The following is a 60,948-nucleotide window of genomic DNA, read 5'->3' as shown; positions in this document are numbered from 1 at the left end:
TCAATACTTCAGACAAATAATTCTGAGAAATTTTGAAACCTGGATTCATTTGATGTCTGAAATCCTGTGGAAATAGGGAAGAAGGATTATGATAATTTCCATTTTCTTATTAAGAAACTTGAAACATGACTAAGACATAAATCAGGGAAAACAATGCAGGACTCTGAAACTTCAACTCTAGTGATAGAAGTTTCAATATCGCTCTCTTCCCTAAACACATGAAAGTCCTCTATTAAATAGGCAGGGGCTGAATGTAGAGCGGGACATGAATCTTTGTGGTTTTTGAGGATAGGTCTTAAAGGTTCATTTTCAGAGTAAAATAAAAAAAACCAACAATCGGACATAGGGGAAAGCAGATGAGGTTTCAAGGAGACTGGGCTTGGATTAGTCTGATAAAGAAGAAATGTGATTTTTCACACCCAAATGTGGCACAGTCTTCAGCCTATGAAATGAGCTGAGGAGTCTATAACCTTTCCTAGTGGGAAAAAAAATCCCAAAATGGATATCATTAAATCAGAGCCTGTATTTCACAGAACGCATCTTAGATTACACATTTAAATATTTTAAACCCTTGGGTTTATGGAAGACCCAGGGGGTGGGGATAGAATTGTAGACCCTTGGATAGTGGAAAATTTTTCACCAGACCACCCAACAGGAAAGTGAAAAATCAGCACTGAGGCCAATGTGAAATTTCCTTCAGAAGAAGGAAGCCCTAAACTACTGGGAAAACTTTCTCCAAGATGTCTAAATGGTACATGAAAATTACCCAACTGGATAACATGTTTGGCTAAGCAGCAGTAAAAATCAGACACAAAACTGGGGTCCTAACCCTGGAATATATTCTACTTACAATTTTTTGTGTTACCTGTCTCTTTTCACTCTACTACTCTGAAGTGGCATTGGCAAAGCTAGGATTTCAAAGGAAGTTTTCCTTTATGTGTAGCATTTCACATAATGACAGAATTAAGTATCTATACTCTGGGCCTCTGAACATCATAATGATGTGATGAGTATTACTAAAATGGCACCTCCACTTGAAATCTCTGCTTTAGGTTACTTAGACCCGGCTTTCATTTGGAGGAGAGGGAAAGGTGCTGGAATGCTAGCTGGGCTAAAGATGGGGTGGGGGACATAAAAAGTGCCATCGAATCCCCACTCCAAAAGTTGTTTAGATTGTGTTATGTTGACCTGCCTCAAGCTTGGTCTCAACCTCCTTCCCTGTCTTTCCAACCTATCAGCCACTTCAGAGCTCATGCTTTCCTTTATTTATTTAGTTGTTGTATGCATTTATTCACTGTGTCTATTATTATAGCTATTCTCTCAGTCATAATTATTATCTCTACTAAACTTAAGCAGTCATCAATTGACATCACCATCATCATCTCTGAGGGCAGAAATTATGTCTTTACCCCTGTGTATTTCTGCAACACCTACTCCAGTGTCCAGTAAATGCTGTTAATTTTGATATTGATGTGTTTTAGGGTGCTTTAAAAAAAGGACCAATACGCTGTTTGATATGGCCCAGATATAAACTGCTATGGTCCCCTGACATTCTGCAGTGATTGGCACTTAACCCTGATTTAGTAAAAAAAAAGGATGAAGAAAAATAAAGAAGCATCACCGATAAAGCTATCATGGGAGCAACTAACCCTGCCATCGTGATAATCAGTGGAAGCCGGTGCTCCAATCTTTTGATTAATTCCGGGAGTATTAAAAAAAATGTTTTGTCCCTATTAGAGTCTGAGCTCTTCACATCCAGGTTCCACCACAGGGTAAGTATAACCCACGTGGCATATTGTGAAAGTTGGTCAATCAGTTAATGATAGAAGGAACCGAGGAAAAATTAATGGCCCCTCCAGCCAATCTCCAATCACTACAAAAGTCTTAGGCAGAGGAATCTAGTTTTAATAAAAAAAAAAGAGAGGAAGAAAGGGGAAAGAAAAGCTAAATCCTAAATCTTACCCTGCCTTTATTATTCAGGCTTCAATATTCAAGCTTTAATAACACATGCGTTTTCTTGAATCTGAGCGTGTGGGCTTGGCCTACCAAGCATCAGAGGCATCAACTGCTTCAGAGGGAGAGAAGAGAAATCATATAGTCACCTATCCTGAACTTAAATTCCTCTCTTGCTTTCTGATTGACTGAACTACTCTTAAACTGGATCGTTTCTTTTCTGCCCAGAAAGTTCCAAACTCCTGGAGGATTCTGGAGAATGTAGTCCTTTAAAATCCTATCCCCCAAAGTTGATAGAATGTGGGTTTCGGGAAAAAGCTTCCTACACCTCCTTCAGTCCCCAGTAGTTGCAGATCTGCCCCTCAACCAAGGACTGGGTATTTCCACCACCAGGCTCTGCAATCACTCCAGAGGTGTTCTCCAATCTGTTAGAACATCCTCTTTGGCGTGCTACACGCCCATCTAGTTTCATTTACCAGTCCTCCAGGGAGACACCCCAAAAAACCACTCCTGGGTGTGGGGGTGCAGCTGGGGTACCTAACAACCTAATTGTGATGGCTGGTGCTCAGGTGGCATGCGATTACATGGTATGTGGCCAATTGAACTTGCACCTAGAACTTTTGGCAGTCTTTTACAATGTGCAGAACAATGATTAAATGATAGGAGTCAATGAAGCTACAATAATAAGGCAGCATGATGTTGGTTGGTAATCAAAAGTGCCTGGGTATGTGTCAGGGGTTTCTAGCCAATCAATAACCAGCAGTAGAGGAGAGACACCACACTGTTCTTCCTCAAAACTCACCTGAGGCAGCTAAACTGATTCAAGACACTCCCAGCCTCAAGCTTCTCACCAGACTTTGGGATTCTCCTCGCCAGGATCTCCATGCTAGTTTTTGTGTGCCACCTATTTTTTTATGGTATTTGTTAAGCATTTACTATGTTCCAGGCACTGTATTGTTACATATTGTATTATGTATGTATTTATGTAGCACTATATACTGCTAGGGAAGATACACATAAGGCTCACAATCTTAACCCCATTTTACAAATGAGGTAACTGAGGTACAGAGAAGTTAAGTGACTTGCCCAAGGTCACACAGCAGACAAGTGGCAGATCAGGGATTAGAACCCGGGTCCTCCTCACTTCAGGCCACGCTGCTTCTCTATCCCACCATTCCTACTATAGCTGCTACGTTCCCCCTCCACACACCTCCATTCCCATCTCCCACCCTTCTTAGAGGACCTGGGTTCTAATCCTGCCACACCACATACCTGTTGTATGGACTTGGGTGAATCACTTAACTTTTCTGTGCCTCAGTTCCCTCATCTGCAAAATGGGGATTCAATACCTGTACTCACTTCTACTTAGACTATGAGCCTCATTTGGGACCAGATTATCTTGTGTCTACTCCTGTGCTTTGTACGGTGCTTGACACATAGTAAGCACTTAACAAATATCACAACTATTATTAGTGGCAGATCTTATGTGACTGGGCCCATTACCTCATTGCCTCATTGAAAAGGGCAGCGACTTTAGACCTGAAGGGAGATAGAGGCACTTGTTTAGAGATATTTCTTTTCTAAGAGTTTTGAAAGCATTATAACTGCTCATTGCAATGACTGTGAAGATTTTGTTTATCCATCAGTAGTGTTTATTGAGCACCTACTTTGTGCAGAGCGCTGTTCTAAATGCTAGGGAAAGTATAATACAATAGAGTTGGCAGACGTGATCCCTGCCCACAAAGAGTTTACAATCTAAAAGGGGACTAAAATTAATTATAGAGAAGAGAAATGGCGGAGTATAAGAATGAGTACGTAAGTGCTGTGGGGCTCGGATATCAGAGTGTATAAAGGGTACACAACCAAGTACTTATGTTTATATTTCTTTGGCCGGCAAATTTTGTGTTTTTCAGATCTCAGGTAGGACCATTGCTGAGAGGAAAACCCAATTCTTTTCCTAAGAAATGCTCCTTTGAAATGCAAACTCCCTGCTCAAAGGGAATTTTTAGAAATTAAGGTGATCTTTTCTTTGCTGACATTTTAACTTCCCAAATTTCAAGCTCTCAATAGAATACATTGAAATTTTTATAGACTACTCCTGGGATATTTTTAATATATTCTAAAATGAGAATTGAATCATATCATGCTTCTATATATAATGACCTACACTGTTAAAAATAGGGTCGATAACACGACATCATGATCCCTAGAACTTTATTTTATGGTCATAGAAATAGAAAATTACAGGCCCTGCAACGTCCCTCAAAAGGGCGTAAAGTCCACCACCCTATACCTGGGAAACTGAGTCCTCAAATTATTTCAGAAAAAAGAGTGGTCACCCCTGTGTTAAACGTTTCCTTAGTACTATGCTTCGGTTTTTCCATGTTCCTGTGATTCATTGCGATAGCAGTAAAACTAGCAGTAATCTGCTCATGATGATTAAAATGGGTTTTCCTAGTGACTAGCTAATATATAGATATGATACATGTGTATATCTACATAGCTATATATAGAGAAGTACCTATAGATATATCTATATATCTATAGATATATAGATATGATCTACATATATAGTTATGAGAAGAAGCGTGGCTTAGGGAGGAGCAGCGTGGCTTAGTGGAAAGAGCATGGGCTTGGGAGTCAGAGGTCATGGGTTCTAATCCCCACTCTGCCACTTGTCAGCTGTGTGACTTTGGGCAATTCACTTAACTTCTCTGTGCCTCGGTTACCTCATCTGTAAAATGGGGATTAAGACTCTGAGCCCCACTTGGGACAACCTGATTACCTTGTATCTACCCCAGTGCTCTACCCCAGTGCTTAGAACAGTGCTTGGCACATAGTAAGTGCTTAACAAATACCACCATTTATATATATAGCTATAGAGAGGTATCTATCTATCTATCTATCTAATCTATCTATCCATACATAAATGATGGTATTTGTTAAGCACTTACTATGTGCCAAGCACTGTTCTAAGCAATGGGGTAGAGCACTATGGGGTAGCTATATATATATATATATAGTATATATATATATATTAGAGAGAGAGAGAGGTATCTATCTATATCTATATATATACATACATCTATAGATTTATATCTATATCGCTATCTATATAGAGATATATAGAGATATCTATCTATATAGCTATATTCATATATAGCTATCTCTATATAGAGAGATAACTGTATAGAAATATACCTCTACATCTACAGATCTATATAGCTATCTATTTATATATCTATAGATCTATATAGCTATCTCTCTAGAGACATATCTCTTTATATATATATTCGGTATATGTACACAATAGAGTTGGCAGACATGAACGTGCGCATATTCCAGAGAAGGGAGAAGAAAATTCAGATCCCTGGAAGATTTCTGTTGACACCGAATCGGTGAGTTGCAATTCCTGCTAACTTGTCTCCTCCCAGAGGGCTTTCTTTCATCACCTGACCAGAGGCGGTCCGTTGGGACAAACCGCTCGGCTAATCGAATACAGGGCGAAAAAAGTGAATTTTCCAGACAGCGACGCCTTGTTCCGCTCCGGGATCCTGTAGCGAATGCCAGTCCGGGAAGCAGCCGGAAAGTGGAGGCAATAAAACCTCCTTCCGAAGGTGTTCTCCCCTTCCAGCGCTTAGAACGGTGCTCGGCACATAGTCAGCGCCTAACAAATGCCATCATCACTCTAGCAGTGAAAACGGCCCGGGGATGGAAAGGCTTCGGATGCGGCCGCGGGGTCTTCTCCACTCCCACGGGGCTGAGCTTTCCCACCTCCGCAAGCTCTCGGAGAGTTGCTCTTCCCATCCCAATCCCGAAACTCCCTCCCCGATTTGGGGGTGAGAAGCTAAAAACCCCGGACCCCGGCGGCATTTCAATCCCAAGAAAAAGAGCAGGGGATGGCGAGGTTGGGCGCGGGACTGGTCGGTGGATGGAGAGGGCGAGGGGACCGTAGTGGCCGCAGATTCTACCTGGGGGGGGGGGGGGGGCGGGGAAATGATGGAGGAGGGAGGATGCAGGAAAAAAAGGGAGGGAAGGATGAACTGGGACGAGGCAAAGGGGAAAGAGAGAGAGAAAAAGAGAGACAAAGAGAAAATCCTATTTACGTAGCTCATCTTCCTCCGGGAAACCGGCTCGACGGACAGGCGGACACTGCCTGGGCCGCGGTGCGGCCTAGAGGAAAAAGAGCGCAGGCCTGGGAGCCCGGAGACCTGAGTTCTAATCCCGCCACATGCCCGTTGTGTCACTCTGGGGAAGTCGACGTCTCTGTGCCTCAGTTTTCTCGTCTCTATAAAGGGGATTGAATCCCCGCTCTCCCTCCCTCCCAGACCCATGTGGGACAGGGCCTGGGTCTGAATGGAACAGCATGGTGTTGTGGCTAGAGCACGGGCCTGGGAGTCAGAAGGGCATGGGTTCTAATACCGACTCTGCCACTTGTCTGCCGTGTGACCTCGGTCAAGCCACTTTACTTCCCCGTGCCTCAGTCACCTCATCTGTAAAACGGGGACTGAGTCTGGGAGCCCCATGTGGTACAGGAACTGTGTCCAACCCGATTTGGTGAATCCGCCCCAGGACTTAGCACAGTGCCTGCTACGTAGTAAGCGTTTAACAAATGCCACGATTATTATTAATGCTTTGTACCCACTCCAGTGTTTAGTACAGTGCTTGGCACATATTGGCTCTTGACAAATACCGTTATCTCTAGACCTTTAGCTCCTTGTGGGCAGGGAAATTGTCTACCGACTCAGACTGTATTCCGGCTCCACCACTTGTCTACTGTGTGACTTTGGGCAAGTCGCTTTACTTTGCTGTGCCTCAGTTTCCTCATCTGTAAAATGAAGATTGAGACTGTGAGCCCAGTGAGGGAGTGGGACTGGGTCCAACCCGATTTGCTTGTACTCACCCCAGCGCTTAGTACAGTGCCTGGCACATAGGGAGCGCTTAACATACCATTATTATTATTATTACTCATCCCCAGTGCTTAGTACGGTACGCGGCGCTCAGTAAATACGATTTCTTAGTAGTATGACGTCCAGGAGGGGCTTGACCCTGATGGGACGACATTTGGAGAGAGAGAAATTTGGCCCGGTCGTGTCTAGGACGGCGCCTCTCCCCCGAGGATTCCTTCCTTGTCACACGCGTCTCCGGTCACCCGAAGACTAAAGCCCGTCAATTATTACCCGGCCGGGACCCAAATAGATCGAGGGTGTCAGATAACAGGGTCATTTTCTCCTCCGACGACCCCCTCCCCAACCTCGTGCCCCTGTCCTCAGTTGCCCCTCCCCTCCCTCGGGTGATCCGCGATCACGCGAGGCCTCTCCGGTGATGATAATGATAACGATGGATTTGTTAAGCGCTTACTCTGGGCCAACAAGGAAATCGGGTTGGGCACAGTCCCTGTCCCACGTGGGATTCACAATTCAATCCCCATTTAACAGATGAGGCAACTGAGGCCCAGAGAAGTGAATCGCCTTGCAAAGGTCACACAGCAGACAAGTGGCGGAGCCGGGATTGGAACCCATGACCTCTGACTCCCAGGCCCGTGCTCTATCTACTACACCTTGAGGCTTCCCTGGTCCGCGCTTCAGTCATTCAGTCCTATTTATTGAGCGCTTACTGTGTGCAAAACACTCTACGGGGCAATCCCCATCATCCTCATTCCGTGGAACTCGATTGATTTTTTAATGGTATTTGTTAAGCGCTTACTATGTAGCAGACACTGCACTAAGCGCTGGGGGAAGATACAGAATCAAGTTGGGCACAGGGCACGATCCAAGTGGGGCTGATGGTCTTGATCCCCATTTTACAGATGAGGTATTGGAGGCACAGAGAAGCTAAGTGATTTGAGGAGCAGCGTGGCCTAGGGGGTAAGAGCGAGGGGCTGGGAGTCAGAGGAACTGGGTTCTAAGTCCAGCCCCGCCACGTGCCTGCTGTGTGACCTGGGGCAAGTCACTTAACTTCTCTGTGCCTCAGTTACCTCATCTGTGAAACGACGATTCAGTACCTGTTCCCCTCCTATTTAGTGTGTGACCCCTGTGTAGGATAGGGATTATCTTTTGTCTGACCCCGTTATCTTGGATCTTTCCCCGCGTGTAGAACAGAGCCTGGCACGTAGTAAGCGCTTTACAAATACCACAGTTGATATTGCCCAAGGTCACCTAGCAGACAAGCGGCAGAGCCGAAATTAGAACCCGGATCCTCTGACTCCCGGAGGACTAGGCACCAGAAAATCTAACCTGGATGGAGGAAGGTACAGCGGATGGAGGAAAGTACGGTGCGCGATCAAGGGTGCGAGTGTGGGCTTGCGCTCTTGGAGTATAGGATAACAATAATAATAATCATGGTATTTGTTAAGCGCTTACTATGTGCCAAGCACTGTTCTGAGCGCTGGATGGTGAGGACAGCGCGACTGATCGCAAGGAGACATTTTCTAGAGGACTACAAAGTTGTCAGTTGGAAGTCACCCTTGTAATAGGTGACTTAGGTGTCCTAGGACGCGGCATGACGTAGTGGAGTGCGCACGGGCCTGGGAGTCAGAAGGTCATGAGTTCTAATCCCGGACCCGCCACTTGTCTGCTGTGTGACCGTGGGCAAGTCGTTTCACTTCCCTGGCCTCAGTCCCCTCATCTATAAAATGGGGATTGGGACTGTGAGCCCCACGTGGGGCGGGGACTGTGTCCAACCCGATTTGCTTGTATCCACCCCAGCGCTTAGAACAGTGCCTGGCACATAGTAGGCGCTTAACAAATACCATCATTATTATTAACGCTACAGCTCAGCGTTTTTTCAGCGCGGGTTGCCGACTGTCAACTCTCCCGCACTTTCACCCGCCCGGAACAAGCTGGTTAAGGATCCGGGCATCTTCTGGGCACCTCGGAAGGCTAGGCATTGCGAAGAACCTGTTCGACGATTTCACACCCACACACAGTGTGAGCATGTCACTCGCGTGTGTATAAGTGTCCCCGAGTATCAGGATGCTACAAAGTGTACATGTGTGTATGTCCCTTTGCACGTACGCCTTCACATGAGTGCGCACGCCGAAGTCCCCTAACCTGGCTCGATGCCTAAGGAAACAAAGTCAGACCGTCTCTCGTGACGGTTCTTAATCAATCCATCCCTCCCTTGGGGAATTTTGCCACCGAGTAGGCCTGGGCTGACTTCACAGGCTTGCCCCCTCCGCCCCACCCGGGAAGAGCAGCTTGGTTTAGTGGTAAGGGCAGGGGCTTGGGAGTCAGAAGTCGTGGGTTCCGATTCTGCCTCCGCCAAGCGTCAGCTGTGTGACTTTGGGCAAGTCACTTAACTTCTCTGCGCCTCAGTTACCTCATCTGGAAAATGGGGATTAAGACGGTGAGCCCCACGTGGGACAACTTGATCACCTTGTATCTACCCCAGCGCTTCGAACACTCCTTGGTAAACGCATAGCAAACGCTTAACAAATACCATCATTATTATTATTACTATGCCCAGGAGCAGGACCCAGCTTTCCACTCGACCTCTGCCCCAAAGCTCCCGAAATCCGCTGGATTCTGCAGGGGTTGGCCGATCTGGGTATCCTCTCCATCCCCTTCCTAGTTTGATGGTCACCTCCCCTCCTCCCGGTGGGCAGGGCTGGAGGAAGCAGGGCGATGGGTGGGAGCCCTGCCCATTTCCCGGGTTTTTTTCCCTGGGGTCGAGGCGGTATTCACCGATGGAAAGCGGGGAGGCTGCCGACCCAGGTGGGCCGTCCTTGGAATGGGGGCAGTGTGCCGGGTCGGATGGATTATTCATTTTTATACGTAACGCTTTATACTATCCCGCAGCTCCGCCGGTTAATGTTCAACGGGGCAGCCTGGAGGTGGGAGGGTCCCGAGGGGAGGAAAGAAGCCAAATCGAAGCCGTTTTGGCCGGGCTTGGAGACCTGGGCTCCGGCTGAACATCTCCCGAGGCTCTGGTCCCTTGCTGGACCCCTCTCTCTGGCGGCGCGGAAGGCCTTGCGGGAAAACGCGGAGTTTGCGCCCGGGGCATTTTCTCCCGCAGAGCTACCTGTGAGCCCTGGGAGGGCGGGGGAGAGGAGGCGGGGGAGACGCCCCCTCCTCGGGGGTGGGGGGTGGGGGGCGGGGGAGGCGAGGCCCCCCACGAAGCGAAGGCCTGGGGCGGGGGGGCCCCTGCAGAGCTGTGTTGCAAGGGCATTTCTGCACTTGGTGAGCTGGAGTTGAGTTTCCAAAGCGGTGATTTTCAGGAGATCTGGAGGGACGAAGGGGCAACTGTGCATGAAACCACAATTTCTTGTGATGGGATTTTTTTTTTTTTTACAACACACGGACACCAACACCTCTGGGTGGAAGAGGGAGGACAGCAGCTTGGAAAGGGGTTCCACTGCGCTCCAAGCAAACCTGGATCGCACCTCGGGGCACCCTTTTCTTTTAAAGCAAAGTCCCACCTGGCCCCGGAGGGTTCCTGAAAAGCAATCTTCTGCAGTGGTGTGGGAGGTCACATAAACACATTTGCACACGAGGGACGATGGCAGGTCGTGTACTTTTAACACCGCGGCCCGTGTTCCCAGCCGCCTGGTCCAAATCCAGTTGATCCCTCCTTCCAACCAGCCACCCCTCCTTGCTTAAGGGAGGGAGTTGAGGTCGTATTAGCCGAGCCGAGGCGGGCCACGAAGACCTCCATTTCCCAGACTTGTTCTGGGGCGGTGGACGGGGGTCCTGCCGCCGCCCAGGGCTGGATGGCACGTTTTGAGGGGTAGCAGCCAGGATCTGGGAGAAGGAAGGAGGACGGTGGTGGACAGATGAGGATATCTGAAGGGAGAGATGAGGGTGTATGAAGGAGAGGCTGGGGTTGCAGGGGAGAGGTAAATGATAATAATAATGGTATCTGTTAAGCTTTTACTATGTCAGGCACTGTACTAAGCACTGGAGTGGATACGAGCCAACTGGGTTGTGAGGAACTCACAGTCTCAACCCCCATTTCCCCGGTTGAAGGAACTGAGGCCCAGAGAAGTGAAGTGATTTGCCCAAGATCACACAGCAGATAAGTGGTGGAGGCGGGATTGGAACCCATGACCTTCTGACTCCCAGACCCGAGCTCTATCCACTATGCCATGGTGCTTCTCAAGATGGGCCCCGGGTGTTCTATGGTTAAGGAATACTTAAAAATAACAAGTCACCTAGAGGCTGGGGACTCCAGCTCCAACAGGGCTAAATCCTCCTCCCACAGAGGCCTGACCCGATTATCAGTGGCCCCTCCACCCACCTCCTCCCCAGGACCCCTGTGCCCTCCCACACACACACACACACACACACACACACACCACACTCTTCTATCTTCCCAGAGGAGTAAATCTGTCCATAAGCCTCATGTTGTGTCAAAGGTCCACAATTGTAAAGCGATTCCGGGAGAGGCCGGGCATTTGTGCACCAAGCAGGGAGCTGATAGGGTTGAGAAAGATGAAGCCGTGGCTCGCTGGTTCGGTTACCCGAAGGCTCGCTCAAATGCTTCAAATCCGGGGGTCCTCTGCGATGGAGGGAAGGGGAGGGGGTAGGCCGGGCAAGTCGGAGTCCAGAGAAAGGGTCGGTAAAACGTCCCAGCTCTGGCTCCCGAAGCCACACAGACCCCCTCCCCTGTCCCACCGATAGCCAGGAGCCCCGGCTTCGCTTCATCAGCAGCCAGAAGGCTCCAGGCGCTCGGTCGGTGGCCTTGCGTGGGAAATGCAAGTGGGCGCACATTTGCGCCTCGGGAGCTGCCCCCCGGGGCTATTTCCGGCAGCCTGGGGCGGACCCTGCCTCTCCGGCGATGGGCTGGGGGGTCAGCGGGTCCTCTCGGGGGGCCCTGAGCCCTGTGGAAGCAGCAGGAGGAATGGGGGGCCAGAGCCTGGTGGGAGACATGCTTTTGGTAAAGGGGGCAAGCAATGAAAATGGGTGCCCGGTGATCCCGGAGGGTCGTTTTCTTCTTTTCCCAGCTCCCTCCCTTCCTCCAACTCATTAGGAACGAAACTTCCTATTTAAATGAACCAGCCCTCTCCCTTCCTCCAACTCATTAGGAACGAAACTTCCTATTTAAATGAATTAGGGTCTTGATTCTTCGCGAACCCGGGTCATCGCCCTGGTTCCTTCTTCCCTTTTCCCTCCCTAGGGGGGGAAGACGTTTCCTCCAGACATTTTGAATACCAAAATGTTTTTCCCTCGACAGCTTCACCCTCACCCCGGGCCCAAGCCATTTCGACAACGCGAGGGTCTCCTTTCCATCCCCCGTCCCCCCGGGAATTTTAACCTCAAGTTCCTCCTGTCTCCTTCTTCTGTTGTCGTGCTGCGCTTTAAACAACAAATTGTTATTAGTAACAATCCGGGTCTGTTTTAACCGACCGAATAACCAAATATTTGCTCCAATAGAGGGCCTCCCCGCTTTCACGGTCTCATTAATCCTCCAACTGAATCTAAAATCAATATTTAAAGAAAATGCGTAAAATGCCCAGAACAAAGGTGGGTGAAGTTATGCATCCCAGAGACAATAAATTCTCGTTTTTATCTTTTCCGATACCAAGTCAACAATGAGGAGACATTGCTTAATGGTGGGGTGGGCGGGGGGTGGAGGGAGGAGGGAAGACAGATAAATACATCTCTGTCTCTTCTTCCCGATGAGGTTACCACCGAGTCGGTGACCACCCGTTACCATTTCTTCAAATTGGGAAAAGGTAAATGAATTACGTGCGGAGAACTTGTTTCTCCTTCACCCGCTCCCCAGAATCTCGTCTTGAATTACGATTTTGTTCGGTTCACTTAAAATGGAAAAGTCAGACCGAGAGGGGAAGACGAGGAGAGGAAGCAGAGGAGCGAGTAAGGTGGAAACAATTAAAAAGAAGATTTCATCTGCAACTGCTACTAGAAGCCTTTCGCTCGCCTCCCTCCTCCCCTCGCAACCCCCTCCCGTTCTTACCTGCACTGGGTATTTAGATTTAACTGCAGCCGCCTTTTGGGGGAGAATATAACCGACACCGAGTCCATCTATTGGTAAAAGGCCTCTGATTTGGTTACCTACCCCACCTCCCCTGCGAAGAAAACTTCCAAACCGCGAGCTGCAGGCAGAGTAGGAGCCAAGCCCTGGCTCGTCTCCTTCGGGAAGGCAGGGGCGACCCGAGACGAGTCTCTGTGGGTTGGGATGTGGATTGGGATGTGGATTGGGATCAGTCCCAGACCCATTGTCTGTTCACACGCCTGGAGCGACGGGGTCAGTCGCTCCCGAGTCTTCAATCTGGCGGGGGTGTGGGAGGGGGGGAAGAGGAGGAGATTTCTCGGATGCTTTTAAGACCTGGTGGATTTTTCCCTCCCCATTGTTTTGTGTCCTCCCCAGTCTAGTCACAGGGCTTTGGTCCCGCACTAACGGCAGAGGTCCAGGGACTCCTAAAGGCAGCCCATCTTGGTGCAGGCCAAAATGGTTTTAAAAAAGAGAGAGAGAAATATCTCACCACCCCGTCCAGGTTGAATTCCGACTTCGAACACCGAAGCGAGGTGTGGGGAAATCAAAGTACAGATTTGAGAAGGGGGGAGGGGGGGTCTCTCCTCCTTCCCCCCTCCCTCTGCCTCACCCCCTTTGGAGAAAGTTTGGCGGGGAAGGAGAGGAGGGGAGAAGCCTTCCTCCCGGAGCCCTGGAGGTCTGGATCTCCGGATCTTCGGGGTGGGAGTCGGCCCCGGCGCGGCGAGAGGAGAGGTGGGAGAGAGGATGTTTGAACCCGGCCCTGGTTGCCCTGGGATGGCCCTTCTTCAAGGGCCTTTACAGAACTTTAAAGTCCAACCATCGCAGGAATCATTAAGAGACGTAAGTGGGTGGGGGTGGGTGGGGGGGAAACACAAGAATACCCTCACACTCACCGGGAATGTGTCGACATGCGGCAAAAATCGATTGAGTAGAACCGAGGTGGTGTCGGTGGGTGACGGGCGGACAGGACATGGAAAAAAAGAAGGAGGGGGACAAGGAGGAGAAAGGGAAGAGAGGGGAGAAGGAGGAGGAAAAGGACCGGGCCTCCGCAGGTCTGCGTGGTGGCGGGAGGGGAAGGAAGGGATTTACTCTTCACCCCGGGAGAAGGAGTTAGAGGAGGGGAAAGGGGATTACAAACAGCCCCAGCCCCCCACCTCCCACCCGCTATTCTGGAAGACATGCACACCCCACACACATCTACTTTGATCTTCTCTGGGAATGCGTGTATCTCCCCCCGTCCCCCAACACACACACCCCATACCTCTCCACTGAAAGGCAAAATAAGAGAAACAACGAGGTCCTCTCCCACCTGACCATCCCCTCAAAGTCCAGCAGGTCCCGTTACCAGATTCCCCGCTCCCACCCGTTCCTCTTTCCTCTCCCTCTGATGATCCACCCCTCCCACCCCCCTCCTCTCTCACCCCCCACCCCGGGCCCTCGATCCCACTTAGGGGCCCCCGATGACCAGACAGGAGGGTGGGCCCGGCGACTCCAGATGCCAAAGTCCGCCCGAGTGGACCTGTTTCCTCTCCACTGCCCCCAAGTGAACAACAAGGAGGGAGATGACCCCTTGTCCGGAGGCTTTTGTCTGACCGACCCCACCTCCGCGTGATCAGGGGCTGCAGGTCGGTGGGCTCCTCAAGAGGGAAGGGGGAAAAAAAACAACTCGTGGCAGGGTGTGTGTTGAGTGTGCTTGAGTGTGTGTGTGGTGGGGGGAGGGTGGAGAGGTAGAGGAAAGTTAATGTGCAGCGAGCTTGGATCCCGCAACCCGGACACTATCTGCGATCTCTTTAAGTGGCAAACGGTTCGGCACAGAACAAAGACTCAGTGTCTGCTCTCGCAAAAGGCTATAGGTAAAGTCGCAAGCAGATAAGAGCGAACCAGGCGCAAAAACATAGGTTTTCCAGCCCCATCAAACGTGCAGAGACTCGGGAGCTTTTCGTCCCGCCCCCTTGGGTTTGTTTTCCAGCCACTCTGGGGGGTGGGAGAGAAACACTAAATCCATAACCCCCTCTCACCTTCTCCTCCTCTCCCCAACCCTCCTTTGTCGAGAGGTAGGTTGGGGTTGAGAAGCATCTGTTACGAAATCAAAGCAGGTTAAAAAACATAGGCTCGTAAAGGGAGCTCCCTCTTCCAGCTCTTTTCAGGCCTTAGGAGCGGATTCCTTCTCCCTTGTTCAGAAGTCATAGGTAGGAGGGTCCGGATGGTAATTCATCTTGATTTGCCTCATTGTCCCGGAGTTTGCAAACTATAATCCCGTATAATTTCACGAACAAGCAGGTTTAGAATTAATGGGTCAATATTATTTAAAACAAAACACAGAGAGCGTGACCTTCCCCTCCACTACATATTGCTCTACAAGACGCAGGAAGCTTCACTCTAACCTCTCAACCCCTTTGACTCGTTGAGAAACTGAAGAGCGGCTGGTATTTGAAATGGTCTTTGTTTCTTTTAATGTCTCGAAAGGATTTGGAAATCGTAATGCAATAGTACATGAAGGATCTCTCTACTTAAGGCAGAAAGATAAACGTGGAGGTCTAAATATTTTGATCAGGTGGGGAGTCCCTGTAAATGTGTTTTGGATGGATCGATTTTGATGGAGAAAAGCACAGGTTAGCAGGCCTTCTTCTCGAAAGGAATTTATTCTGGATGATGATTTTTTTAAAAAAAAAATAATGGAATTAATAGAACCCCGTGGATTTGGGGCCAGCCAGAGCAAAAATCAAGGATCTTGCAAGTTTGACTTGAGTATCCAAGCTGTTCGCTGAGCCGGGCGGGAAGATTTTTTTGTTTTGTTTTGTTTTCCCTTGTGGTAACGAATGTCATTTATTTGTATCGCGGTCGGGTGTTTCTAAGGGGGCCGAAGGGGTTGGAGTATTTAGAAGTCAATCACGGTAAAATACTTCCCGCTGTGCAGCTTAGGGCATAAAGAATCCAGACAAATTTGTATGCAGTATATTTTACTCCCATGAAATAAAACACATTTTTTTCATGTTTGCTGAAAAGTAAAACAATAATATTGTACGAAATGTTATACACAGGGCAGGTTTTACAACGCAGTTTTCAGAAACAACTTTGCATCCACCAGAGGAACTATTCTAAAACTGATATTCACACAATTTTTTTAATAATAATAATATGTTAGAAACATACAGTGTCGCATTTAGTATATACATTCCCTTGCTCGCAGGCGAAAAAATCCTAATCGCTTCTGTGTAACATGCTTTATTTTAAAGCCTAACCTTTAAAAACACTGTTGTGATATTACTAACAACTGCTTTTATAAAATTAATTTGACATTTCGATATATATATACATCCTTTCCGTCTTTTTTTAATGTTAACAATGCTAAACTTAAAAAATAACAAGCTTATAGTAACATTAAAATGTCATATCCAGTCAAACGTTTGTCCATATATATACTTATATATATATATATATTTATATATATATATAGGTGGGTGGGTGTGTCCTTGTAACTGTTGGAAATACTTTTAGTGAAAGATGTCAGAAACGGAGGAAGTCCCTTTGAAAACAAAGGAGCTATTTTTTTTCAGTGGTTTCCTTTTTCTCTCTTTTCTCCTCTCTCTCTCTCCCTTTAGTGCCCGTCTGCTTTCTAGTATGGTTCTCAGTCTCGCGGGGAAGGGGGTTCCCCCACCCCCATTCAGTATTTTTATTTTTATTTCTTTTTTCAGATTTTTCTTTTTGACTTTTCACTGGCAGGTGGAGATGGCGGCCGTCCGGGCTCACACGGGCCTGTCCACCGCGTACTGGCAGGCGCTCAGGTTGGACGCCGGGTTTTGGACGCTGGCATAGCCGAAGCTGGAGTGCTGCTTGGCTTTCAGTCTCAGGCTGGCCAGGCTGGAGTTACACGTGTCCCTGTAAACGTACGGAGGGGTCGGTGGGGCGTAGGGGCAGGCGGGGGTGGGCACCCCCGAATTCAGCGACGGGCTGCTCAGGTTGTTCAAGTTATTCAGGCTGTTGAGGCTGGAGCCCGGGACGCCCGTCACCGCCGAGGGCACCATACTGGACGACATGCTCATGGACGAGATGGAGTTGGGCGGGGAGAACATGCTCTGCGACGACAGGGGGTTGACGTTCATGGAGTTGAAGAAGGGGAAGCTCTTGGTGGACAGGGAGGCGGAGGTGAGCCCCTTGGCGGCCCAGTTGTTGTAGGAGTAGCCCGGGTACATGTCGTCGTAGGGCTGCATGAGCCCGTTGAACTGGGGGCCGAAGCCGTTCTTGCACAGCTCGGCCTGCTGGTTGCGCTCCCGCTTTCTCCATTTGGCCCGGCGGTTCTTGAACCAGACCTGGGTTTTGGGGATGGGGGGGGGGGGGGACGGGGAGGAGAGGAGAGGAGGGAGGAGGGGATCGGTGGAGGGGGGTGGAGGGGAAACAGAGGTTAGAGAGGTCCAGAGACGGCGGAGGAGACCATGGGGGAGAAGGGGCGACTGCAGACTGCAGGGACGGGGGGGAGGGGAGACCTCGGGGGATCCCACCCCCATCCCCCTGATCTCCAGGACGGGGATGGAGAACACACTCCATTTCTCTCCTCTGCACGACGAGCCGCGCGAATCTGGGGAGGGGTCGGGGGACAGCCCGGTTGAGAACACCCCGTCACCCCAGCTCAGGGCTCTCCGGACATTTCCTAAACCTCCCTCGGATCCCTTCCCCCCCCCCTTCCCAAACGTCCTGCAGCCCCTACCCAACTCGGCACCCCCTTCCTTGAGGAGCCCTTCGTCCCTTCTCCCCCTTCTTACTCTCCAGGGACCCAAGCGACCTGGGCTCCCGCCCGGAGGACCCCCCACTCGGCTACAGCCCGCCCCCAGCTCCGCAGGAGCAACTGCCAGGTAAATAATAATAATGGTATTTATTAAGCGCTTACTATGTACTGAGCACTGTTCTAAGCGCTGCGGCGGATACAGGGTAATCAGATTGTCCCACGTGGGGCTCACCTTTTTAAGCCCCATTTTTACGGATGAGGTAACTGAGGCCCAGAGAAGTGAAGTGACTTGCCCAAGAAGCGGCCCCGGATGGACCAAATCGAGCAAATCAGAGAGGTCGACGTCCCGAGAGCTCGACCGAAAGGCCATCTGCAAATCTGTCCCGGCCCCGTCGCCCCGCTTGGACCCGACCTTTCTCCCCCCGCCGGTCCTTGTGGTGCCAGGCCCCGGCTGCCGAGGCCCGCAGCCCCGGACCCCGGCAGCCCCGGCCCCCCGCAGCTGACCCCGCCACAACCCCGCTCCAATCCACATCTGGCAGGCCCCGCCGCCGGCCTCCCTCCTCCCGCAGCCCCGCTTTTGTGGATTGGAGGCCGGGATCCCCTCGCTGACAGCGGTGATGTTTGACATCAGAGATCTGCCTTTTCCATCCCGACCCCAGGCCTGGCCCCGCACTCCCTCCCCACCTTCCCTCCCCGCAATTAGGAATCGCTGCTATCGTCAACTCGGGGCCTCCCGCCGAGGCGGGACAGCAAACCAGTTTCCGACCTGGCTCAGGAGAAATAATGTGGCTTCCTTTTCCTCTGCACCGACCCGGCCCCGTTCACCCTCGGGCTAGCTTAACTTCGCCCGGGCTGTGGGAGTTGGTGCGGGGCTCGGAAGGGGGAGGGAGGATACGGGGGTGCAGAGTTTGGGGAGGAGGTTGCACGTCTCAAAAGCAACGCAGCAGGCGGGGACTGTTTCACAGCTCGGCCCTGGCCCACGCGGCCTCCTCCAGCCCTTTCCGGAGAAATTCAGAGGCCATCTCGCTCTACCTCACAAACACACACATATGTGTAAACTCGCAAAAACACACACAAGCAAATATACAAGCACACACACACACCGAGCCCAACTCCCACTTCTGTTTTTAGTCTGGTGGCTGTTTTTCATTAGAATGATTTGCTAATGATTCACACTCTAATCCCTCCCCAAATGGAATTTTCAGCTTCTCCCGAAAGCCCGAGACCGAGGATTTTATTTTATTGTTACAGCCCTGGCTCTCCGGCTGGGTCTGTTTTCTTTCCACAATCCACTGAGATCCCCCCATTTCTCGCCGAGCAGCGGGAGCCGAAAACCTTTCGGATGGAGGGTTCGATTCGACCTCTCTTTTCTTACAGCCTTAAAGACTGCCGATTTGGCCACAGATTCCAGGTAAGCCCCAAATGTATTATATATACTTTAGTCCCTCCCCTCCCAAAATAAAAAAAAACCAGGAGCACTATTTCTAAAACAGAAAAAATAAAGAAATCCAAGCCCGGAACTGGCAAAACTTCTTTTTAAACAATTTACGAGCAGGATATTCACCGAATACTTAAGCGCTGTTAGCAGAAATCACAAAACGGGCGGAAAGACTTGAATGTTTGTAAAGCAAACATCATCTCTCCCCGTACCGCCCCCCCCCCGCACCGCCCCCGCCAAAAAAAAAAAAGGAGAAAAAAGGAAAACGCAGGGAAGGACCGAGGCAGTTCTAAGGAAGTCCAAACCCTTGTGTATTTTGCAGCTTTTTTTTTTCTTGTTAAAAGCGGTACAGGTTGCAGCCTGTTTTCAGCTCGCTGTCTGGCTGCGGAGTTTGCATCGCGTTGTCGGGACGCAGCACAGTGCAGCTCGACAGGAGGGGAGAAGGGACACACACACACATACACAAATCCGCATTCACAGGCACCCTCTTCCACACTACACCCGAACCCCCCTCCACGCACCAACTAAGGCGCTACCGTTGAGATGGGCAAATGCGCGCAAACATTCAATCCCCCCCCCCCCAAAAGCACACTCATTGCATCCACACGCGACACACATAATTTCACTCCCGTTGTCTGCGTTGGTTTGCAAAGTGGGGCCGAGGTGGTTTGCAAAGTGGGGCCGAGAGGAGTTTTTGCGGGGAGGTTTTCTGGTCCCCGTCCCCCCCCCTGCCCGTCCCCCGATCTGTCCCGGCCTACCCGCACGCGGGCCTCGGTGAGGTTGGTCCAGACGGCGATCTCCTCCCGTGTGGACATGTCCGGGTAGCGGTTGCGTTGGAAGGTGGCCTCCAGCTCCTGCAGCTGCTGGCTGGTGAAATGGGTCCTCTGTCGCCGCTGCCGCTTCTTTTTGGACGGATCCTCGGCCCCGGCGTCCTCATTCTTTCCCTGCTGGCTCTTGTCTTTCTCTGGGAAAGGGAGAGCCAGAGAGCCTCGTCATCGGCACCTTCCTCACCCCACCCCCGCAGCCCCGGGAGGTGGGGGGAGACTTCTAGGGGGGTGATGGGGGCAGCGCCTCTCGCCCTGAGCCGCGGGACGAGGGCCACAGGGTCCCGCCGGTGTCCGACCTCCTTAGCCCCTGTGCGGGGACGCCTTCCCGGAGCGCGCCCCAGTCTGTGTGTCCGTTTGTCACCCCGGACAGGTTATATACATGTTTATCTTAGATCGGCGGCAGATCTATTTTTATAGCACGTGCTTGCATCATAGAGATTGTGGACTGTGCAGGTGTGCACCCCCACGCCCCCCATGCACACACACGCGCACGCACTAAACGATCCCCCCAAATTTACACACACGCGCACCCACCATGGCTCGGACGCCCTCTCGGATCGCCCTGGGCTCCAACCCTTTTGAAAATGCTGTCCCCAGACGCAGAGGGGAGCTGCCCCGCCGAGGGGGTCCCCTTTTTCTGTGGGGTTCAGTCCTGGGAGCCTGAGGACCGCCCCTCCCGTATGATAATAATACTACTACTCACAATCCCGATCCTGCCTTGGAGGCCCCGCGGAAAGTGGGAGTGGGTTGGCTCCCTGGATAATACTAATCATGGTATCTGTTAATAGTAATCACGGTATTTGCTAAACGCTTACTACGTTCTAAGCGCTGAAGCGCCTGCTAGGTGCCGAGCACTGCTCTAAGCGCTGGGTAAGTACAAGTTAATGAGGGGTGCAAGGACGACCGAGGCCGGGGAAGGTGGGGGACAAGGGGCGGCGGTGACCTCTGACCCCGTCGGGGATCTATTAGACGCGGAGCCGGGTTCCTGGGGTTCAGAGGGAGGGAGCGGGGGGAACCCCCTCTCGGCCTGGCCGTGGCTTACCTGCAGCCTCGGGGCTGGAGGTGTCGGAGATGGTGTGCACCTCCAGCCGATGTTTGGAAGAGTCCAAGGAGCGCGGCTGCCCCGGAGCCAGAGCCGAAGCCATGGCCAGTTGCGGCTGATGGCGGGGACAGCAGGAGGACGAGGAGGAGGAGGAGGAAGAAGAGAAGGAGGACGAACGGGGGGAGGAGGAAGAAAGCTTAGTCCCGGTGGTTCGGCGCTCCAAATGTAAAGGCTCTTTGGTACAGCTCATCGATCGGAGTCAGATGCGTCGCTGCGGGTTTCGGAAGAGTCCACCCGGGCCGGGCCCCGCAACGGGGCGGACACCGCAGCGGTGGCAAGAGCGGAGTGTCCGAGAAGCCACTCGTGTCCTTTCCCCCGCGGGTAACTTTCCGGGGACTCCGCACCCGGACCCTCCGGGAGGACTGGCACAGTCACCAGAGAGACACGGACATAGGGCCTGGTGCCAGGGGAGACCGGGAGGGAGGTAAGGAGGGGGAGGGGGGCTCAGCCTGGGGGAGGAGGGGGGGGGTCCTTTTGGAGACGGTCCCAAGATCAAAGAGAGAAGGGGGAAAAGTCACTCCTCCAGCCAAAAAAAAAAAGGAGAAAAAACCAACAAAAAAATCCCTTGCAGCAGCAGCAGCAGCAGCAGCAGCCTAATCACCCTGAGAAAGTCAGTGGTCTCCCGCTTCGCAGCGGCCCTGACAGCCAAGTGTCAGGAGTGACAGGGACAGGCAGATGATATTATATCCAAATCGGCGGCGATGGCGGAGCGCTTACACACGCAGGCACCCACCCCCACCGACACCCACGTTCTTCCACGCTCACTCCCACTCACACCCTCTCCCACTCATAGTCCAACACTCTGCCTCTTACACGGCGCCCAGGCGAGCAGTGGACCCGAACGACTCACAGCCGCTTCCCTGTTGGCCTATAACATCTTAAAAGCAGAGGCGGTCTCTGCCGGTCCCAAACGTCATCCCCCTCCTCCTCTCCTCTTTCCCTCCCCTCTCCTCCCCTCCCTCCTCCTCCCCCGGCCTAAAGGCGAGAAAGACACCGCTCCCTTCCAATGAGACGACCGCAGACGGGAGGCGGGACGAGCCCATCATCATCTCTACCTATCCGCGAAGCCAAGGAGGGCTAAATAATTCACTTTTCAGACCAGACCTCTTCGGGCGGCTGGAGCCTGCGAAACCGGCTCTGTCCAAACTGCGAGTAGACCTGACTCTTCGGAGGCGAGAAGGGAGGGGGAGAGAGAGGGTGCAGATCCACGGATCCAATCATGATTTTTTTTTTTTGTCTCCCACAGATTTCACCCAGATCATTTTCGTATTGAAAAAAAAAAAATTCAAGGCAGTTTCTTGTCGTGAAATTTTTAAAAAAGAGAAAAAAAACCCCAAACCTACAAACGGTAAATCATTCCAACTTCCCGTCAGGTGAATGCTGAGCTAGTCTTAAAAGGCTTTGCTTTACTTAGGTGGAAGACGAGTCCCAAAGGACGGTTTTCCAATTAGCAATGTAGCAGAAAATGGAAGTGGCCGCAGGAAGTTAGCTTTACTTTATAAGAAATACTGGTCTCTGGATTCACCGAACAATAAATAGCGTGTCGGATGGCGACTCTTGAACTCTCCGTTAGTATCCCAGTCTGAAAACATACAATAGAGTGAAACTCAAATTCGACGTTTTCAAAACGCTCGAAACCTTTTTCTGTTTTACTTTGTGTTGATTAGAACTCATATCCTTGACTTCCAAGTCCCTGCACTAAAGTCGTCCTCCCTTGGAAGCCAAGCTTTAAAAGAGAAGCTCTTGTTTACTTTCTTATCAATAGGGAATCAGCAGGTTAGGGTCACTATATAAAAAATACATTATTTTTTTCCCCGGACGGTTCAGACCACTCATTTCAAGGAAAATTTCCAAGACACTGGTCTTTTTCCATTTAAGAGATTCTCCTTTTTGAAATTTACAAGTCAGACCGATACGGCTAATAAGATCGAACACCAATTTCTTTCCGTAATAAAATCCAGAACGATCCACTGGTAATATGGGGAGCGGAGAAGGGAAAGAAAAGGAAGAGAGATCCCTAAGTGGTGAAGTGAAACCCGACTCAATCACGAAGAGAAAACAAACTTCGACCTCATTTGGAGTTCCATTTGTCTCTAGAAAGAACTTCCACTGCTCCCGGAGAAACTGAAAAGGATGCCAAAGGATCGCTTAAAATAGAGGCACAGATATTAAATAAAGTCATTTTTATCTTCCTTCTCTTCCCTTCCCCCGTTCCTCTCTTTCTAGGGGAGGACCCACGTAGCCCACACTAATCTTGGCCCTGGATTCTGCATTGGGGATTGTTTCATTGTGAAATTGAGTTTATCGTCCCCGAGTGTGTATTTGTGTTTATCTTCGTCGAGTCAATGATTTGCAGTGTCAGTGCAAGGTGCCTATGGAAATCCTTCCTCTGGCCTTGTTCACGCCAATTGGAAACTTCATGAACAAGCTCAACCCCTTCTGTAAGCAGAAAGCAGGAAAAACTCACTACAAATTTTAAAAAGATTAAACCAGTCTGTCCAGGGGGAGGGTAGAAGGAGCAGACGGGAAATGTAACTGTAACTTACACGCTTTTTTTCTTTTGAAGAGCCGAAAACAAATCTCTGGTTACTCTACGTTTCGCATTTCGAAAAAGTTTAGAGAATAACACAGAGACCCACACGAGTGCCTGTTTGCGTGCATGTGTGTGCGTGCGTGCACGCGCGCATGGATTTCACACTTTTCTGGGAAATTAGTTACAAGAAGAGCTTTCTTTGTAGGTGACATATCTTAAGCCAAAAGGCATTTTTCTACATTTCTCTCCCCCTCCTCCTCTCCCTCCTCCTTTTTCTCCTCCTCTTCCTCCTCCTCCCCTCTTCCTCCTCCTCCTCCCTTTTCAAATTTCCTCTCCTCCCCTCGCCCTCTCCGTGACGGTTTCTTATTAGCTGATCATCTGCCCCTCTGTATCATCTCATACAATCTTACTTATCACTAAATTATACATATTACTTTAGCCGCCTGTTGGTAAAGAAGGTTAAATTAATTTACATTCTGCTCATTATCTGGTGTTTAAGTGACGTGTTTTATCCCTGAGATTTGGCAAAGCATCTCCAGCTCAGAATCCCACAGCGTTTCGACGGAGACAATGCTCTTATATTTGTAGTGGTTTTTAATCTGATAAGACTCTAATTTGCTTAAGTCTTTTAAATAAGGGTTTTAAATGATTCTAGCCGTTTTCTTATTGAATTTTCTCTAATTCCCTCAAGATCATAAAGTATATGTGTAAAGTAAATATTTCCTCCCATCGCACCGCCAGCCGATGACCTATAACTAAGTCAATATGAATCCAGCTCTATTCTGCACAATTTGTTTACTAATCATATCCCAGTTGCTTTTTAACCTCTTTGCATAGCTGCGGTCCCTGATACGCCTTTTCCTCCAAAGATTTCTTTAACGAACAAACTCCATCAAAGGACGAAAAATCGGCCACGCCAACTGTCTTTATTCCTTTTCCTCCCCCTTCAAGGTTAAAATCCCTGGGGTGGAGAAGTTAGGCGGGAAGGAAGAGGCCATTTTAAAATTTTAGGTTGGATGTCTACCCCGGCAGAGCTAAGTGGAAAATTGAGACAATTACCTGCATCATTCAGGGGAGGGAAAAAAAAAGATTGCTGACGGGGGAAAGTAATTTATTTGGCCCAATGATCCATACTAGCTAACTGTGGGGTAAATGAGTCTATCCTTTATCCCGCTTATGTAATCACTGCCTGAGACGGTCAAGTTCAGAATCGGCGGAGTCCTTAGGTTTTGGGGGAGCCCTAGCCCCTTTTCCCGAGTAACTGCAACAAACCGCGGTCTAAAACGCGGACCTCACTTCATCGATTCCAACAAATCCTACAATTTGATCGAGTCATTTTCAGTAAGGGGTGCTATGTGGATGTGTTCGAGGGGGGAAGGGAGGAGAAAACAAAGGTCGGACCAGAGATCGACTTAGCCCGAAAGCCTTGGCAGGTGAATATACCTGGATGAGCGAGAGGTAGAAATGGCTAGAAAATAGTAGGAAGCCGTCTCTCTCCCCTAAGGACTCACTCCCACTCTTTCCATCGCACCGACACTAAAAGAGCCCGCACTGGGGTTGAAGGATTTTCCCAGCGCTAACCTCTCGTCTAATGCAACTGGTCCCCGGAGATTTCAACCGGGAAAATGGGTGGCCGGACATTCAAGGGCCACAGGGCCCCGCAATAGCCTTTCCCCCGAATCGTTAGAGTAAGAAACGCAATGAACCCCCCGCCCCTCTTTCTCCCATCCCCTCAAGATCAGCCAGGCTCTGAGATTGCCTCTAATCGACTGTCGATTGCCTAAAACTCTCATTTCATGTCACCCTGGTTGAGTTTGTGGTGCATCACCGCCTATGCTAGCTTGCGAGTGTCCGAACAGGCGGAGCCAAGGCCTTGGAGGCCCTCATTTCCCCAGAAATAATGACCTCTGCTCTTGGGGGGCTACTCCCTGCCTCCGCTCTGAACCCTCCCCCACAAAGGAACGAAGAGCTCGTCCTCTAGACTGTGAGTTCGTTGTGGGCAGGGATTGTCACTCTTTATTGTTGTAGTGTACTTTCTCAAGCGCTTAGTCCAGTGCTGTGCACACAGTAAGCGCTTAATAAATACTATTGAATGAATGAAAGAAACAGATCATACATATACTAGAGAATGCTAGATATTTGTAAAAAGGGATAGTCCCTCTTTGCAAGGTTTAATTCTCTCTCTTTCTCTCTTCTCCATAGCGCTTCCCCCACTACGACTTCTCATTCTTTTCTCGCTCCCCTCCTTCTCCCTTCTTTTTCTCTGCTTCACTCCTTCTCTCCCTCCCGTTCTTTCTCCTCCTCTTTCTTCCCCTATGGTACTCTCCCAGGCGCTTAGTACAGTGCATTGCACACAGTAAGATCTCAATAAATACGATTAATAGTTCATAGTCTGTCTCTCCCCACGTCCCACTCCGTTTTCCCTTTTTTTTTTTTTTTTTTGCCCACCTGACACCTGAGTTGGATTCGTCGTTACAGGCGGCGTCAGGGCCAAGTCGGGAGGAGCTGCGCAGAGGCAGGGGAATTCCCCAGATGATCAGGTTGTACCCCAGACCTCCCTCCCCTCCCCGGCCTCTCTACTCCCTTCCAGTCTCCCCAGAATCCCTTTAATTTAGCTGGAGGCGTTTGGAGCGGGTAGAAATAGAGAATGGAGGACAAACGAGACAGGTGCGATGCGATGGGAAAACGGCACTCCTTTAAAACTGTATTGTATGTCGAAGAAACTTTCTTTCTCTTTCTGTCTCTCTGTCTCTCTCTCCCTCTTTCCCTCGCTTCCTCCACCCCTTCCAGACATGAGGGGAGCTAACATTCAGCGTTGGTTGTCATGGTGACCATAAATCACATAAATCCAAAAATACCCACCTATAATCTGAGATGAAGCTTTTATTTCCCTAGCGAAATAATATTTTAAAAGCTGTCATCTGACAAAAAACAACCTCATTGTAGTAACGCGAGTAATATATTACTTCTAAAGGTTTAAATTAAAATGTCAACGTGTTAAAAACATGCTGGTAGAATCTTTGGCCCTCTGCGTCTCAATCCTCACAATGAAGTGACTCCATTACTGCTGATCTCTGCTTTATTCTCCCCCTCTCCTGCTCGCTCTCTCTCTGTCCCTATGCTTTTCTCCCGCATACATACTTTCACACTTTAATCTCGCTATGCTGGGTAAGAGAATCTCTTTTTTGGTGAATCAAACTGGATATTTAGTTTCTCAGCACCTGTAACCGAACCGCTCAGCCTGATGAATCTCGACCCAGTCTTTGCTTTCCTTGTAAAGTGCGAATGATGCCCCACACACCTCGAAGCGGAGGAACGGGAGAGGAAAGAGGGAGGGAAGGAGGGAAGGGGAAAAAGAGAGACAGAAGCACAAAGAGAGAAGAGTTTAGCAAGGCGGAGCAGAGCTATTAATTCGCCACTTTAGAGTTCATCTATTATAAGATCATTGTTTCCAGGCGCGATTCTTTCTTAAATGGATAAATTGGCGCTTAGGTGGAGTCTCCAGTTAGTCCTACTGCCTTTTACCTTTGGCTGTTGTCTTTCGCCTATCTTGGATTACCGGGAATTCTCCTAGATGAAGAGCCATTAATTACCCATTCAGTCAATATTAGGAAGACGACAAAGCTTTTTACATAGGATTAAGAAGACATCAGATTGTTCCATTAGTATATTCCTGCTCACGAATAAGCTTTCGTTATACATTTAGTTTTCCCTGGAGTCGGTCTAACAACTGCTGCATATATTATCTTCAAGCTACGCAAAATAGCCAGCGAACAATAAGAAACTTTGAATTCGCCCCGTTTTCGATAGCAGAGAAGATAGTAAGGCAAACTTTAATTGGGTGCGGGCGTTGTCATATAATTTAATGCCTTTGGGGACAACCTACAATTCCATCAATTAGCACAACATATTGAAATGCGCATAATGTGAGTAGGACGACGATTTTTTTTTCGGAGACGAGAAATGGAAAATCTCCTCTCCTCTCGTTATTCACCAAAGGCTTGTAGGTTTATTGTTCTGTTTCCAAACCCCTTCCCGCCCCAACTACTCTAATCTCTCTCCAACGCCTTCCCCTTAGCTTCCATGTCTCTGCTCTCTCTTTCTCTCTGTCTCCCCTGCTTTGTCCCTTTCTTTCAAACGCGGTCCTTCTTTCTCCCCGTATTTCCCAAGCCCATGGATATCCACGCTTTTGACCCTCCTGTTTTCCATCCAGGGCTCTGTCAAGGTCAGAACCCTTATCGGTCTTGCCCTCCCCCTCAACCCCCCAACCCCTGCCTCCCTTCCCCGACGGGTTAATCTAGCCGCGATTGAGTTCATTCTCAGTTGATTGAGATCTTCTTGGGGCGACCCATTTGGGCGGTTGCTCTGGGTTTTTTGTTGTTTGCTTTTGTTGGGTTTTTTTTTTTTTTTAGAAAAGCGCAAAACCTGGTACGTAATGTAGGAACCGCAGGCGATTTCAAGACGAAATTAAGAATCCGCAGAGGGAAGCGGTTTCCCCTCTCCCGGGCCTTGGACACCCCGGCTTCGTTTGCGGGGTGAGAGATGCGCTTCAATTCCGCGCTCGAAGGGACGTGGAGAGGCCTAGCTCAGCGCCGGAGCCTGTTCGTGATGCGGGCAAAGCGAAAGAGTGGGAACTGGGTTTCCACGGAGAAACACCTTTTTTTCCCAAAAATCTAAAGCTTAATGGAGCGCGATTGGAGCCGGGTTCGTGGACTCCAAAGCACGGAAACGGGGAGGAAAGGAGCGACTCAGAAGAGCTTGCCCCCCTGGGAACCGCTCCAGTGGTTAAACCGGGTCGGAACCCATTCCAGGAAGGAAACCACGAATTTGCTCTTTCAACCAACCCACGATTTCCTCGGAGACTTGGTCAAGAATTCGAGGTCGCTAGTTCGAATCCCGAGTCAAAAGTCTCCACGAAGAACAAGCCGATGAATAGAAAGCTTCAGGAGAAGGAACGGGAAAGAGAGAGACAGAGACGTGGAGGGGCACAGGAGGAGACGGAGAAAAAGACAGACACCCTGGTACAGAGAACGAGAGACGGCTGGGTTTCAAGCTGAGAATCGCCTCCCAGCTCTACCCAAGGTCTTAGTTCCCTTCCCCTGAAGCGGTTGAACCTGGAGACATTCCCAGTGGAAAACTGGGACTTCTGAGGTTGACATTTTACACCCCCCCCCCCCCCCCACACCCCACACACATTGCCGAGGTGTTTGCATATCATCTGCTGGAGAGGCCCTTTCTGCAAGCCACCCACCCACGCGCGCCTCGCGTGACAAGGCAGAAGGCCAGAAGTGGCCCATCCACGGGCCCAGCTGGGCTATCTCCCCCAAGCCGTGACTGAGAGCAAAATTTGGTTGCGGCACCATGGAAACCAATGGAGAGCCATCGCCTTCCCGGGTATCATGTGGTACAGAACGCCGAAGATTAAAGGTTTAAACAAAATGAAAGAAATCGTGTAAATAACCTAAAGCGAGCCGGTCCCTTCTTGCCGGTCCTAACACGATGGACAGTCCCTACCCAGAAGGATTTCTCTGGAACACGAGGCCTGTTCGGATAACCTTCCTCTCCAAATGTGTCATTGAACAAATCCCCCGCACCCAACCCCCCGCAAATCCAGTGGTTAGCAAAGTTTGCCGGCTCGCTCCAAATCGCACGGCTCATTTTCAGGAACGGCTGCAAGCCTGTTTGGAGAGGAATGCCCCTCCTCTGTCCGAAGGGCACCAGAAATGTGTAGGGGGTCCAACGCTAATCCTGCCCCGTAAGGACTAAAAAGAAAATGACCGTGCGTTTCCCGGCGAGAAAAGCCAACGCGGCCCGGTTTGATCTGGTCCTTGTGGACATCACTGCACCGCTCCGAACCCCTAACGTTGGTCACCCGGGTAGGCTCCCACTGTCAGGGCAGGTGGTCTGTCCTTTGAAACCATCTGAGGGTTAACTAAACGGGGAAGCGGCTGGGGGGTGGGGGGGGGGGGGGGGGAGGTGATGACTCTGTTGTCCTCGAAACCCAAAGAGAGGAGGGAAGGAAATTTTCCAGATCCTACGTTTATCCAAGGATTATTGGATGGAGAACCAGCGCTCCCCAGAATTCTGCGTAATTGCTCATTCCGCAGATGTAGGGGATTTCAAGCTTTTGCGAAAACTCTTCACGGAGGATGTTCCCTGCTCTTGATTTTTAACCGTGTTCCAAACACACTCTGGTCTAATAATTTATTTTTATGACCGATTATCAAACAGAAGAAGAATTGAACCCAATCTTAATGACAAGAAATCGCCCGATGTTATCTTTGTATTGGCCCTATTTAACCCGATGGGTTAATCCCGAGCGCTTTACAAGTAAGTGTTTAACTCGGCGATCAGGGATGCTGGCAACATTGTTACAGTTTAATGTCCCTTATTCAGCTTGTTTAGAGAGGTTTCGTTAAACAAAACGGTGCTGGCCTCGAATTCAATGAGTCCTGAAAGGTACGGCGTTTGTTTTCAGCTTGGAATACGATCTATTTGTTCTGCTGGACCTCCCTCCTCCTCCCCCATCATACATTAGAGCCTCTACTGACATTTAACATCGAGAAGGTGGGACTAGGGGGGCGTCCCGAAACTCTAGTGACCCTGAGCCGCTTCGCTCTCATTTATTACCGCATTTGGGACTTCGCAAAGAATAGAAAATCCTCCGCGAGGATTTTTCACTTCTATCCAGTGCCAACTCTGTTGCAAGGTACTCTATGAAGCGTTTAGTATAGCGCTCTGCTCAGCAAATACCAAGGTTTGATCGATTCGTTCAATCGTATTCGCTGAGCGCTTACTGTGTGCAGAGCACTGCACTAAGCGCTTGGAAAGTAGAATTCGGTAACGGATAGAGACAGTCCCTACCCAACAACGGGCTCACAGTCTAGAAAATCTAATGTTAGGGGAAGGTTTAATTTTCCTTCCCCTCAGACCAACACTCTAATTAGGAAATGTTGGTGGTCTTTTTCTCCCTCTTCCCCTTCCCCGCCCCCCTGCAGCCGAACAGTCTTTCCCAAGTCCCGAGGGGAGCCACGAGTAAAGCAGCGTGGCTTAGTGGAAAGAGCCCGGGCTGAGGAGTCAGAGGACTTGGGTTCTAATCTCGCCCCGCCACTCGTTTGCTGGGTGTCCTCGGGCAACCCACTTAACTTCTCTGTGCCTCAGTCACCTCATCTGTAAAAGGGCCGTGAGCCCCACGGGGGACAACCCGATGACCTTGTATAACAGTAATGTTAATGTTGGTATTTGTTAAGCGCTAACTATGTGCAGAACACTGTTCTAAGCGCTGGGGGAGATACAGGGTAATCAGGTTGTCCCTCGTGAGGCTCATAGCCTTCATCCCCATTTTACAGATGAGGGAACTGAGGCCCAGAGAAGTTAAATGACTGGCCCACAGTCACCCAGCCGACAAGTGGCAGAGTCGGGATTGGAACCCATGACCTCTTGACTCCCAAGCCCGTGCTCTTTCCACTGACCCACGCTGCTTCTCCACCCCAGCGCTTAGAACAGTGCTTGGCACCTGGTAAGCGCTTAAGAAACGCCATAATCGGTATTATTATTGTTAAAGCAAGTTGCTTCAAGGCGGGTCTGTCCTGTCGGGAGGGGATTCGCTCCGCCGCCGGCCCTGCAGGGCAATCCTCGGTCCCATCGTCTACAGCTTGCATCCCAGCGCTTAGTACATGCCTGGCACATAGTAAGCGCTTAACAAAACCCAGCATCATCACAGGCCCTGGTACCCCAACCGGTCGATGCCATCTGCTCGCCCCAACCTCTCACTCCCTCTGATTTTTCTGAAAGCGCCGTGCGCGTGGGAAGGGATTTTTTTTTTGTATGTGGGAAGGGGCGACGGTGCCTTGGTGACTCTTGGGTCCGAAAGAAATGAGAAAACTCTTGGGGTCACTTGGGTCACTGGGATCCAGGAGCCCGAGGGAGCGACGGCCGGACGGGCAGGGTGCGGTGGAGCCCGCCGGGCGACAGAGGGCGCTGCCGGACCACTTTTCTGCACCACGCCACTTTTCCGCACGGGCCGGGAGATCGGCGTGGGGAGAGGCCAGGGCGGGGCGGGGCGGATGCTTTGGGAGGGGGATGGTTGCCATGGCTACCGCTCCCAGACACCCCCCCCCCCCCGCGTTATAGGTGGGGGAGTCCCCAGGTCGCCCTCGGCATCCCCGCAGGCCGACGGATGGGCGGGGCTGACGGATGAATGGGAGGGGCGTCCGACCAATGGGCGGGGCCGACTGTCGGACGGGCGGGGCGCCCCACCAATGGGCGGGGCGGATGGACAAGTGGGCGGGGCGTCCGCCCAATGGGCGGGGCGGACGGGGCTGATGGACGGATGGACAGGGCGTCCGACCAATGGGAGGGACTGTCGGACGGGTAGGCGGGGCTGATGGAGTGGGCGGGGCTGACGGGCGGATGGGCAGGGCGTCCGGCCAATGGGAGGGAAGTGTCGGACGGGTGGGCGGGGCCGATGGAGGAGCGGGCGGTCGGACGGGCAGGGCGTCCGACCAATGGGAGGCGCTGCCGGTGTGACGGGCGGGGCGTCCGACCAATGGGCGTGGCGTCCGTCTGGCCTTGGGGCGGCCCTTTGGCGTTGGGTCCCCAGCATGGGGGGGCGCTTCTCTCCGGACGGCGGGAAACATCCAGCCCGGCCCAGCACCTGGCCACCATCCCGCTTTTATTACCCGATTTAGTTTGTTAATAATAATAATAACAATAATAATAATATTGGTATTTGTTAAGCGCTTACTATGTGCAAAGCACTGTTCTAAGCGCTGGGGCGAATAAATGTTGGTATTCGTTAAGCGTTTAGGATGTGCAGAGCACTGTTCTAAGCGCTGGGTCAAATAAGTGGCGGTATTTGTTAAGCGCTTACGATGTGCAGAGCACTGATCTAAGCGCTGGGGTGAATAAATGGTATTTGCTAAGCGCTTACGATGTGCAGAGCACCGTTCTAAGCGCTGGGGTGAATAAATGTTGGTATTTGTTAAGCGCTTACGATGTGCAGAGCACCGTTCTAAGCGCTGGGGTGAATAAATGGTATTTGCTAAGCGCTTACAATGTGCAGAGCACTGTTCTAAGCGCTGGGGCGAATAAATGGTGGGATTTGTCAAGCGCTTACGATGTGCAGAGCACTGTTCCAAGCGCTGGGGTGAATAAATGGTATTTGCTAAGCGCTTACTATATGCAGAGCACTGTTCTAAGCGCTGGGGTGAATAAATGGTATTTGCTAAGCGCTTACTATGTGCAGAGCACTGTTCTAAGCGCTGGGTCAAATAAATGTTGGTATTTGTTAAGCGCTTAGGATGTGCAGAGCACTGTTCTAAGCGCTGGGGCGAATAAATGTTGGTATTTGTTAAGCGCTTACGATGTGCAGAGCACTGTTCTAAGCGCTGGGTCAAATAAATGTTGGTATTTGTTAAGCGCTTAGGATGTGCAGAGCACCGTTCCAAGCGCTGGGGCGAATAAATGGTATTTGTTAAGCGCTTACGATGTGCAGAGCACCGTTCTAAGCGCTGGGGTGAATAAATGGCGGTATTTGTTAAGCGCTTACGATGTGCGGAGCACTGTTCTAAGCGCTGGGGGATACCAGGTGATCAGGTTGTCCCACGTGGGGTTCACGGTTTTAATCCCCATTTGAGGGAACTGAGGCACCGAGAAGCAAAACGACTTGCCCACAGCTGACGAGTGACAGAGCTGGGATGAGATACAGGGTCATCAGGTTGTCCCACGTGAGGCTCACAGTCTTCATCCCCATTTTACAGATGAGGGAACTGAGGCACAGAGAAATTAATAATAATGTTGGCATTTGTTAAGCGCTTACTACGTGCAGAGCACTGCTCTAAGCGCTGGGGGAGATACAGGGTCGTCAGGTTGTCCCCCGTGAGGCTCACAGTCTTCATCCCCATTTTACAGATGAGGGAACTGAGGCCCAGAGAAGTGAAGTGACTTGCCCACCGTCACACAGCTGACAAGTGGCAGAGCCTGGATTCGAACCCATGACCTCTGACTCCTGGGCTTGAAGCCACGCTGCTTCAGGTGTCCGTCCCCTTGATTCTATTTATCGTGATTATGCTGCCTTGTTTTTGTCCGTCTGTCTCCCCCGATTAGACTGTAAGCTCGTCAGTGGGCAGGGATTGGCTCTCTCTGTTGCCAAATTGTCCGTTCCAAGCGCTTAAAACAGTGCTCTGCACATAGGAAGCGCTCAGTAAATACTATTGAATGAATGAATGAATGAACGAACTTGCCCACCCCCAGCCCATGCCAGGACCTGGGCATCCTCCTACCTGCCCCCCCCCCCCCAGCCCATGCCAGGGCCTGGCTATTCTCCCCCCTGCCCACCCCCAGCCCGGGCCGGGGCCTGGGCATCCATCTTTCCACCTGCCCACCCCCAGCCCATGTCAGGGCCTGGCCATTCTCCCCTTTGCCCACCCCCAATCTGTGCCAGCACCTGGGCATCCAACCTCCCATCTGCCCACCCCCAGACCACGCCAGCACCTGGGCATCCTCCCACCTGCCCACCCCCAGCCCGTGCCAGGGCCTGGCCATCCATCCTCCCCCTTGCCCACCCCCGGCCCGTGCCAGCACCTGGCCATCCTGCCTCCTGCCCACCCCCTGCACGTGCCAGGGCCTGGTCATCCATCCTCCTCCCTGCCCGCCCCCAACCCGGGCCAGAACTTGGGCATCCATCCTCCCACTGCCCACCCCCAGCCCGTGGCAGCACCTGGGCATCCATCCTTCCACCTGCCCCCCCCCCAGCCCATGCCAGGACACGGGCATCACTCCCACCTGCCCACCCCCAGCCCGGGCCTGGACATCTTCCAAATAGCTCCTCCCGCTGAACCTTTTCGGTGTATGGCTTTAGACCTTTCAGCTACAAGTGCAAAGGTCGAATTCAAATAATATTTTACACCCCCTCCCCCCCTTCTCTCCCGCTTGGGTCTGGCTGAATGATAACTGATGGTATGTGTTGAGCGCTTACTACGTGCCGAGCGCTGGGGTAGGTACAAGATGATCAGGTTGGAGACGGTCCCGGGGCTCACAGTCTTAATCTCCGTTTCACGGAGGAGGTAACCGAGAGGTGAAGTGACTCGCCCAGTATAATAATAGTAATAATGGCATTTATTAAGCGCTTACTATGTGCCGGGCACTGTTCTAAGCGCTGGGGTTGGTACAAGATAGGTTGGAGACTGTCCCGGGGCTCACAGTCTTAATCCCCGTTTTACAGAGGAGGTAACCGAGAGGTGAAGTGACCCGCCCAATATAATAATAATAATAATAATGATAATAGTGGTATTTATGAAGCGCTTACCATGTGCCAGGCACTGTTCTTCCCGCTTCCCGAGACCGGGGGGGGGGGGGGGGGGGGCGAATAACAGGGCTGGGATGTGGCCGAATGATAACAATGATGGTACGTATTAAGCGCTTACTATGTGCCAAGCGCTGGGGTAGGTACAAGATAATCGGGTTGGAGACGGTCCCGGAGTGTCTTAATCCCCATTTTACAGAGGAGGTAACTGAGAAGTGAAGTGACTCGCCCAATATAATAATAACGGTATTTGTTAAGCGCTCCCTAAGTGCAAAGGCACCGTCCTTGAGCGTTGGGGAGGATACAGGGTCATCAGGTGGTCCCACGTGGGCCTCCCAGTCTTCGTCCCCATTTTACAGACGAGGGAGCCGAGGCCCAGAGAAGTGAAGCGACTTGCCCAAAGTCACAGAGCTGACAAGCGCGCGGAGGCGGGATTCGAACCCAAGCCCGGGTTCTTTCCACTGAGCCCAAGGCCGCACGGAGCGGACGAGTGGCGGAGTCGGGATTAGAACCCGTGACCTCCCGCCTCCGGGGCCTCGGGTCTATCCCCTAAGCCGGGGCGACCCCGTCTGGGCTTCCCCACCCCACCCCAACCCTCCCGCCACCTGCAATGGTCCCTCTTACCTAATTGCACACACGCCGACACAAGTTTGCGGCAGTTGGTCTCCATCACCCGTTATCTGCAAAAGAGGGGAAAAAGGGAATTTGAGGTTGGAAGGCCGGGAGGGGAACCTCTTGGGAGAGGACGAGGGGCTGAGGGGTGAGGGGGTGGGGGGGGTGGGCGACGGCTCTGACAAGGCCGACCGACCCCCTCCGAGAAGCCCCCCGGGATTTGGACCCTCTCATCCAGCCCCACCGCCCTATTCCGGCCGTCGAGGGTCGGAGAGTCAGGACCCGCCAGCATCCTGACGCCGGGATGCTCGGCGTGTAGATGCAGGTGTGCGCTTCTCTGTGTAGAGTTGGGCCTGTGGATGTGGGTGGAGGGGTCTGGGTGTGTGTCTGGGGTGGCGTGTGGATGTGCGTGGATGTGCGTGGATGGGTCTGGATGTGCGTCTGTCGTGGCCTGGGTGTGCATGTGGATGTTCGTGGATGTGCGTGGATGTGTGTCTGCGTTTGCGCGTGGATGTGCGTGGATGGGTCTGGAGGCGTCTGGATGTGTGTCTGTCGTGGCGTGGGCGTGCATCTGGATGTGCGTCTGTGCTTGCGCGTGGATGTGCGTCTGTGCTTGCGTGTGGATGTGCGTGGATGGGTCTGGACGTGTGTCGGTCGCGGCGTGGGTGTGCACGTGGACGTGTCTGGCTGTGTGTCTGTGGTTGCGCGTGGATGTGCGTGGATGGGTCTGGATATGTGTCTGTGGTGGCGTGGGTGTGGATGTGCATGTTGATGTGCGCGGATGTGACTGGATAGGTGTCTGTGGTTGCGTGTGGATGTGTCTGGATGTGTGTCTGTGGTGGCGTGGGTGTGGAGGTGAATATGGGGGAGGAGGTCGGTGAAAAGATGGAGAGAGGGAAGGAAGATTGAAGAACCGTCAAGTGATCTAGCGAACCGTTGGAAAACGTTTCTCCGTTTTGTTTTTGTTTTTTTTTTGGAGGGCCGGCAATCCCGGGCTGCGAAGTCTGCCGATTCAGACGCTCCTGCAGCGTGCTGGCCTCGGCCCTTTAATCCACCCGTATTAACTTTTCCATATTTAGCAATGCCTTACCCCGGAGATCCTCACCCCGTCTCCCAGTCATTTATTTATCTTAAAGAATAATTGAAGATCCCGGGGGCGGGGGGTGGTGGGAGGCCTTGGAAACTGGGGTGATTTCTCCCGGAGGGAGGGTGTTATTTGTCTGGGGAGAACAGGAGAGGATCCCCGATAGAGAGCAACTTCCCACCCACTGTGCCTCCTCTTTCCTCCTCCCCATCCCGCCCCCGCCTTCCCTCCTGGAAACCGAGGGCTTTCCCCAATCCCCATCCACCTCTCCGAGAGCAGACTGAGAGGCCAAGGTTTTCCAACCCCTCCTTGCTCCCGCAGGGCTGGGGCCGGGGAGGGCCCTCTTTAGGAACGACGATAACCACCACCGCAATGATAAAGGGATTTTTAAAAAATAAAGGAGAAAGAATGGAGTGGCTGCTCTCTGCCCCTAGCAGCCCAGGAGAATTGCCCTCTCTCCATCCCCTGGGGGAGAGGGGGGATGCCCTGAGTCCTGGATGTGAGACTCCTTCGCGTGTAGATGCGGGGTTGGGGGGCGAGGGGCCGGGGCACAAACCCAACGAACCTGGATCTTCATGGTGGGTAGGGGGCTGCAGGGGGGAAAGAAGAGAAGGTCGCCGGGTCCTTGCGATTGCTCTGCTGCTGCTGGGGCTAATTCCCCAGGGTCTCCACCTCCCTTCTCTCTCTCTCTCTCCCCTTTGGAGCTGAGTTGACAGGACAGAAGGCCGGAGAAGTGTGTGTCTGCGTGTGTGTGTGTGTGTGTGTGTGTTTGTGTAAATGAGGGGTGGGGGGAGGTGATAAGGCAGTCACCAGTCCAAGAACCCTGGCGAGGCAGGGTTTTGCAGAGGGCTGATGCCCTCCCTTGGCTAGCCGGGGTGCCCAGGAGCACATTTTGGCCGCTCCGGGTTTAGTGATTCTGCAGTAAAATCGCAGGATTAGTTCCTGATTGAGATGTCTGTTCGGGAGATATTACAAAATTCATTATCACAGCTCTCTACTAACTCGATATGAAGTAACACAGATGGGATTTTATTAGTCCAGACTTCAAATGTTTACTTATGATAATTTCAGGGGAAATTTGCATGTCATCATCATTTCAGTAATCTGTTTTGGGTTTTTTTTCCCCCCCTTTCTTTCTTTCTTTCTTTCTTTTTTTTTTAATGTCTGAACTGGCTTGCATTATTAGGCAGGGGCTCAAAAGCCCAGCCGGTTGCCGCTCCCAAACGCTGGATGCTCGGGGTTTAAGCAGAAATGAAATACATAAATGAAGCTACAGTCGCCCGAGCGAAAGTCGCTGAAGAGCCGCCCGTTTCCGTGAGGCGCCGGTGCTTGCAGAAAGCGCGGCGCGCATCCAGGCGCAGTTCAGGGATTTCAAAAGGTCAGGACGTGCTCTCCAGCCCAATTCCTCAGACAGAGCAATTTATTTTCTAGCCCAGACCAGGCCTCGGAATCCTGAAGGCTCATTCTCCTAACTGGGCCTTGGGAGGGGAGCGGTGAGCGGCCAAATCAACCGGGATCAAACAAAGCCCTGGGAAGTGGGGAAGGGGATGGGAGAGAGGGCAATTCGCCTCGGCTGCTACGGGCCATTCGCCACCCCCTGCCCATCTCCCTGGTGGAGAATTCAGCCCCGACATTGGAGATGCGCAACTTTTCGCATGGAGCTTTCTCCCGCTCCCCACGAAGTCCGTGACCTGTGGGGTCTGAACACCCAGGGGGCAGCTGAGGCCTTTTCCCAAGCCCGATCACCTTAGCTTCGATGGCCCTGGAAAAAAAAAAAAATCTCTCTCTTTAACCTTAGGTCTTTGGAGTCCTAAGCCCAAGATGCCTCTCCACAGCTTGCTCTTTCTCCAGTGTGGACACAGATATCATGGAGAATAGGAGTTTTGCTTCCAAAGCATTATTAGTAGTATTATTTTTTGAGTCGCCAAAAGTCCCCAGTTGGATAGAAAACGTTAGTTAGGTCCATTAATCCAGCTCATATCACCGGCCAGTGATTTTTTTTTTCCACCCCCACTCTGAATTCACGTCGACTCCTTTAGGACAGGTTTGAATCATTTCCGTAATATAAAGACTTCCAGAATTGTTAAAGCCACGAGAAAAGCCAAGCGATTAATAATGGATCGTGGTCATAATCTAAGCAACTCTCGCCATTAACAAAATAATACGCTTTTAAATTTAACATCATTCTGGGAACCGATGAACCTACTGGCAACAATTTTACAAGGGTAAATATTTTGCGATTGAGGAGGTGAACGTTAAAGAGCAAAGCGCTATCGAATACATTTAAAGTGATTTTCTTAACGTGGCTACTAAATTTGGGCTGAAAGTGCAAAACTTTAAGTGACTTTAAATCAGTTCCTCTCCATAAACGGATAAATTTTATTTGAATGGCTTCGATATTTCCTTTTGTTGACAGTTGAAATCTACATGGATTTGGGGGCAATAATCTTTTGTTCCAATGCACTAATTTCAATCTGAGAAACGGTGTTGCTCCAATGAAACTCAATCAGGTACATCTCTTCAGAATGTATTTCATTTCTTGTCGTCATTATTTTTAAATCCCTATGCTGAAAGTTCTCTCTCCTTAAATCTCCAGTACATTTTAGGAGGAGAGATTACACCGGTGTAATATGGTACTCCAAATTGTCCAACTCAGTGACATCTTAATTTAGAAATCGTTCAGAAAGAGAGAGGAAAAAAAGAGGTGACGATACGCACTGGGAATGGGAAAATATTTTTCTTTCCAACCTGCCTAGTGAAAAATTGTATCGTTTGATAATTCAAAAAAAAAGAAATACCTCCCTCCCACCCTCCCCCACCTGATGCCACAAGCATCTACAGAAATGCAAGACGATTTCATTGCGTTGATGGTCAGTGCAAGTGAGGGCATTTTTGATCCCGAGTAAATTATATTCTGTACGCCAAGGTGCCCGGCTTCCAGGTAACACCGAAGGGCCTGCTGCCTAATTCACTAATTGCCAGTTAAGAGGAAATGCACTTTTCCAGGGAACAACAATAGGAGGGAGGCTTATTCTTTGAGTAGCTGCAACTTTTTTGTGCATCCTCCTTTATCTCCGGCGTGCTAATCACCCCACCCGCTCCAGATTTGCTAGCTCGGAGGTGACACATAGGTTGGAGGAAGATGCATTGGTTTAAAAACCACCCCCGGTCTTTTCTCCTTCTAACTGGACTGGTCGTTACTGTCTGCCCGGGGACGGAGGCAAAAAAAGCAACCAAAACCAAAATAACAAAACTGTGAGGCTCTCCCCCTTCCCTCTCCTCCCTCCTCAGAAAGCGGCTTTGCAGAATCTGTTTGCCAACTGCTACAGCAAGGGAAAGAGAGACATCAGCGCTACAAATCACCTACAGGGAAGATTCTCCGAAGTGGAACCAATTCACGGACTCGCATTATCTCACATCCCTGCTGGGGAGATGGCCTTCACTTACCGGCTACTAGTTGAGTTTCTACTCCCGTCCTTTGCCTTTCCCGTCTCTCTTTAGCAATCCCAGGGTCCGGCTGAACCGGAGCGCCCGAAACCCAGGTTCAGGAGCAATAAAAGGATCCAATAGAGTGCAAAGTTCCTCGGGACTTTATGCTTTCGCTCTGCGATCGGGAGATCTTCCAGCTTCTGGCTCCTTCTTTCTCCTACTCTCCAGCTTTCTCCCTCTCTCTCTCCCCCCCTCTCTCTGCCTCTGTATTGGGAAAGACGTGACGTCAGCAGAGATTCCACCAAACTCAACTCTACAGTGGAGCAGGACACAGTGGGGGAGTGTTGGAGGGAGAAAAGGAGCAAGAGGAGTGGAGACAGTGTGAGAAAGAGATGGGGGAGATAGAAAGATTGAAAGAAATAAAAATGACAGGAGACAAGCAGGCAGAGCACTCACACGGCAGAGCAGAAGAGCTCGAAAGAATAAAGAGGAAGGAAGAGAGAAATCAGAAAAAGAGAAAGCGTGAAAAAGAAACAGAACTAACAAATAGCGGGGAAATTTTTTTTAAATGATGGAAAGAATAGACCGTCGGTCTATCCGGCTATTTAGGGGTCAGCTCGAAGTGGGAGCAGAGGGACTTAGGAAAGGAAGAAGGAAGGGTGAGGGGGAAAAAAAAGCTAGAAAACAGAACAAAAGGAAATGTGCGTGTATGTGAGTGAGTTTGCTTTGGGGGAGACTTGATTGGAAGCTTGGGCGAGGAAAGAAAAGGGAGAGAGGGAAGTTAGCTAGAAATTTAGAATAAATGAAGTGGAAAAGGCGGGGAAAGAGAAGCAGAGAGGCACAGAGAAAGGCAGAGACAGAGACAGAAGGTCAGGTATACAGAGAAAGACAGAGGGACAAAAACACACACACATAGAGAAAGATGCGGAGAAAGAGAAGGAAAGGGAGAGGGACAGAGAGAGAGAGAGAGAGAGAGCCGGGCCGCTTTGCTCCAGCCCAGGAGTGATCACTAGTTCAAAGTCAACTCTGACTAGAATAGAAAATAGATTTCACATTGCAGTGTGCAGCTGGGAGAGGCACTGGCCAGTTTTAATGAAGGGATTGTGATGGACAAGACTCAGGAGCTCATTTAAGTCTAGAATTTCCTTTGCTCTATATAACCCCACCAGGTTCACATGGGGTCATTGATATCTCATTTTTTAAAATGACGAGGTTAAGGTTTCTGTAAGACGCTGTTCATTGCACGGTCACTCGAAAATGTTTGTTCCTAAGTGTGGAGTGTTGTGGGTAGTTTCTTAGGGATTTTCACCCGGACGGTTTTGCATGCCCCTCGCGGAAACTGATTTCATTTGAACTTGGATTGGAGCAATGGCGTGTGTTCTGGTAGTTGAGCGGAATTTTTTTTTTTTATAACGTTCGCGTGCAGAGGAAAGTGCTATAAATGTTCTACGTCCGTAGGACCAGGTGTGAACGCTCAAGCCAGTCATACGGTGCGATATCTTTTCCATCTCAAGGGCTTCTACTCGTTTTAGTTCTTGGAAAATGTCGAAGAATAGCCAAGGACGTGGCTCGGTTGTTTCCACTACTATCTGTCGTGCAAACTATCCTGTTTGGGGAAAGAATAAGCACACTGTATTGGCGGTGGAGAGCCGCTGGTTTTTTTGGCATCACCAGAACTTATTCTCACAAAGTCGGCCTCTGGCTTAAAAATCAATACGATCGATCGACACAACTGAACTCAAATTAGAGGGATTGTTTGGAGGGATGGATTGTTTGGAGGGATCTTGAGCAGTATTCCGTCTTTAAAATAAAGTTGCGTGCAGAACTGGGAAGAAAATCGTCGGTGTGATGGAGATGCCCCTTTCCCTCTTTATAAAAGGACAGTCTGGAACAAGTTATGTGTTTTCTTGAATTGTTCCGTGTTTTGAATCCATTTCAGTTAGCAGTAAAAACAGGCAAACAAACTTGCTCAATTTGTTTTGAGTGCTAAATCCCTTTACTTTGAAATGGCTAACAGTCGACAGATGGACTAATTTTATGGAAAGGGTTATCCTCTTATACCACGAACGAAACCGAAGCGGGATCTAACCTCCCAAGTTATTTCTAATCCACAAACAACATCCATGAAAATGCATTTTTTCCCTCTCGTGGCGGAAACTTCCACGACAAATAATAGGGGGTTTATATGTGTGTGTGTGTGTGTGTGGGGGGGGGGGTTCAGGGTAAGGAGGCAAAGGGGAAGAGAAAGTCTGGGAAGGGAAGGAAATAGAACAACAATTTAAATGAACTGTCTTAATTTATTTCTTTTCCTATTCGTCGCTTACTGAACAATCTGGGTTCTCATCCTTAGAATTATGTGGACGCCAAGAACATTTCCTTTCTCAAATCAGCTCCACTGAGAACACCAGAGAAAAGGCAGAGAACAGAATAGATAACCCATCTTAGTGAACGCAAAACCGCGTTGTCTGGGAAAGACATTTTGATCTCTGCTCACCCATTTTAAGCGAGTCCCCCCACCCCCCACCCCCCGGGGGGGAAATTGATTCGTGCTTTTACTTGTTTCTTTTCTTTCCCTTTTCCAGGGACAAAGATAAAGAGGTACACGGTGCGCTGATGGGAAGGATGTGGGAGTTTCGAGAATCAGAGGAAGAGCGAGAGAGGACGAGAAGAAGAGGAGGAACGAGGGAAACTAGGGAGAGGGGAAAAGAGAGAAAGAGAGAGGGAGAAGAAGAGAGAGAGAGAGAGAAGAAAAGAGTGAAAGAGAGAGGAAGAGAAGGAGAAGAAAAGAGAGGAAGAGAGGAGAAGCGAGGCAGAGAGAAGAAAGAGATGAGACAGAGAAGAAGAGAGAGAGATACTTGTGCAAATCCCCCCTTTCATGATTCAGAGATTTGCAGACCCTCTACCCAGGGCTGGAATGAAGGGGAATCTCGAAGCTCCCGACCCTCCACCCCTTTCCGTCTGGAATCCCATCCACCAGGGCCCTGACTAAATCCTAGCGGGTCTCACCGAGTTAGCTAACCTAGCTGGCTCCTTCCTCTCACCCAGCCCTCCTCGGTGCAGCTGAAGTGAGCAGCTGGTGAGAAATGCAAATGGATCTTGAAGAAATGGAAGATACAGAATGATTTTCATTCTCTCCTCGAGGGTGGGGAAGGAGTTGGACATACGTTTCTCGCTCCTAATCCTTCTTTTACATTTTTAGTCATACTCCTATTAAACAACTAATTAATGCTCAGAATCACCAGGGAATACATTAGCCCGGCTGCTAAGGAATAGGGGTTCTAGGGTGTCTGGAAACTATGGAGCTGATTAATACGCGGTTTCATCCCCGCCGCTCCTGACAAAGCAGTCAGTGCAATACTCTAATGCTGTTCTAGCGGCCAGGCCGTAGCGATTGCATTTAGGTCCCGGTTTCTTTCAAATTAAATGAAGGAAGAAAAGAAAACTTCAAGAAACCCACACAGCTCACACCCTGTAGACGTAAACAAGCGACGGCCATCAAAAGGTACCCCCTCTCCATATAGCAGATCACTCGGACTGGAGTTCTGGAGTAAGAAATTGACATAATCTAATCCTGAATTTCAAGGAGGTTACGCTTTAAAATAAACAACTTCGGCGCGGATTCTCCTGTAATCCAGGCGAGAGCCTCAGCTCTGTCGCGTCGTAAAAAATCACACAAGCACCTATTCTTCTTACTTTTCCAAGATTTGGAAATATGTCCAAAGTTAATCTCCTACCAATAAACCAGGGTGCTGGAAAGTTTTTATTGTTTTTTTTCCATCTCCCCCTCCTCCTTATCCTCCTCCTCCTCCCTTTATCATCCTCCTCTTCCTTATCCCCCTCCTCTTCCTCTTTATCCTCCTCCTCCTTCTCCTCCCCTCTCCTCCTCTTCTTCTTCCTCCTCCTCCCCCCCATCAGTTATCCGCTTTAGTGTGCTGGGTATGTGATTGAGAGGGAAAAAGAGGAGAGAGCGGAAGAGCGCTTGTGTGAGGGTCTCTGTTGGTTGGGGGGGTACAAGGGGTTTGGTTGGCTTTGCGTTCATTTTCAAAGACCCCGCAGTTTGGAGGCAAATGAGTGTTTCACACAGGAATCAAAATGCCATTTATTTCCTCCCTACGATAATACACCGTGTTATCCAGTTCGAAAGGTGCACTGGCCAAGTTTTCAGGAGTGATAGCCCATCCTTAAGCCTCAACAGAACTCAGGGCTAAGGAAAGGAACAGTATTATTTTAGAGCAGGAGGGTCCCGGCTAGAATCTATCATTTACTTTCTTCGCTCTGGATTAGGATCTCAACCCTCGCAAGCAATTTTCTCAGCTCCTTATCTGACAACAAGCGAGTATGTAAATACCAATGGCGAGCGGTGTTTAACCGCTTCAAACATTATTGATCTCTTGACTGGTCTAAATTTTCCTTCCCGTCCCCGCTCCTGCCTCTTCGGACGTTTGCTTCGGGCCTCCGACGCAACAGTACAATAATTGTTAAAAATCGAGCCTTTGAAAACGAACCTATTGATTTGCATATAAATTAAAAACACCGGGCGTCGCAGATTCCGGTGTTTTATAATCATTTCGAAATTAGTCCTTAACCACTTGCGCTAAAAGAATATATCAAACGTCGGGGTTGGCGCACTAATGAATTACCTAATTAAAACGTCTCGGGGGCTGGGGTTCGCTGGAGAGATGAGGAAATCGGGGTCCATTAGGGCCGGGATGGAGAGTTGCAGAAGGCTATCGGCTAAAGGACGGAAATCTGAGTTTCTCCTGCTTATCTCTTGGTTGGATTTTCGGTTGGAGGAGCCTCTACCCCTTTGCCCTATCTTTTTTTCCCCTGAGGTCATTAAGTGGTACTAATCGAGCGCTTACTGTGTGCAGAGCACTGTACTAAGCGCTTGGGAGAGTGCACTACAACAATAAACAGACACATTCCCTATCCTCCATCTTCCACCGTCCCCCCCAACACACACACAGACACACACACACACACCAATCCTTCCCCATCCCTAGTTCTCTTGTCTATTTTTCTCCAAAGAAAAAGGGGGGAAAGAAGTGCGACCCTCCTCCTGTAGGTGCCGGGCTTAGACTAGCCCAGGCGGTCCAGCTCGTCCTCAGCGCCTCTAACCCTGGGAGACGAAAAATAAAACATAATAAGAATAAAAAAAAAGTGGGCTAGGCTCAGAGCAAGGATTCCACCCCCCTTCCCACGGCTACATTCCCCTTTCACCTTCCCGGGAGGGGATGCCAGCCGCAAAAGAGGAGCTGGGGAAGCCGAGCTCGGACGGAGCGCGGCCGTCGTGGAAAAGCTCTGCTAAACTGCGCGCTTACCTTCGTCATGAGAACTGGAAGAAAAAGGGAGACGAAGCCGCTTAGTGCCCAGGCATGCCAGGAGTTCAGAAAAAGGGCTGGCTGCGGGGAAATCTGTAGCCTCGGGGCTAGCCAGCATCCCCTTTCATTTCAAGCACTTATTGATTTGCTGTTGTCATCTTTGGCGACGCAGAAGGACACTTGAAAGAATTTCTGATGGGGCTCTGATCTGAGAAACGAGGTGACCTGATTGGGCTCCCACCAAATTCTTAATTACCACATCAACTGCTGGGTTTTTTTTTTTTTTCAAACACCCTCTCCTTCCCCCACCCCTTGCCTGCAACCAAGTTTGCTGTTTCTTAACTTTTTAATTATTTGGAAACTCCCTTACCTCTTAGTGGTCTACTTTAGTAGTTGTTTCCTCCCCACCCCTCTCCACGGATAGGCCTGCTTAGCCCCCCCCCACCCCGCCAAACTCTGGTGCCTCTGTTTCCCCTCTTCCCACCCCCAGCATTTTAGGATTCTCATGGGAATTCAGGGAAGCAGCCTGGCCTAGTGGAGAGTCAGATGACATGGGTTCTAATCCCGCTCTGCCACTTGCCTATGGTCACTTAACTTCTCTGTGCCTCATTTCCCTCATCTACAAAGTGGGGATTCGATAGCTGTGCTCCCTCCTACTTAGACTGGGAGCTCCATGAGGGGTCTGAGTATCTTGTATCTACCTCAGCGTTAGTACAGTGCTTGACACAAAGAAAGCACTTCACAACTATTTATTATTATTATTATTATTCACCCTCTCTCATCAGCAGTTACAAAGACATGGAACACTCCAGAGCCCAGAGACTCAAGCAGATGTTCCCTTCACTCTCCCTGCTTTGAAATCGTCCATACCTGCCTACTCTTTGCTTGGAAGTTCTCTCTCCAGTCCTACTTTCAGAGGAGTTTGAACACCATGTGTAGAAATGTGGTCTGCCACATCTCCTGTGCAGCCTTTTCCCAATTATATCTTTCAAAGGAGCAAGGGCAAGGGAACACTCTCTCTCCACTCTATCAGGAATGAGAACCCACAATTCCTACTCAATCAGCTCTGTTTGGATATCATCAACATTAGAAAAATACATTCCAAGCAGGGACCGAGATGAACATTCATTGTGTTACAACAGGAAAATCAACATTAGAAGCCATTACCGTGTCAGGCCCACTAGAATGCAAATGACATTTCTAGATGTTTTGACAATCCAGTTTCCGTACATGCAGAATTGTGCAGGGAAGAAATCTGTCAACACATTTATGGGCAAGAAAGGAGAAGACACACCTTTATCCCACGGATGAGAATAGGGCTTAGAGCTCTATAAGTCTTCCTATGCATTTTTGTTTTCATTTTCAGTAGTGGGGTGAATCCAGCCCTGGGCACTGTTGTACATCCCACACACATTAATGTCTCTAATAGATCAGATTACCTGAGAATTTCTTCCAGGCCCTGGTGACATGTTCTGGAGTCTGAGCTAGCAAGAAAAAGTGGCATCAACACTTCTGGCAGAAAGAGCTGGCTAATAGTGGTCCCTAGGTAGAACAACAGGGCTGGCAGGTCAGGTAAACTCAGTTTTATTTCGACTGGTGAGACTGAATCTGATTTGTAACCTGTTTTTCTTACACACGCTCAGGCACATGGCTAAACTATGGCTATCTCCACTAACAGTGCCCTTTTCAGCTTGGGCTCGAATGAGTGAGATGACTAGGTTCTCTTTTACAGTGATAATCTGTTACACAACACCATCTTCTTCTTGGTGCATCTTTATGTTGCTCATTTCTGGGGCATCCTCATCATCACCATCAGAACTTGTCCTTTTAGCTCTCATCTACTCTCTCAAGTGCTCTCCTGGCTAGATGTATCTTTGAGATACAAAGCAGAGGAAGCATCATGGCTTAGTGGAAAGTATTCATAAATGTGAAATTGTGTTCAAATCAAACAGTTTCACTTCTCCATTTTCTTTGTCATAACTGTGGTATTCATTAAGCACTTACTATAAGTCAAGCACTGTACTAAGCACTGGGGTAGTTACAAGAATATCAGTTCCCACACGGGGCTTAGAGTGTAAGGAGGAGGGAGAACAGGTTTTGAATCCCCATTTTGTAGCTGAGGAGAGGGAGGGAGAAGGAGTAGAAGCAAAGAAGATTTAATCAGGGAAGGCTTCTTGGTGGAGATGTAATTTTAATAAGACTTTGAACCACTCTGCCATGACAGACAATTACTCTATGGGTTTTAGTAATGGAAAGACTGTCTCCAGCAGGGGAACAAGTTCTGCCTGGGGGGAGATCCCATATTGTTCCCCTCCACTCTCTCTTTACTGTGGTGAGCCCAAAGCAAACTGCCTTATTAATGACTGTTTATGATCCCGTGAACAACAACAAGGAAAATAATTTGCTAAGTCATTGATGGGCTCTACCTGAGACAGGTGATTGCTGGCCTGTGAGGGTGGAACATGGAAGGAAGCGGGGCTTTCTCTCCCTGTTCTACCTGGTAACGGGCCTGGACCAATCAATGACTGCCAAGTAGGGCTCCAGCTGTGATGCCTAAGGCAGATAAAAGGCGCCCATTTTGAATTTCCCAGGGGCATGCTGAAGAGGCATGGTAGCATGTTGGAGAAGCCGGAGAGCAGCACTTGGAAGCAGAAAGGAGGAACATTGGCAGAATGGGCTCCTTTGACCACAGACTGGTATTGGAGCCTTGGATGGCGGAGTGAGTGAATCTATGAATGTATCACTCCCTTGCACCTTTGGTAAAATTAAGTAAAAACTTTTCACAGTAACTCTAGTTGATCAGGAGCGTGGTTTGACTTCTACTGTGTGTCACCAGGACTCCCCCGGACCACGAAAGCGCTGGTTGGTACCAACCGGGGACTTGAGACACACAAATGGTGCCGGAGGTGGGATTTGTGGACCTTGGCCACTATGGCCTTGTGTTATGATGTCTCAGCTTGCTAACTCTCTTGGTCAGTTCTTTCCTCTTCTCTTCTCCGTTTCCTTTCTCATGGAGTTCTGGGTTAGGGTGACTCAATGTTGGAATATTGTTATCCAACTGGAACCTTTAACTTTGGGCACGGGTCTTCAGGCAATAGAATGCATAAGGTTCTCCTATATGAGGAGAAACCTATTAATGGCCCAAGCAGCTGCTTCTGTTAATGTGGCAATTGCTAAAGAAGTCAAACAAGCTGTTAATGAAGCAGTTAAAGCAGTTGAGTTTATCTTGAAGGCTAAATTGGGGAAAATCGGTCAGGTGCAGGTAAATGCCATTGTTAAGGGGAGGGAGGGTCCGACCTTGATTGTATTAAAGCGGGTATCTGGTCTGCTGAGGAGCCAGATGAAGCCAACCTTACTTCTAGGGTGACCCCATTTGTGGTTACCAAGACGCCGGGGAGAGGGGGGAGCCCCCCATTACGACCTCAAGGTATTATACTGGTTTGGAATTAGCTGAGTTAGGTCAGCGATTCTGCAGGGGTGTTGGAGAATCCATGCCAATCTGGCTTCTCTGGATAGTAATGATGGCATTTGTTAAGTGCTTACTGTGTGCCAAGCACTGTTCTAACCACTGAAAAAGAGGCCAAGGGTGTGGGCAGATTCGGCTTTAAGACCATGAGGACCTTTCGTGCTAGCCGAGGTCTAGCACAGGTTAGTGGCAGCGCTAAAGCCTACGAGGGCCCAGGGGAGGTTCCTTACACCTGTAGACTGTAGAAGAACCCAGATATGGTACAACAGGGATTGCGTGCCCTGGATTTAGTGTGGGTTATCTGGAGCCCACTTGCATCCGAGGAGGAGTTTGACCTAGAGTCTGAAGAAACCCCCCCCCCCCCCCAGCAAAAAAAAAATGCAATACCGAGGACCTTAGTTCAACTCTGGGAGTACCCTGGCAAACGGCCTAACGGGACTCAGGAAGGAAGCCACAGTTGTCACTGTAATGATGATGATGGCATTTGTTAAGCGCTTACTATGTGCAAAGCACTGTTCTAAGCGCTGGGGAGTTACAAGGTGATCAGATTGTCCCACGTGGGGCTCACAGTTTTCACTCCCATTTTACAGATGAGGTCACTGAGGCACAGAGAAGTGAAGTGACTTGCCCAAAGTTACACGGCTGACAAGCGGCGGAGCTGGGATTTGAACCCACGACCTCTGACTGCCTAGCCCAGGCTCTTTCCACTGAGCCGCGCTGCTTCTCTTACTAGACCATCGTTGAGCTGGACGAAATGCAGCTCTGGATCATGGTTGGGGGAAGGACTTCTCCCCCACACAGGTCCAAACAGTAGCCATTGGAAAGTGAGGCAGGGCTGGGCACCCTCGGGCAGGCCGACTGGACCCCGGCAAAATGCAGGCTCCGAGCCACAGCGCAGTACGGTGTGGCACTAACTCCTGGAATTGGGAGGGTAGAGATTGATGGGCTAACCCATGTCAGTCTTAGAGGGAATCCTCCGGACCCTAACACAAGGAAAGAGGAGAAAAGGGAAAAATCCAGGTAACATGCAATCAAGAGCTAGGGCACCCTCTCCTTCTGCTCCCCCCTGCCCTAGCCTGGAAGGCAAGAAGAGTGGATTAGGAAGGCCACTGGGGGGGGGGGGGGGGACGGGGAGGACTCCCAGACACCTGGGAGTGTTCAAGATGAGACTGTCGTCTGTGACTCAAACTCTGAGAATAGTTTCTCCCGAGGTTCCGCTCATGAAATGTATTGGCTTTTATATTAGAGAAGCAGAGTGGCTCAGTGGAAAGAATACGGGCTTGGGAGTCAGAGGTCGTGGGTTCGAATCCTGCCCTGCCACCTATCAGCTGTGTGACTTTGGGTGAATCACTTAACTTCTCTGTGCCTCAGTTATCTCATCCGTAAAATGGGGATTAAGACTGAGCCCCACATGGGACAATTTGATTACCTTGTATCTCCCCCAGTACTTTGAACAGTGCTTGGCACATAATAATAATAATAATAATGATGTTGGTATTTAAGTGCTTACTATGTGCACAGCACTGTTCTAAGCGCTGAGGGAGATACAGGGTAATCAGGTTGTCCCACATGAGGCTCACAGTCTTCATCCCCATTTTCCAGATGAGGGAACTGAGGCCCAAAGAAGTGAAGTGACTTGCCCACAGTCACACAGCTGACAAGTGACAGAGCCTGGATTTTAACCCATAAACTCTGGCTCCCAAGCCCATGCTCTTTCTACTGAGCCACGCTGCTTCTCTATAGTAAGCGCTTGACAAATACCATTATTATTATTATTATTATATTTGTACTAGCGACTAAAAAGCTTAAATTGCAGGCTTCTAATCAGCCTGTATGAGCCGGACCTCTTGTGCTGAAATCTGCTACCACCCCTAATGAAGAAAAGTCTCCTGGTGGTGACCTCAAACCATCTCAATTCAGTTTTAAGTACCGAAGGGATTGTGTAGATGTGTCGAGATAGACATGTAAGTGCAGCCAATGTAAGAGTGTATATAGAACAAGTGTGGCTAGATGAATTGGCCAGGGTGGTGGAATGGTTTCAGAAACTCTATTGTGCATGGTGAAATTCCTGAAGAGGAACCTGAGTAGCTCCACTGTTCAGGAGTTATCAATTCACTCCAGAAGGGAAAAAGGCCATTTGTTTGGGGGAAGGCACCTCCCTCCCTCCCCTTATTGTGAAATGTGGATCTTCTGATTGGAAGTATTAGCCAAGGTGCGAAAATGCAAAGAGGTAATTAGGAGAAAAGGCAACTTCTGTCTCTCTCTCTCTCCCCCTCCCCCCGGCATGAATGCCTACAGGGGTGGCGACCCTAATCCAACAGGAGGTCTGTAAACAGTTTAGGAACTGTCACCTTTACTGTCGGCCAGGTAAAGAATAGTTGGAGCAAAAAATCCTGCTTTGAGAGATTCACATTGTTAAGTGGGTGGGGGGAGGAGAGTATGCCGATATGTTAATACAAAAGAGTAGTTAATTGAACAAAAATATGGGTTTACTGAATGATGTAGCTGGGTTCTTAATCTAGGGTTGAGATTGTAACTCCCTAGATTTTAGCCCAGCAGGAGGACACACTGGCTTGAAGACAAATAGCATGGCTCAGCTCCTTCGCAGAGCACCTGTCTTGAGTCCAAGCCTTGAAAGGGTAGGACATGTTTTCACCACAAGATCTGATACTGAGTGGATTTGGGCACCAAAGTCTGGGTGGAGATGAGCCACGAACTTTAAGAAAGTGTGTGGGTGAAAGTGTTATAATTAATGGGTTTATGTTCATCGTCAACTGTGGATAGTAGAAATAATTTGTGAACCTAATAGAATCCCACATGTTTTTGTGGTAACGGAAGGACTCTCTTCAGATCCCTCTTATTGGTTTTGCTATTGCTCGGCCAAGTGGAAGAGCCAAAGAATAAGGAGGAAATGGAGAAAACCCTACATTCCAGGTTTATTACAGTACTAGTGCAGAAAAATTCCTATTGAAGGGATTGGTCATATTGATCGCCACATATCTGGTAAGATTTGAAGACTGTCTTGTATAGTTGCAGGGTTTACCATTGTAGCAAAATTCCTGTTGAAGGGACTGAAGGTGATATTGATCACCACTCACTTAAAATATGCTTTATATAGTTGCTGGATTATTGTATTACTGGTCTGGAGCAATCCCTATCGAAGGGATTGGTGATATCACCACACATATGTGTGTCTTAATGTAAATTCCCCCATCAACAGAACCCTTGATGAGTGTCAGTGAGTGAATGTTGTTGATCGGGATTAAGGGGTGGCATGTGGTGAGACAACAAGCTGCCTTGTTAATGACTGTTTATGATCCTGTGAACAACAAAGAGACTTTGCGAAGCCACTGATGGGCTCTACCTGAGACAGGTGATTGCTGGCCTGTGGAGGTGGAACAAGGAGGGAGGTGGGGCTTTCTCTCCGTTCTACCTGGTAAGGGCCTGGACCAATCCATGACTGCCATATAGAGCTCTAGTTGTGACACCTAAGGCAGATAAAAGGTGCTCATTTTGAATTGCCAGGGGGCATGCTGAAGAGGCCCAGGAGCATGCTGGAGCAGCAGGAGAGCAGCACTTGGAAGCAGAAAGAGGAAGCACTGGTGGAACGGGCTCCTTTGACCACAGACTGGTATTCGACCTTTGGGTGGTAGAGTGAGTGTAGGTATGTGTCACTCCCTTGCACCTTGGTAAAACTTTTTTTTTTAAAAAAAAAAAGCTTTTCAGAGTAACCTTGGTGATGAGGTGTGGTTTGACTTCTACTACCATCCTCAGGGCCTACCAACTGGTGCTATGAACAGTGTAGGGGGGAGAGAGAAAGAGAATATATACATGAGCTAAGGTTCTAGTTTGGTTGAAACCCTGGACCTGGAAGATGAGGTGCTTGGGAGCCATGCCAGTCAGTCAGGCAGCCAATTGTATTTTTTTTTTTGTTGTTGTTGTTTGTTAAGCGCTTACTATGTACAGAGCACTGTTCAGTGCTTCCTGTGTGCAGAGCACTGTATTAAGGGCTTGGGAGTGCAGTATAGCAATATGTCATGTTCCCTGCCCAGATTGAGTTTACTGTCTAGAAGGAGAGATTTTCATATAAATAAGATATGTACACAACTACTGTGGGGCTGGGAGGGGTTGATGAATACTCATTCATTCAATCATATTTGAGTGCCTACTGAGTGCAGAGCACTGTACTAAGCGCTTGGAAAGTACAATTCAGCAATAGAGAAAATTCCTACTCAACAATGGGCTCAGTCTAGAAGGAGAGAGACAAACAAAACAAGTAGACAGGCATCAATATAAATAGAATTATAGGTATACACATTTTTAATATGTACATATATACACAAGTGATCTGGGGAGGGAGTTAGAGCAGAAAGGAAGGAATGAGGGTGATGAGCATAGGAAAAGGGGGGCACAGTCTGAGAAGGCCTCCTGGAGGAGGTGAGCTTTCAATAGGGCTTTGAAGGGGGGAAGTGTGCTACTTTGAGGGAGGACATTCTAGGCCAGAGGTAGGATGGGTCGATGGCGGAACAGGTGATAGAGGCATGGTAAGGAGGTTAGCAGTAGAGAAGTAGAATATGCAGGTGGAACGGAGAAGGAGAGAAGGGAGGTGAGGTAGAAGGGGACAAGGTGATGAAGAGCTTTGAAGCTAAGTGAAGAGTTTTTGCTTGATACAAAGATTGATAGGCAACCACTGGAGATTTTTTGAGGGGGTGATGTGTCCAGAGCATTTCTGTAGAGAGAGAATCTGGGCAGCAGAGTGAAATATAGACTGAGGTGGGGAGAGACAGGAGGTTGTGAGTTCAGATAGGATGCTGATGCAGTTATCCAAGCAGGATATGATGAGTGACTGCACTAACAAGATAGCAGTTTGGGTGGAGAGGAAAGGGTGGATCTTGGCGATGTTGTGATGGTGAGAACGGCAGGTTTTGGTGACGGATTGGATGCGTGGAGTGAAGGAGAGAGTAGAGTCAAGGATGACACCAAGGTTGTAGGTTTGTGGGACAAGTGCAGGGAAAGTCAGGGAGAGGACAGGGTTTGGGAGGGAAGATAAGGAGGTCTGTCTTGGACATATTGAGTTTTAGGTGATGGGCAGACATCCAGTTGGAGATGTCCTGAAGGCAGGAGGATATGGGAGCCTGGAGGGGCAGAGAAGAGGGAAGATGTAGATTTGGGTATCTTCTGCATAGAGATGATAGGTGAAGCCATAGGAGTGAATGAGTTCACCAAGGGAGTGAGTATAGATGGAGAACAGAAGGGGACCAAGAACTGACCTTTGAGGAAACCCTACAGTTAGAGGAGGAGGAGCCCGTGAAGGAGACTGAGAATGATGGGAGCAAGTCAGGGTGAGACAGGGAGTGAGAGAGGAAAGGAAGGGTTAGTTAGGGAAGGCCTCTTGGAGGAGGTGTGCTTTCAAATGGGGAGAGTAATTGTCAGATATGAGGTGGGAGGGCATTCTAGATCAGAGGCAGGATGATGGTGAGATAAATGAGATCCAGGTACAGTGAGAAGGTGAACATTCAGGAGCAAAGTATGTGGGCTGAATTGGCGTAGGAGAAGGAGATCCTTAGGGAAGAGGGTCTGCCCCATCCACTATGGACTGTGTCCATGTCTGAGTTTTTTAGGAGCACCTCTCTCCCACAGTCATTACTGTGGGCCAGTTGAAGACTCTTTCTGTCTCCTGTAAAGTAGCCTACAAATGTCTTTCTGGTTGGGGCTGTTGAAGCCAGATTGGGGGGCAATGGCAAACAACAAGGTCCTGGAGAATGTTACCATTATTCGCTCAGAGTGAAGGGGTCATACCAGACAATCAAGAAACCTCTGTACTCATGCTCATCTTGCCTGCCATTAGTGTTCTAGCTACCTCACTTTGCATCTGTCGGGTTTATAGATCTGTAATTATCCTATCTCCTTAAGTTCTAAACTTCCCGAGGGTAAGGTTGGACCGTGTTTTTCTACAAGTGAGTATTTCTGAACAAAGTTGATATTCAGTAATTACTATTGACTGATTGAGAAGTCATTGAGTCTAACCTCTGACTTCTGGCTGGACTATATCTCGGAAAAAAAGCTATTTACCATTTTCTTAAAAGATTTTAAAGTAAGGGGTTTCCATAACCAAGGGGTACTTGTACACTTTGTAAATGAACAATTATTTAATAGTATTTATTGAGCGCTTACTATGTGCAGAGGACTGTACTAAGCACTTGGAATGTACAATTCGGCAACAGATGGAGACAATCCCTGTCCAATAGTGGGTTCACAGTCAGCGATGGGTGAATAAAGGCACCGGACAGGAGTCCCCAGAATGCGGGGGGCCGAGCTGTCAAGGGAGGTCCGAGACCCATGGTTTCCCCTCCCCACTCTCTCAACTCAGAAGCACTGTCTGACATCGCCTTGATTCTATTTAGTTGCCATTGTTTTTACAAGATGTTCTTCTTCCCCTCGACTCTCTTGCCATTGTTCTTGTCTGTCCGTCTCCCCCGATTAGACCGTAAGCCCGTCAAACGGCAGGGACTGTCTCTATCTGTTACCGATTTGTCAATTCCAAGCGCTTAGTACAGTTCTCTGCACATAGTAAGCGCTCAATAAATACTATTGAATGAATGAATCACAATGCTCAAGACCTGCCCCTGCAGGAATGAAGACTTGGTGTGGTGGAGGGGCAGCTTCATTATTTTCAGAACATTGGTGAATTTGCAGTTTATTGGATTGGGGAAAGAGATGGAAAGGTTGGAAAAGAGAAATGTGGGGAACACACAGAGCTTTAGAGCATGGACCTGAGTCAGAAGGTCATGGGTTCTAATCCTGTTTCTGCCACTTGTCTGCTGTGACCTTGGGCAAATCACTTCACTTCTCTGTGCCTCATTTACTTCCTCCGTTAAAGGTAGATCGCCACTGTTAGCCTCATGTGGGACAGGGACTATTTCCAACCTAGTTTGCTTGTACCCACCCAAGCTCTTAGAACAGTACCTGGCACACAGTAAGTGCTTAACAAATACCATTTATCATTAATTATTATTATCAACCTATGGCATTTATTGAAGTGCCTTTTTTATTGTATTAAGCATTTACTATATGCCAGGCTCTGTATGAAGCACTTGGGGAGATACTAATCTGGTTGGACACAGTCCATGTCCCTTATGGGGCTCACAGTATTAATCTTCATTTTATAGATGAGGTAACTGAAGTGCAGGGCAGTTAAGTGATGTGCTCAGGGTCATGCAGCAGGCAAGTGGCAGAGCTGGGACTAGAACCCAGGTCCTTCTGACTCCCAGGCTCATACTCTATCCATTAGGCCATGTTGCTTCTCATGCTACCTTCTGAGTGTACTAAGTGCTTGGAAGAGTACATTAACAGCCAGACACACATTCCCTGCTCCAAGAAAGTTAGAAGTTATTGCAGGGAGGACAGGCAAGAATTATTTAGAGATAGTGAAAGCAGGGGGAAGAATAAGGTTAAAGCAGGAAGTAATATATACACATCAGGCCCCCGAATAATGGAATATATTGATAAATATAGAAATAAGATATATAGACAAACACCTATGTACATAAATGCTTGAGGATAGTAATAAAGTACAAAAGTGTTCAGGGGGTGGTTTTAGACAAAGGTGATTGGAGTGATGTGAATTAATCAAGGAAAGCTTCCTGGAGAAGGTGAACATTTTTAGGAGGGTTTTAAAGTTGGGGAAAGTTATGGTCTGGTGGATTTTTTTGGAAAAGTGGGAGAACAACATTGGTAAAGTTTGGGTGCAGGAATGTGAGGTACAGTTAAAGGGTGAGTTTTGGGGGAGTGAAGACTATGAGCTGGGAAATAGATGGAGAATGTTAATGAAGTGCCTTAAAGCCAACAGTAAGGGGATGCCAAGGGAGATGAGTAATAGGTGGTTACCCACTGGAAATAGTGTGCATTTTGAGACAGAGCAGCATGGCTTAGTAGAAAAAGTATGGGCTTGGGAGTCACAGGTCGTGGGTTCTAATCCTGGCTCCACCACTTACCAGCTATGTGGTAAGTCACTTTGGGCAAGTGACTTAACTTCTCTGCACCTCAGTTACCTCATCTGTAAAATGGGGATTAAGACTGTGAGCTCTACATGAGACAACCTGATTATCTTATATCTACCCCAGTGCTTAGAACTGTGCTTGGTACATAGTAAACACTTAACATATAATCATCAAATCACTGGAGTTTTCTTAAACTATCTGGCTAAGCAGTACCTCAATGTTTAAATATTAAATGATTAACCATTTCTATATTTGTTCCCCCTCTTTACCTACACCTCAGATTATGAACCCCTTGTGGACAGAGACTACCTTTAATGCAGTTATTCTTTATATATTCCCAATCACAGTACCATGTTACATGCATCAAAGGTGCTCAATAAATGCTAGTGGGGTGGTGATGATCTGTAGTTGGAGCACTTGTCAAATATTTTATTCTGAGGTCGAGTAGCAAAGTTAATACTATTATTTATTCTCCAATTTATAAAGCACCTTTCTTCCAAGGAGCTTAAAGCACATCTTATTTGTCTTCCCCTTGTCCTATGAGATAGGTGGGAACTAGTAGTTTGAGACAGAGTAGGTAACCAAGGCACACCCAATTCATAACAATCGATATCATTTATCGGCACTAGCTGGGCAAACCATTGAACTAATTACTTGGCAGAGCAGAATAGAGTTAAGAGATCTGTCCCTCCCCTTTGGGAGCTAACAGCCTAGTTGAAGGAGCTTACAATCTAGCAGATGTCTTGTCTTAAATTCCATATTTTGCCAGCTGGATTTGAAAATACAGATCTAATGACTCCCTATGCAGTACTCTGTCCAGGTAACACAGGCTCTCCTGTTGCAGTCTTCTTTCCCTCTCTGTATGAAGTAGCAATTTGTTTGCACCTATATCTCCATGAGTCTGCCTGCCTGTCTGTCAGTGACCTTTTCATCTATCCCCATCCATCCCTCTGGTGTCTTAATACACAAAGAGTTTCCCACTGTAGATAAAAATTTCCCTCTCACAGTGAGTGTTGCATGAGTAGGTTGAAATGGATGTCATATTTTTCAAATAACAGGTACAACTAACAGGGCTACTACTGTTTGAATATCATAATTTACAAGCCCGTCGATTGTTCTTGTCTGGAAATCATGCCTATATCACACTTTCTTTCTGTCATGAAGGGATCATTCTACACTGCAGGCACTTCGAGGTTTTGTGCTCCCTCTTTAGGGAGTCATTTCTATGAAGTAACTGATGAGGTTGTAATGGTCCTAACTATTTTTGGTGGGTGTTTGTCCCTCGACTGGGTTTGGTTTAGATTTACTGAGTCCAACTGACTCGTGACTCCTTGGAAACGCTTGAACTTCCTGAAGCAAAATAGAAATCCTCCCTAGACTAAATCAACCAGAGGCACTAGAGTTTTTATAAATCCAGGTTCTGCCTCTATGGTATGGATCCACTTACCTGGGTCACATCCTTCTTGGTGAGTTTTTTTTTTTTACCAAACTCCCAGATCTTGAAGCAACTTAAGTCCCCAAGCCTGTAATTTCTTAGTCAAATGTGTTTATTGAGCACTTACTCTGTGTAGAATACTGTACTAAGTGGTTGGGAGAGTGTACTATAACAGTATAACAGACACGTTCCCTGCCCATAATGAGTTTTTTTTTTACAGTCCAATCAGATTTAAGTACTTTGTGTATGAAGGGCTTGGGGAAAATACAATTATAACAGTGTTGGTACTGGGACAAATTTTTATTAAGTGAATACATTTAAAAAAAAAAGATATTTAAGTGCTTACTATGTATCAAACACTGGTCTAAGGGGAAGGTACAAGCTAAATAGACAGAGTCCATGTCTTCCATGGGATTCCGTCTAAGTAGGAGGGAGAACAGGTATCCTAATTTTACAGTTGGGGAATCTGAGGCACAGAAGTTGTGACTTGCCCAAGATCACACAGCAAGTGTGTGTGTGTATATATATATATATATATATATATATATATATCTCCATTATTTCATTACTGAAACTAGTTTTTTGTTTCAGATTAAAAAAAATCACTCGTTCTCCTTTTGGAGATGCTTTTAGGAAAAGCAAAACATCTGGAATAGGCTATTACTTCCAGGAACCTTTGAACAGAGCCACCTTCATAAAAACTCCTTGAGATCAGACAAAGGAAGGAGTTGGGGAAAGGAAGAGACATAGTTTCTAAAGATGGACAGAAAAACTCCCTACTCTCCTGAAAACAGGGTTTATCATTCAGTGTATTGTCTTCATTAGTGGCAATGCCTCTTGCTGCAATCAGTGGCAAACTTGGCACTCAAGGATGTAAATCATTTAATCAATAGGAATGGATCCTCTTAATTAGCCTCCTAGCTCAAGAGCCTAGTCTTTGGTATGATCGGAGAAGCAGCATGGCTTAGTGGATAGAGCAGAGGCCTGATAATCAGAAGGACCTGTATTCTAATCCCAACTCTGCTGTACAGCTTTGGGGAAGTCACTTAAATTCTCTGTGCCTCAGTTACCTAATCTGTAAAAGGGGGATTGAGACTGTGAGCCCCATGTGCGACAGGGACTACATCCAGTGCAATTTGCTTGACTGCCTCCAAGGGCTTAGTACAGTACCTGGCACATAGTAATCACTTAAATGCTAGAATTATTATTTTATGAAGGCTGAGATTCCTTTTATGATTATTTTAAATTTATCTAGATGCTGTTATTGGTGGCCTTTCACAAAAGTTTCAGAGCACTTTAGAAAATTCTGATTAATGACATCCCTTGAATACATAGAAATCTGTACGGACACACATAGACACACACACATGCGTGTGTGTGTGTATAAAATATAGGTATATATAATTAAGTATTTTTTGATCTATCCTTTGAAGACTGAAAATAGTCTTTCCCACTTTGTAAACATGTAAAGAGAATAGGGAACATTTTTCCAACCCTTGCCCAAAAAGGGAAAGAACAGTATGTTCACAAATAGGACTGCTTATGTATTTACAGAGCAGTGTTCTATACTGTGCTTGTTCACACACATGTACTCATATCTCTATCTTTACATGCACGCACACTCGCTCACGCACAAACACACACACATACAAACAAACTTGCCCCATTTAAAGCAATGTGGCTTCAGGGGATTGTTTTAAATGGATTGTTATATGGAAATTTGTATGCAAATACATGCTCACATATGCACATACAGTATATATCAACATTCCATGTGAGCCTGCCCATAATTTAGAAAACAAAACAAATCGAGGAAGATTTAATCAGCATGGAAGGAAAAAAAAAAGTCATGTAAAGTCTGATTCAACTGTGAGGTTGCTTTCACGGTTACAGTTGCTATATGGGAAATAATGTATTCATGGTCTTATTCCTTGGGGAGCTCATATAGCTTGATTATTGGAAAAAAAATTAGGAATAAGCTGGATGTTTCATTCTGGACAAGAGAATGCTTGTAGATATGAAAACTTGCATTTCCCTGAATGTGGCAATCCCTCAGGCTTCAGTGAGTTGTAAAGGAGTCAACGACTCCATTCTAACTTCTCAAGAAGAAATCTTTTCGTAGAAGTGATTTTCTTCCTATGGTAATAGCCAGTTAGTTTGAATTAGGGATTGACTGTTAATTTAAATAAGTCAAGTCCCTATGGTAAGATTCTCAATAAGGGCTATGAGGGGGGAAAAAGGCTTTTTCAAGAACACCTTGACATAGTTACACATAATTAAAAAGTATATAGCTTTTCTTGCAAGTTGACAATAGTTCTTTGAGAGAGTCCTGAGGAGAGTTAATGAAATTTTCCTTTTCTCAGCCCAGTTCTTTAAAAGGGGAAAAGAAGTGTTTCACAAGGGTTAAGACAGTAGGAAATGATAGGGGAAAGCTTTTTTTTTAAGGGCAGACTGTGTCCTGGTGACATCCTCTAGATTATTCTTTTTCTGGGAGCAAAGCCAATTTTTTTACTTGCCATACTGCCTATGCCAAAGAGTTGGCTGATTACTGTACTTTTAATGTGCATTGAGTTTGGAAGCAAAATGAAAAATGTACTTCCCTAAATGAATGCTGCTTTGTAAACTGAACTCTTTTTTTTTTCTGGCATCTGGTGTCAAGACCAAATACCATATGTTTTTTAAGATCACTTATTTTAACATAAATTTAGGCTATGATCTGCTGTGCCCTTCAGTGGTGTTGATATGATCATTTAGATTAAGAAGC

General features: G+C 48.7%; 1 protein-coding gene across 1 annotated transcript; it reads right to left on the bottom strand.

Annotated features, from left to right (window-relative positions):
* Positions 1–15,865: 15,865 nt before the first annotated feature.
* On the bottom strand, positions 15,866–21,348 carry PITX2 (paired like homeodomain 2). The gene is made up of 3 exons (XM_029076986.1): positions 20,940–21,348; positions 19,829–20,034; positions 15,866–17,219 (listed from the first exon to the last, which is right to left on the bottom strand). Exons 1-3 carry the CDS (start codon positions 21,187–21,189, stop codon positions 16,656–16,658), a joined length of 1,020 nt encoding a protein of 339 aa, XP_028932819.1. The 5' UTR covers positions 21,190–21,348; the 3' UTR covers positions 15,866–16,655.
* Between the last annotated feature and the right edge of the window lie 39,600 nt (positions 21,349–60,948).

The sequence above is a fragment of the Ornithorhynchus anatinus genome, chromosome 12, assembly GCF_004115215.2.
Source record: "Ornithorhynchus anatinus isolate Pmale09 chromosome 12, mOrnAna1.pri.v4, whole genome shotgun sequence".
In the NCBI taxonomy this organism is placed as follows: Eukaryota; Metazoa; Chordata; class Mammalia; order Monotremata; family Ornithorhynchidae; genus Ornithorhynchus; species Ornithorhynchus anatinus.
The sequence above is the reverse complement of the archived record's forward strand: the minus strand, read 5'-3'. Positions and strand labels throughout refer to the sequence as shown.

Excerpts from the sequence above, each read along its gene's own strand:
- PITX2 (XM_029076986.1), bottom strand. The coding sequence starts at position 21,189 with ATGAGCTGTACCAAAGAGCCTTTACATTTGGAGCGCCGAACCACCGGG. Across the intron at positions 20,035-20,939 it reads CTCCAGCCCCGAGGCTGCAG|AGAAAGACAAGAGCCAGCAG; the intron begins GTAAGCCACGGC and ends TCCCTTTCCCAG. Across the intron at positions 17,220-19,828 it reads TCACCGAGGCCCGCGTGCGG|GTCTGGTTCAAGAACCGCCG; the intron begins GTAGGCCGGGAC and ends CCCAAAACCCAG.